At 36.8% G+C, this 72,089-nt stretch overlaps 2 protein-coding genes across 2 annotated transcripts; one reads left to right on the top strand and one right to left on the bottom strand.

The window, feature by feature from the left end:
• Positions 1–17,359: 17,359 nt before the first annotated feature.
• Positions 17,360–57,268, bottom strand: LOC139887619 (uncharacterized). Its single transcript, XM_071870696.1, has 6 exons — positions 57,118–57,268; positions 56,812–57,012; positions 56,234–56,712; positions 21,299–21,584; positions 21,099–21,181; positions 17,360–17,695 (listed from the first exon to the last, which is right to left on the bottom strand). Exons 1-6 carry the CDS (start codon positions 57,266–57,268, stop codon positions 17,360–17,362), a joined length of 1,536 nt encoding a protein of 511 aa, XP_071726797.1.
• A 5,179-nt stretch (positions 57,269–62,447) lies between these two features.
• Positions 62,448–63,116, top strand: LOC139887618 (uncharacterized). The gene has a single exon (XM_071870695.1). The coding sequence runs from the start codon at positions 62,448–62,450 to the stop codon at positions 63,114–63,116; it is 669 nt and encodes a 222-aa protein (XP_071726796.1).
• The last annotated feature ends 8,973 nt before the right edge of the window (positions 63,117–72,089 follow it).

The following is a 72,089-nucleotide window of genomic DNA, read 5'->3' as shown; positions in this document are numbered from 1 at the left end:
AAGGAGGCCGAATTGATCAAAAGCTCGAGTTCTAAAGTTGTTCCTTTCGTTCCTAGCTACGTTGTGGTAGTATTGGTAAGCTCAAACTCCGAATTTCATCTATTTGATTTGATATTCAAGTTAGGGTTTGAGTTAGTTTGATGAAAAACCCTTTTAGATGATGAAATGGGTTTAGTGATGCTAGTAATTGGGTTTATTGTTAATTGTTGGTGGATTTTGGGTTGGTGAACTAATTGGCCATGTTTAGGACTTGAAATTGAGTTTAATCACTTAAGTTAGTGCTTATGAATGTATTGAAACCCATTTAAGGTTATTTTGTTGACTAACTTTGACTTTGGGTCAAATTAGGGTTTGGTGGTGATTATGACCCATTTGGCGATTTAATGAGGTTTATAAACTTAAAATGGATTAAGTTGAAGTATTAAACCGAGTTAAATGTGTTTTGGTGTTAAAACTTGTAAATGGTGAGATTTTGACTTAATGGGTCAAAATTACGGTTTAAGTGTCAAAATGGGTATGACACGTGTTTAACACTTGAGTTCGGGTTTAATTGGCGTATTAGGACCATTCTCACTTGTGTTAGTGATTAGTGGTTAGTTTTGGGCACGGTTTGTGCTTGGAAGTGCATTTGGGTCGAAATTGCACTAAGTGACGAATTAGGTTGATTTGTAAATCCACTCTAAGTGTATTGTTGTAATTGTGATAACGGAATAGGTATTTTCCATTGGCGAGTTGCGGTTTACTTGGAAGCATTCTTCAAGACTTCAAGGTGAGTGATAATATCCTATGTGCATATGTATGTGTAGGATGGGTGCGGGTCGGGTGAAGTGGTTCTCGATTATAGAGCTCACTTCACATATAGATGGATTTGATAGACTTGCGTTTAGATCCAATTGGCACGGTTGTGCGTTTTGGTTTACCACCTTTGGCGAGGTACACGTTTTGTGTGTACACTATCACACGTGGTTGTGATGTGGATAATATAACCCCAATGGCGAAGGGTTTTGAGTTGGAGAAGTGAATCGCGTGTAGTTCGGATTCACGATGACGCGTGTAGTTCGGTCATCTTATCAAAAATGAATCTCGTGTAGTTCGGATTCATGGTGACTCGTGTAGTTCGGTCATCTTATTGAGGTAGTAATCTCGTGTGGTTTCGGATTACTAAGGCTCGTGTAGTTCGGCCAACCTCAATGTTGTGAAGATAGTAATCTCGTGTGGTTTCGGATTACTAAGGCTCGTGTAGTTCGGCCAATCTTCATTGTGGTATTTGGTTCTCGGTATTGGGTTAAGGTGTTAACCTTGTTCGTTTATATTGTTATATATTAATGTATTGTTGTGTTGTAGCTAACCCTCCGGGTGTAGCTATTTGGCATTGTTCACATCGTTGTTGGTGAGCTTATATTGTTGTTGTATCTTTAGCTCGTTGCTTAGAGATCGTACGGTATGCTTAGTGTAGTGCCTTATATGGATGCCTCGGTATGCGGTATTTGTTATTTTGTGGCGTGTCCATTTTATACATATATATGTATGTAGTATATTATCATTCACTAAGCGTTAGCTTACCCTCTCGTTGTTGACTCTTTTTATAGATTGCATGCGGATGGTGGCTCCGGTGAGCGCGAGGATTAGAGGACTTGCATAGTTTGCGTAGAAGGCTTGCTTTTGGATTTATTAGGATTGGGTAGCGTATCCCCAATCGCCATGCTCGGCTTTGTTTTGTATTAAAAGTCTTATGGTCGAAAATTGTATTTCGATACTTAAAGGGTAATTTGGGTCGATGTGGGCCCCGCTTCGTAAACTAAATTTTATTAATGGAACGCGCTAGTTTTCATATATTGAACATGCGGTTAAAAGCGTTTTGTCTAAATACGTCGGGAACTAGTCGAACATTTCCGCATTTAAGAACTTTTCGGACAGTCCACTTTGGCGCGCCGCGCGGCCTATATGGCGCGCCGCGCCACATGCTGTTCAGGAATTTTTTTTTTTATTTTGCTGTTTTCACGTGGTTTTGTCGTTGGATGGTTTGGGTTGTTACAAGTGGTATCAGAGCATGGTCTAAGGGATTTAGGTGACTTGAGATAGGTGCCTAGACTTAGACTTGTGTGTGCTTATATTGTTGCGGGACTTGTAGGATTACGGGTCGGAATGGGTTTGGTTAGTGCCTTGGCTATAGGTTGACTAATGTTTATATTAGTAATGCGGATATTATTAATATGTTGTTGTGTTGTGATAATAATTCTCGCGTATGTTTGTACCGCGTAGAATTTTGGCTGTGTTTGTGTATATCATCGAGCGAGACGGTCGTTGTACTAACGAATCGATGCGGCATGTGTGCGTAATAAGAACTTGCAAACCTTATTACGGGTGCAAATCGTGTCTAACAAGTGATGTACGATGAGTGTTTAGCAAGATGGGGCTGTGTCGTGCGTACGGTTTTACACGTTCGTGGACTAATCGTTTTGTATTCTTTAGAATGACGACGCGAAACGAGACCGAGGCGAATGACGCGGAGTTTAACACTAGGGTTGCGGCCGCCGTTGCGGAACAAATGGGTGCGTTAGAAGAAAGAATGGAAAGGAGGTATTCCGAACTTCAAAGTAGTGGTGAAATGGAGCGTTATCTTAAGAGCTTCATGAGGACTAAACCCCCGATGTATGACGGAAAGCCGGATCCTTTGGTAAGCACAACTTGGATTTCGGACGTCGAAGGGTGGTTCCGTACTATTGATTGCCCTCCCGAGAGAAAGACGAGACTCGCTACGAGTTTGTTGCGGGGTAGGGCAAGGGATTGGTTGGATGGTAAGATTGATCTTGTCGGTGGCGAGACGTTTATGGCTTTATCGTGGGACGACTTTAAGGAGGAATTCTTCGAGGAGTTCCGAACTTTGGCCGATTTGTGGGAATTGCGTAATGAGTTGTGAAGTTTGCGACAAGGATCTATGGATTTGAGTACTCTCAAGACGACCTTTATGGCGAAGGCTCGTTTTTGTCCGGAGTATTTGGGGAATGATCGTTTGTTGATGGGAGATTTCTATCGGACCTTGAATGATGACTTGAAAAGTAAAATTAGCCGGGGTCAAGCGAAATCATTTTCGGAATTATTCGACTTGGCTAGAGGTTTCGAGTCGTATTCACGATCGAAAAAGGGTGAACCTTCAAGTGAGCGAAGGGTTGTTTCTTATGGTGCTCCGAGTAAGAGGGCTAAGGGTCCGAGTGTTAGCACGGGTGGTACGCGAGCGGGTATGTCGGATTCTAGTGCGGCTAGATGTTACAATTGTGGCGTGAGGGGTCACAAGTCTTGGGAAAGTTCGGTACCAAAGGGTGATGGTATGGTGTGCTTCAATTGCCAAAAAGAAGGACATCGTAAGTCGGAATGTCCCAAGTTAGCGGGGACGGGTGCAGCCAGGAGACGTTAAGGTACGTTTAATTTTGATAAATATGTCTTTTGATTATTTATTAAATGCCGTTTGAGTTTGAGTTGCGTGCCTTTGTTGTGCATGTTATGCTATGGGTGACGTTCCTAATGGAAGTACCCTATGTTGATGTATGATTGACGGGCAAAGGGCGTAAGACTTGGTGCAAGCAAGCATTCCTTAGTATTTGGGAAACATTTCTACCAAGCCACAGAAATGGTTTTGGTGTTTGGTTGTTAAGCGCGTATTCGCTTTTATGTTGAAGTGACGAATCATGAGGTTCGTCGGTTGGTTGGAACCCTTGAGATCGAGTGTTTTAAATCTCGATGTGTGTTGGTAATGGAGTCTTTATGACGCGACATTAGGTGCCTCTTTTATACCTACTAGCGTGGTGTTCGACTCCGATTGTGTTGCGGTACACTTTTCGTACAAAGTGTTTAAGGGTTGGTTAAAATCCTTCATGTGCTCAAGGTTGGAGCAAGATGTGGTAATGGGTCGTGTGAGCCCAATTGTTGGTAAAGTCTACCTGTGGTAGCGTTGTGCGGTTGTACGAGTTGTGGATATGGAACGTGGTTCTAAGTGGGGGAGTTACGCTCCCGCACGAGGAAGTTTTAGTGTGAGATTTCGGATGAGGCTATTGGTAGATCAGGAAAATGTTGTCGAGACCTGGTTGGGTCGATTTGTGGTAGAGTACAATTTCGGATAAATTGTACTTATGGTTTGGATTTGAATCATCACTGAGGTGGTAACGTGGTAAATCTCGTAGAGAGATAATGGACGTGTTTGGCGAGCAAGGTGAAATCCTCCGGTTAAGGGAGGTGTGTGTCGGGTTCTCTTGTGGAGAATTATTGTTTAGTACCTATGTTTGGTATAGGTGGTTCTTGCTCGATTATGGTATGGTTGTTTGATGAAGCATGATCTTTAGGGTCCGCTGACTTCATCATGGGAATACGTGATTGGTGGAGCATGACTTTCGGGGTCCGCTGACTTCATCATGAGCGTGATGTTATATCGGTGAAGCATGATCTTCGGGTCTGCTGACTTCATCCGGTGTTGTGATTGGTGGAGCATGACCTTCGGGGTCCGCTGACTTCATCAAGGGAGTAGTGTTATGTCGGTATGATGTAACACTATCGGGAAATGCGAAGTACCGGTGGGAAATGCGAGTACCATTCCTATGTTGAGATTGTGAATCGCGTGTGGTTTCGGATTCACGATGACGCGTGTGGTTTCGGTCATCTTAACTAAATGAATCTCGTGTAGTTCGGATTCATGGTGACTCGTGTAGTTCGGTCATCTTATTGAGGTAGTAATCTCGTGTGGTTTCGGATTACTAAGGCTCGTGTAGTTCGGCCAACCTGGATGTTGTGGAAGTGAATCTCGTGTAGTTCGGATTCACAAATGACTCGTGTGGTTTCGGTCATTGTATTGAGGAGTGAGTCTCGTGTAGTTCAGATTCACAATTGACTCGTGTAGTTCGGTCATTCCTCCGGGATAGTGACTCTCGTGTAGTTCGGATTCACTATGGTGCGTGTAGTTCGGCCATTCCCGATTGTTGTTATGGTGAAGGTAGTGAGTCGCGTGTAGTTCGGATTCACTAGGGCGCGTGTGTTTTCGCCCAGCCTTCGTGTCATGTGATCTATTGGTTGTTTGATACACCAATGGTAGGGTCGTAAGGACCATGTTGCGGGAACTATCGGTCGTTTTATACGTCGATGGTGGGGTTGTGAGGACTATGTTGTGGGATTAGTGAGGCGATAGCCGTGTTTCGCTCACATGTTTGTTACGGGTGTGACGATGGTTGATTTCGTACACCTTGGGTTTTACGTTTCCATAGTCATTTTGGGCGCTATCGGTTCTAGCCGTTGGATTATGATGTTACGGTGGTTGCGTATTGGTCGTATGGCGCACTACAAAGGATGTTTAGTGATTGGTGTAATCCGTAAGGGATCGTTTGGTTCGGTCTTCATCGTTTCGGATTGTTGACTTTAGGATTTAAACTTGGTTGCTTTTAGCATTGTACTTGGTAACGTTACGCTAGAGGGTTGATATCTCGGTTCGATATTGATTGAGTTTCCCGATGTGAGGGATTGAGCATGGTTTTAGTGCTCGGATTGTGATATGTTAAATCGCGTGCGACGATTTTGGTTGTTAGAGGTGATTCATTGGGAAGAGTTGCCTAGGAAAGTCGGATTGGGACGTATGTTTGAGGACCGTGGAGTGTGGTCCGTTTGGTTAAGTGACGAGGATCACGAGGACGTGATCGAGTTTAAGTGGGGGAGAGTTGTAAGACCCGAATATTTATCTTGTATACTTGTGTATTATGGTGTTCAAGGGTGTGGGTTTTATTGTATATAAGTTAAAATGCAAAAGAAACTGTTTCAGTAGGGTCGCGCGCCGCGCGGGTTTGGGGCGCGCCGCGCCATTTGGCGCTGACAGAATCCTTTGTTTTAATTGGTTTTAATGAAGGGTATTTGGGTAATTTCACTTGGGGCCGGATTTGTGAGCCACATTAGCTGGTTTGGATCAGTTTTGGATCATTTTCACATCCATTCATCACTCCCAACTATCTAGAGAGAGAGAGAGATTCTAGAGAGAGATTTAGGGTTTTGGTGAAGAAGGAGGCCAAATTGATCAAAAGCTCGAGTTCTAAAGTTGTTCCTTTCGTTCCTAGCTACGTTTTGGTAGTATTGGTAAGCTCAAACTCCGAATTTCATCTATTTGATTTGATATTCAAGTTAGGGTTTGAGTTAGTTTGATGAAAAACCCTTTTAGATGATGAAATGGGTTTAGTGATGCTAGTAATTGGGTTTATTGTTAATTGTTGGTGGATTTTGGGTTGGTGAACTAATTGGCCATGTTTAGGACTTGAAATTGAGTTTAATCACTTAAGTTAGTGATTATGAATGTATTGAAACCCATTTAAGGTTATTTTGTTGACTAACTTTGACTTTGGGTCAAATTAGGGTTTGGTGGTGATTATGACCCAATTGGCGATTTAATGAGGTTTGTAAACTTAAAATGGATTAAGTTGAAGTATTAAACCGAGTTAAATGTGTTTTGGTGTTAAAACTTGTAAATGGTGAGATTTTGACTTAATGGGTCAAAATTAGGGTTTAAGTGTCAAAATGGGTATGACACGTGTTTAACACTTGAGTTCGGGTTTAATTGGCGTATTAGGACCATTCTCACTTGTGTTAGTGATTAGTGGTTAGTTATGGGCACGGTTTGTGCTTGGAAGTGCATTTGGGTCGAAATTGCACTAAGTGACGAATTAGGTTGATTTGTAAATCCACTCTAAGTGTATTGTTGTAATTGTGATAACGGAATAGGTATTTTCCATTGGCGAGTTGCGGTTTACTTGGAAGCATTCTTCAAGACTTCAAGGTGAGTGATAATATCCTATGTGCATATGTATGTGTAGGATGGGTGCGGGTCGGGTGAAGTGGTTCTCGGTTATAGAGCTCACTTCACATATAGATGGATTTGATAGACTTGCGTTTAGATCCAATTGGCACGGTTGTGCGTTTTGGTTTACCACCTTTGGCGAGGTACACGTTTTGTGTGTACACTATCACACGTGGTTGTGATGTGGATAATATAACCCCAATGGCGAAGGGTTTTGAGTTGGAGAAGTGAATCGCGTGTAGTTCGGATTCAAGATGACGCGTGTAGTTCGGTCATCTTATCAAAAATGAATCTCGTGTAGTTCGGATTCATGGTGACTCGTGTAGTTCGGTCATCTTATTGAGGTAGTAATCTCGTGTGGTTTCGGATTACTAAGGCTCGTGTAGTTCGGCCAACCTCAATGTTGTGAAGATAGTAATCTCGTGTGGTTTCGGATTACTAAGGCTTGTGTAGTTCGGCCAATCTTCATTGTGGTATTTGGTTCTCGGTATTGGGTTAAGGTGTTAACCTTGTTCGTTTATATTGTTATATATTAATGTATTGTTGTGTTGTAGCTAACCCTCCGGGTGTAGCTATTTGGCGTTGTTCACATCGTCGTTGGTGAGCTTATATTGTTGTTGTATCTTTAGCTCGTTGCTTAGAGATCGTACGGTATGCTTAGTGTAGTGCCTTATATGGATGCCTCGGTATGCGGTATTTGTTATTTTGTGGCGTGTCCATTTTATACATATATATGTATGTAGTATATTATCATTCACTAAGCGTTAGCTAACCCTCTCGTTGTTGACTCTTTTTATAGATTGCATGCGGATGGTGGCTCCGGTGAGCGCGAGGATTAGAGGACTTGCATAGTTTGCGTAGAAGGCTTGCTTTTGGATTTATTACGATTGGGTAGCGTATCCCCAATCGCCATGCTCGGCTTTGTTTTGTATTAAAAGTCTTATGGTCGAAAATTGTATTTCGATACTTAAAGGGTAATTTGGGTCGATGTGGGCCCCGCTTCGTAAACTAAATTTTATTAATGGAACGCGCTAGTTTTCATATATTGAACATGCGGTTAAAAGCGTTTTGTCAAAATACGTCGGGAACTAGTCGAACATTTCCGCATTTAAGAACTTTTTGGACAGTCCACTTTGGCGCGCCGCGCGGCCTATATGGCGCGCCGCGCCACATGCTGTTCAGGAATTTTTTTTTTATTTTGCTGTTTTCACGTGGTTTTGTCGTTGGATGGTTTGGGTTGTTACAAGATATTTATGAACTTTCAAACAGCTAATAAGGTTTAACTGTCTGCATTTCTTATCCCCAAAAACCATCAGCGGCTCTCCAACCATATTAGTAACACGAACAGCTTTCTCATGACACGCGATTTCAGCACGATTCTCAGACAACCAATCCGTACTAATAACAACGTCAAAACTGCTTAGATCAATCGGTATTAAATCTACCTCAAAATCTCTACCCACCAGATTAATGTTACACTTATGATACACAGTCTTAGCAGTAAGCACTTTACCATTAGCTACCTCTACAACATATGTTCTGTCTAAAGGAGTTAACGGTGTTTTGATTTTTGGACTAAATTTACCTGACACAAAACTTAAATCAGCCCCTGAATCAAATAGTACACAAATCGATAAATCATTGACCGAGAATGTACTAGTAATAAGTTTTGGATCTTCCTCAGCATCATTGGCATTAAGCTTGAACGCCCTTCCACATGCGTTCTCAGTAGTCTTCTTATTAGGGCAGGTATCACGGAAATGCCCCGGTTTACCAAATTCATAATAAACCTTCTGATTACCACCATTCTTCGGCTTCCCATTTCCATTACCACCATTATTACCACCACTTCCAGCAGGAGTAGCAGTATCCGACATGATCACCTTACAATATTTAGCAATGTGTCCCTGCTTGGAACACCTTTTACAAGTAACTGAGCAATAACCATCGTGAGCTTTGTAACACCGAGGACAAACATGCCGATTACGGTTATTTGAACTAGAAGTATTTTGTTTCTTCTGCTGACTTTGGTTCTGGTTGCGGTTGTTATCTCACTTCCTTTTCCCATCATCAGCCTTTTTAACAACTTCCTCACTGGCATCAGTCGCAGCTTTCTTACCTCTTCTCAAAATCTTATCATTAAGCTTATGCGCCATATGATCAATCCTAGATTATCCAATAAAGGGTAATCAAGGATTGAGTGCAATGAGGGGGTACAATGGATGTTGATTAGAATTTTGGGACGTTTTTGTCATATTTTGTTAAGTGCTAAACGATCAACAATCATGTCCCGGTCTTCGTAAGTTACCTTAGCCAATAAAGATCAAGTCTCGGGCGAATTCACAAGAGAAATGAATATGGCTAGGGCAATCCTTCCAGAATCAACAACCTCAAATGAGAAGCCAAGCTCCCTATTTATAGGTTTGAGACCTACGCGGAAGTAAGATGTACGCGCACTTAGGCGTTCCGCACAAGTACTGCGAGAAGCCTACGCACTCTTCAATATTCCGCGCAGTCTCACCGCGTATATTTATACTTACCGCGGTTTAATATCTTGTGCCTTTTGTCTTTAAGTAGCTTTTCGCACTACAAATATACTTATACATGCGTATGTATATGATCAAGTCCCCCAGTTTAGTGTGTTACATTTTTACAGAAAATGTAAGACAGTAAACTCTAATAAAAAATTGCAATTTATCTGTCGCTTTCAAAAGGTTACGTACATCTTCACGCACAATTTCATTATACCTTTCGGAATGCAACGACTATATGCTTTCTTAACGGCTATTTTTATATTTGTCGAATTAATCATTATTGCATTTATAACCGTTGCATTGAGTTGTTTAGGATTTTAAGATTCATTATATATAGGTTTCAATCACCATTTCATCAAACACACTTTATCACATTCATTTTATTTTCGCATTCGCATTACTCTTCAACACTTTCTTCCTTTATCATCTTACTCTTTTCACAAGTAGTTTACACGTGCATTAATCATCACTATGAAGGTATCAGAAATTGAGAAGAAAGATGACACACAAAAGTTTCTTGCTGAAAGATTAAAGAGTCCAGAATCACAATCGTCAAAATCTTCGCTGAAGTCTCCTGCTACTGCAAAAGTTTCTCATTGGTTCTACTGCAAAAAGGATCACTCGATCCAGCTCAGTTACTCCTTCTGAGCCTAAGATTGGTAATTTTGTATATTGTTTATTTTGTTATTTTCGCATTGAGAAATACCTATAGTACACTTATCCTAACGTATCTGCTTATTGTTTACTTGTAGTGGAAACAACCATTACTCCTCCGCCTTCAACACAATTAAGTTCACCTCCGATGTTTGATCTTTCCAAATACGAAGATCTCTGGCACATCCGCCCAACACATTAAAATCTATAAAAGTAGATGGCCTTCAAGGCTACCTGTGCGCATCGCCAGAAGCTACTCTGGATTAAAGGCAGCATATGAAGTTAGCCCTCCCTCATGAACTACGCACAGAGTTCAGCAAACTTTCGCATGGTGATGCTTTTAACTGCTTTGCGCAGAATTTTTTTATGGCATTTGCATCTGCGTTTGATGCAATGTCGCGTCAAGAAAAATTTCTTGATTTTTTGAAAAACGAGCAATCCAAACTTGCGAATGCCTAACCCGAACTTCTTGCCAAAGAAAAACAACTATCTTCCGTCACTGCAGAGCAGCAAACAGCTAAACAGTCCGCGGAGGATTTGAAAAAAGAACTGTCAAAAAAATCCATTGAAAAGGACAATCTTCAAGTGGCACATGATGCCATGAAAAACAAACTTGTTCAATCTCAAGCTGGCTTGAATGCGGCCATAACCGCAAAAACAAATGCGGAAACTGACTTAGCCAAACTTCGCGAGTATTTGCCCGTGCTTGGGCAAAAAATTATGGATTCACGCCCTGTTTCTCAGCGATTCGAAACGTATGTTACGGTTTTACAGCAACTTGAGCGAGTCAAGTTTTTAGGAGATATCAGTAAAGTGACTGTATTGCCGGAGCCGATGCCGGAATACATTGAAAAGCTCATTTGTCCTCTTGAAGAAGAAGAGGAAATGCTCGCATTGGAGAAAGAAGGAATTCGTGAAATTCCTATTCCAAAACTGAATGCCATAAGTCAAGATAAAAATGCTCTCGTTGAAGACATCATTAAACTAGACTTAGACAGTTAGGAATAAAATTTCACAGCGCAAGCGCAACAATAAGCGCATTCATCATATTTTCTGTATTTTCGCAGTAACTTCTGCGGTATTTTAATAAAATTTCCCTTTTATCAATTGCAATTATTATTATTTATATAGCGCTTAAGAATAATATCCATAATTACTAGCATTGTCCTTTGCAATTTCATTGTTCTTTATTGTGCACATAACAAACAATTACTTTATGCGAAATAACCCGTATGCGCGTGCGTTATGCACATTATGAATCTTCTAAGTTCGCTGAAATGCTCCTTAGGCACAAATCTGTTTTTTGCGAAGCATCCAAGTATGGCTAGATCAAATACGTTGGGCAAAAATTTTCAAGTTCCATTCTTTTCGCAAACACTGTGAATTATTTTTATTAACTACCAAGTGGTCTTTACCATCACTTGTACAATTGCAAACTTATTACGTATGCTATGTTTCAAGTTTACAAGTTACGCACAAATATACCGTTGTTATTTTTGAGAGAAAATTGAACTTTATTCATTTCTCGTAGTATTACAAACATAATTCTGCTACATATGAGCACTAATCATTACATTATGACTTTGCAACAATTCTGCATATTTCTTTTCATTACATGTAGTATATTTTCACAAAGTAGCATGCCATGCGTTAGGTATGTGACGCCCTTCAATATCTTAGATTTTATAAGAGCCTGCAGCATTGATTCCCACTATTTGGTATGGTCCTTCCCAATTAGGTCCCAGTTTTCCAAGTTTTTCAGCACGACTTGCTTCATTATTTCGCAAGACCCACTCGCCAACATTGAAGGCTAACACGCGCACCTTCTTGTTGTAATACTTGGCAATTTGTTGCTTATTGTTTGCCTCTCTTATTGCGGCCATAAGCCTGCATTCCTAAATGAAATTTAAGTTTTCACAAATGTCGTCTTCATTCGCACTTTCATCAAAGTTAGCAACTCTATGCGTTGGGACAAAGACTTCCGCGGGAATCATTGCCTCTGGACCATACACAAGGCTAAAAGGTGTTTCGCCTGTACTTTTCTTGAAAGTTGTGCGATGAGCCCATAATACATTTGATAGTTCATCAAACCATCCATTTCGCTTTTCATTCAAATGCTTTTGTATTCCGCTGACAATATCGTGGTTAGTTACTTCGCATAGCCCATTTGCTTGCGGATGCGTAACTGATGTTAATTATTGGATTATATTCAATTCCACACACCAGCTTAGAAATGGGTCCTTCGCAATCTGTGCCCCATTATCACTTATAAGTTCTCGTGGGATGCCAAATCTGCAAACAATATATTCCCACACGAAGTTTCGCACTTGCACTCCAGTTATTGTGCGCAAAGCCTTAGCTTCTACCCACTTAGTAAAATAGTCAATTGCCACAATTAGAAATTTCACATTCCCCGCTCCTGGAGGGAATGGTCCCACAATATCAATGGCCCATTTGTAGAATGGCCATGGTGAATTTATTAGGATCATGTCATGCCTCGGCTTTCTATTCTGCGGCGCATACCTTTGGAAACTTTTACACCTTCTAACTATTTGTGCAACATCACGATACAGGGTAGGCCAAAAGTAACCCATTCGCATTATTTTTGCCGCAATAGTTTTGTAGCCTGAATGAAGAGCACAAGATCCACTATGCACCTCCTCAATAATCGTTGCAGCCTCTGCGGGTCCTACGCACCCCATTAATGGTCCCAAATATGATTTGCGATATAACATATCATTTTCAATCACATACATAGGGGAACGTTCTCGCACTAATCGAGCTTCTTTCTTGCCTTCTGGTAATGCATTGTTGGGCAAATAATACAATATAGGATCCATCCAATTTGGTTGAACTTCTTATATAGCCGCAACAATCAGACTACCATCGATGGACTTATTAGGAAGTTCTTCCACCCAGACTTGCTTTTGGAAATGCGAAAAAGTCAATGCAACAAGCTTACTCAACGCACCCACGTTTTTATTTTGACTTCTTGATACTTGTGTTAGTTCGAAAAATTCAAATTTTTCTGTAGCTTCCTGCACTAGCTTCAAGTATTTCTGCATGGACAACTCATGAGCTTCAAATGAGCCATTAAATTTATTTGCTACTAACTGCTAATCTACATATGCGCGTAACCGTAAAACATTCATTTTGTGCGCATGTTTAATCCCGCGAGCAGTGCTTCATATTCAGCCTCATTATTCGTCACATCAAAATTAAAACGTAACTCGTATGTATGCTCCTCACCACTTGGGCTTGTTAATACTAATCCTACACTCATACGTTCAACACACGACGCACCATCTGTATAAAAGTCCCAAATTTCATGTTGAAGAGGCTTTAATTGCGTTCTTTCATGGATTACTTCAAGTTCATCCGTCATTTCTGCAAGGTAATCTGCCAAGACCTGGCCTTTCACAGATGTGCGCGGCAAGTATGTTATTTCAAATTCCCCTAACTCAATTGCCCATTTGGCAAGTCTTCCTGATACCGCGGGTGTACCCAAAACTTGTTTAACCAGCAAATCAGTTAAAACATGTATTGGATGACCTTGAAAGTATCTGCATAACCTTCTTGATGTTAAAACCAATGCGTAAATAAATTTCTCAATAGGCGCATAGTTTATTTCACTTCCCGTGAATGCCTTGCTAACAAAGTAAACTAGCTTTTGGATTTTGTTTCGTTCCGCAATAAGCACTGAACCAAATGCTTCATTCGCAATCGAAATATAAAGGTATAATATTTCACCATCTATAGGCGCAATTAATGTTGGTAACGTAGCAAGCAGCTGCTTCATTTCTTGAAATGCCTTATCTGCCTCTTCTGTCCATACAGAGTTCTTCTGCTTTAAACACCCTTTAAGTGTGCGGAAAAAAGGCAACTGCCTTTCTGCAGCTTTAGACAAAAATCTAGTCAAGCCGCTAACTTTTCAGTCAAACTTTGCACTTCTTTAAAAGGTTTAGGCGCAGTTATATTTTTAATTGCGGTTATTTTCTTGGGATTGGCTTGAATGCCTTGCTCAGTGACATAGTATCCTAGAAATTTCCCTTCTCGTTCTCCAAAACTGCATTTAGACGGATTCAACTTCATATTAATCTTTCGCAAACTTTCAAATGTTTCTTCCATATCAAGTAAAATTTTCTCTTGTGTTTTGCTTTTTATGACAAGGTCATCAACATATGCTTCAAGGTTGCGGCCTATTTGAATTTCAAACGCCTTATCAATTAATCGATGATAGGTTGCTCCCGCCTTCTTTAGTCCGAAAGGCATTTTAATATAGCAGTAAATGCCTTTTTCCAGTATGGAAAGCGGTTTTGTCCTCATCTTCTTGCGCCATTGGGATTTGATGATACCCCTTTGCGGCGTTTAAAAAACACTTGTAAGGATAAGCGTGCAGAGATTCCACTTTTAGATCTATTTCGGGTAACGGATAGTTATCCTTTGGACAAGCTTTCTTTATATCTTTAAAGTCTATGCACATCCTCTACGAACCATCAGGCTTTTTTACCAATACTGGGTTCGCAACCCATGTTTGATATTTTACTTCGCGCAAAATGCCTGCCTTGACTAACTTGGTAACTTCCGCACATAACCATTTCATGCGATCAGGAGCCATTCCTCTGCGTTTTTGCACGATGGGCTTTAGTGCAGGATTTGCGTTTAATCTATGTTCAGCAATTTCACGCGGAACCCCGTCATATCTTGCTCACTCCAAGCAAACACATCCATATACGCGACAAGTTAGTGTATAATCTTCTTTCTTATTTCCTGATCCAATTCATTGCCAATTTTTATTTTTTGATCAGGATATTTGTGGTTTATAACAACCATATTATCTTTTGCGATATTGTGTTCAACAACTGCGTCTTGCGTGCTTATAGCCGCACAAATTGGTTGCACAGTCATGGAGCTGATTGTTGCCACACCTTTACAGGTGGTGAATTTAACCATTCCATGTATTGTAGACAGTACTATACCAAGTTTGTGCAATGCGGATCTTCCCAACAACATGTTATAACGCGAAGCTGATCGTATAACATAAAAGTCTCGATGCACTTGTCTTGTCAATTTTATGTCTGTTTCATCGTGCAACTCAATTTTTAGTGATAATTGCCCCATAGGCCATGCAGATTCACCCGCGAAACCAGACACAGATATCGTGGTTGCCTTTAGTTCTGTTTTAATGCATTCTGGCAATTTGCGAAAACATTGCTCGTATATCAAGTCTATTCTACTGCCAGTATCGACATGTATTTTCATAATTGTTATTCCAGTATTCGCGACCTTACACGATATGACCAATGGCTTATCGGACATATCACAGTTTTGCTCAAATGGGAAAGTTATGGGCGCAAGTTGCCTTTTTTCAAGTATCTCCACTGCTTTTCGCTTTTTAGATCCTTTCTTCTTGTGTATTGTGCTTACTATTTTCGCATCTTGCGCGTTTTGAAGCACTTCAGTTGAATTTTTGGCCGAAAAAGATTTGTGCGTTTTATGCACCTTTAAATTCATTTTTGTCACCCTCACAATATTTTTTTTTGCTAAAAGCTTTTGTTGCTTCTTCATTTCATATAGTTTATAGCTTTTGTCAAGAAGATTATGTTTTCCTGCAATATAACAAAGATAATAACACGATTAGAATTAAGAAATGAGTTTAATAGTTCGATTAAAATGAACGTGAATTTCTCATTTCAATTCTATTCGTGTCCCACGGATGGCGCCAATTGATCAATCCTAGATTATCCAATAAAGGCTAATCAAGGATTGAGTGCAATGAGGGGGTACAATGGATGTCGATTAGGATTTTGGTACCTTATTGTCATATTTCGTTAAGTGCTAAACGATCAACAACCATGTCCCGATCTTTGTAAATTACCTTAGCCAACAAAGATCAAGTCTGGGGCGAATTCACAAGAGAGATCAATATGGCTAGGGCAATCCTTCCAGAATCAACAACCTCAAATGAGAGGCCAAGCTCCATATTTATAGGTTTGAGACCTACACGGAAGTAAGATGTACGCGCACTTAGGCGTTCCGCACAAGTACTGCGAGAAGCCTATGCACTCTTAAATATTCCGCGCAGTCTCACCGAGTATATTTATACTTACCGCGGTTTAATATCTTGTGCCTTTTGTCTTTAAGTCGCTTTTCGTACCACAAATATACATATACATATACATATACATATACATATACATATACATGCGTATGTATATGATCACCATAGACATGGCTGCTTCAATAGTTAGGGGCTCACTAGACTCAGCCCCATTTTCAATCTGCTCAGATAACCCATCAATATAAGCTTCAATCTTGCGGTCCTCATCAGGATAAGCATTTGGACACAACAACGTCAATTCAAAGAACCTTTGCTCATAAGCATCAAGCTCGGTGCCCTTCATCTTTAAGTTCTTAAGCTCAGTCTCCAACTTTTTAAGTTCACCCCTGGGACGATAACAGGTGATCATTATCTCTTTAAAATCATTCCAAGACAAATCATAAGCAGCATCATTACCCAAACTGCTAACCAAATTATTCCTCCAAGTCAATACACTGTCCTGGAGAGTGCAACTGGTGAAACTAACCTTGTCCTCATCACGGACTCTACTAACCCGAAAAATAGACTCAACCTTCTCAAACCAACGAGTAAGTCCAATGGGTCCTTCGGTGCCAATAATTCTTGTGGACGACTAGCCATAAAAGTCTTGTGGGAGCATCCCACCTGGTTGTTGGCGTTGGCATTTGCATTAGCTGCCATGGCAGCTGCTATCCCTTCAAAAATTAAATGTTGTATACGAGCTTCGTTGGACTCACGGGGCGGCATGATCTTCAAAACAGAATAACACAACCGTTAGTACTAAGAATAATACCAGTGTTATAAAGGAATAGATCGAACACGAAAAGATTAACCATTAAAATAATAGTCAATGAACACTATGAGTAATAACATGATAGTTATGATAGTTATAGAAATAGCCACCACATGCATACATACTTTATGATAAAAATCATACAACATACATAGCGCCTAACATACATGAACTATATTACGCATATAATATAACATGCCAAGAGTCACAACACCATAATAAAAACATGATAATGATAATAGATGTTATTAAAGAAATAACCATCCATACATAAATGAAAACATCCCATAATAAAATCCTCGACAAAACGCCGTACATCATCCAAAAATGAATGTATAAAAGGACAATAAGTCTATAAAATAAAGTAATCACTCATGAACATCACATCACATCTGCTTGGAGCGGGTGTGATAAGCTGGGCCGGTATGAGGCTCTTCAGGAGTCTCATACTTCCTCAACTTTTCCTTCACCGTCTCCAACTACACTTTGAGACCACAGATCTCGCTCTCAAGAGCCTCAAACTTAGCGTCCACCTCACGGTTATGCTTACGAATCCCGAACTCAACATCATTCTTGAAGCTAATAAACCCATCCATAGTAGCTTGAATCTCATCAAGTCGCTCCACATGCGGTAAAACACGCATGCAGTCACTTAGTGCATCAATACGAGTCTCCGGCGTATATGTCCTAGTCATATGAGTAATGGTAGCCATGTAGTAGTTAACTGGATCATTCAAGCGAGGCTGCCGACTACGACGACGAGCGGCAGACGGGGAAACAGGAGCAGGAACGGAACTGTTTCTTGAAGCCGACATCTACAAACAGCAAAACCACATACCACATACAAAATATAAACAACATAAGCAATAACTTATAATTATTCCTCATATGAAATGAAATGCATAATAATGCTATATCAAGAAAGGCCGGGCTGTAGACTAGACTCTAATGCACCCTAAAGACCAAGGGTTAACCACATTACGACCGCCTAGTTCCCTACAACTAGAGCTCTAATACCAACTGTGATGGCCCCGTCAGGTACCCTTAACGGCTCCGTCACTTGGTCCCACAACTTGATCGAACTTTAAATGAATTTATTAAACAACATTGCATTCTTTATTCAAAAATTTTCCCAAAAAAGGAAATTTACCAAAATAAGTAGTTCTAAACAAACTCAACTTATTAAAATAACCAAAGTTGACATAAAACATTGTCAACCAAATACCCACAATTTAATAATTCAAAAGAGAATGCAAAGTTTTAATGTTTAACAAAAATCTGCCAAAATGCATGCAGACTTTCTAACACAGCGGAAGCCTAATAAATCAAGTACCTGTGAAAACATGCGAGTAAACTGTCAACAAAAATGTTGAGTGAATTATAGGTTTAAATAAATGAATAAGCTTTAGACTACAAGATTTAAAATGTTAGAAAACATAAAATATTATTCCATTAATCCATGAGTCACCTGTAATCACTTAACCATTTCCATACCCTTATCAAGCACAATATACACTGAACATGTGTATCTTCAAATAATAACGAAGTACTAATACATTCCGATTATAAATTGCTAGCGCAACTAGCTCGAAATGGGGCTGTCAAGCCCGATAGATCTATCCATAGGATTCGCGTTCACCAGTAGAAACCAGTGATTACAGTTACCAGACTAGAGAATATTTTCGTTCAACTCATAATGAATAATTTATATTTAATTGCCACTTGTGTCTAAACGTAAAACAAAATGCATGTAATCACATACCAAAAATACTAAAATAGTATGTAAAACGGGACTAATTCTCACCTTAACGAAAATGAAGTAACCACACAAAAATGCGAACCGCAAATGAAGTAAGTGATCAAGAATGATCACAATGCCGACTTATAAATAAAGCAGGTCGATATAAATAACTAACTTAAGTCAAGTCTTAGTATGATAGCTATAGTACTTGTTGCAAGTAAACATAGAACATTACTCAGTATGCTTCGGTTTGATCAGAACAGCGTAAGGACACATACTTTCTATTTTTAGAAAGATTCTATTTTAGCAGGTTTCCATTGGAAAGTTTCTATTTTAGGAAAGTTTCTATTTTTGGAAAGTTTCTAACTTAGAAAAGTTTCCTTAATAAGAAAGTCAACAAAAGTCAACTCAAAAGTCAACCTTGGTCAAACTTAGTCAACATTAAGTTTTAAAATATAAATTATATTAATAATATAAGTTATAATGTTATTTAAAGTCAAATGTGTATAATCATGTCATATCATAAGTTTAATTAAATTAAATTAAATTATTAAAGTTAATATAAGTTTAAATGATATACGTAGTAATTAACGTAACATAAGTATTTAATTAATTAATTAAATATTAATCATAACATAAGTATTATTAATTAATAATAAATTTTTAGTCATATCATAAGTATTATTAATTAATAATGAATTATTAATCATATCATAAGTTTTAATTATAATTATTAAATCATAAGTATTTAATAATTAAATTATAATTAAATAATAACTAAGCCTTATAATAATTAAATAATTAATTAATCTTTATTATAAGTCTTAATATAATAATCCCATATCAAAAGTTTAATACTTACCATAAGTATTTTACATTAATAATAAAAGTATTATTAATCATAAGTTTAATAAAAAGTTTCATCAAATCATAAGTAATTATTAAATGATATAATAAATGTATATATCATAAGTCTTAAATTAAATAATTACTTTTATATCATAAGTAATGTAATAATAATGAAAATCATTATTTATATCATAAGTTCTATTTCAAAACCATAAGTTTTAATTAAAAGATCATCGGGTCATAACTTGAGCCCCGGGTGTCGGTTTTCGGCGAGTCTTATATATATCTTCGCCTAACCAAACCACCCGACACATTAGTGTACTCAAGAACACCTAAAAATCAGTCCCCAAGTCATGACCAACAGCCATAAATCAACTTGGAACTTTAATCCGTTCAAAATCTTGTTTTAGTCATACCGGGTGATCCGTGGCTCGGATTTTGATAACCCGAACATGAATGTTCATCCAATAATCAATCCTAACACACTAGTACACCCCAAAGACTCCAAAAGTGATCACAAAGTTGGACCAAAACTGAACACATTCATTTTTATACTTTAATTCCATGAAAACACCAATTTATGCATAACTTAAGTTCCGGGACTCGAAATAACATAAATCCCGAGTCTAAAATCAATGTCTTGATGAGAGGAACTCATATAAACACTTTAATTTATCAAAACATCAGTTAAATGTACTGAAATGATCAGATAGTCCACTGTCCAAATTTATCAAACCGAAAACATACACATTTGAGCATTTCTACGCATACAATCATCAATACACAAGTAATATACTATCATAATAACAATCAAAATCAGTAAAATTAAATAAACATCAAAAAGCTAGGGTTAGGGTTTATACCCTAATCGAAAATCAAATGGTATGGTCGTGTAGAGGATGATGAGAGCAACCTAATTATATAAACAATTGAATTATCCAAGCAAGTTTTGATGATCAAATGATGATGATGGTGGTGTGATATGCGACAGTCAAAAAAAGAAGGAAGAGGAAGAGAGAAAATGAAATGAGAGAATTAGGTTTTGAAATAAAAATGTGTTAAATGAAAATGAAAAGTGAAAAACAAAAATGGGAGGGGATACGGTGGGTTTCGGCCGAAAAAAGAAAGGGTGAGCCCCATAGTGGGCCATCTTTGATATTTGATAAAAAAAATTTAGCCCGAACGCCCGATCGAAGCCCAAAACGCGAAAACGCTACTACGCGATTAATTATTCGGAGAGATAACATATACGCGATAAATAAAATATATAAACACTATATATAATTATATGACATCAAAATATCATATTTAAATTAATTTGGATTTAAAAATCCCAAAAGTTTGACTGTTGGTTTGAAAACCGAAAAGATTCGCCGGATAAAAATCCACGACACGTAGAAACGTACAACTTAAAATACGAATACAAATATTCATATAACACATAATAATTAATATATTATTACTAAAATAATAATATAGGTTATAGAAATGACGTGGCGCGAATAACAATTAACGGACGTTAAATAATAAATGGTAAAAGATAACGAAAAAAGTAGGGTCGTGACATTCAAGCCAATCAGAACACCAAGATATTTTATCGGAAAGCATCCGGGTCTGGTCCCTGTTGCCGATGCAAAACGGCTGACTTCATTGTCATCCACTCCAATACCAAAAACATGAGATTTCATAACGTTAATGCGAAGACCCGAAACTAGATAAAATATATCCAGAATAGACAAAAATCGCTTTAATTCCTGTAATTTCCATTCTGAAAAAATAATAACATCGTCTGCATATAAAAAATGAGAGAGACGAATATTATCCTTACCGACATTTACACCGCGGATGAAATTACTCTCCATAGCACAATGTAAAGCAAGATGTAAACCCTCCATAACAATAATAAAAAGGAAAGGGCTTAGTGGATCGCCCTGACGAGGTCCCTTCTTGATTAAGAATTCCCGTGTCGGACTTCCGTTAACAAGAACTGAAGTTTTAGCTGAGTCTAAACAACCCATTATCCATGCGCACCAAGTTTCGCCAAAACCTAATGACTTAAGCATGAAAAACAAGTAGTCCCAACTAACTGAGTCATATGCTTTCTCAAAATCAACCTTGAAAAGAAACATTTTTTTATTCAATTTTTTGTACCACGAAATAATCTCGCTTAACATTAACGGCCCATCGAGAATCTTGAAATGTCCCGTTCTTATTGATTAAAAACATTCCATATTAATTGATTTCGTTGCGAGGTTTTGACCTCTATATGAATGAGACGTTTTTCAAAGACTACATTCATTTTAAAACAAACCATAACCTTTATTTCATCAATAAAGGTTTAAAAAGTTTTATGTAGATTATCAAATAATGATAATCTAAAATATCCTGTTTACACACGACTATTACATAATGGTTTACAATACAAATATGTTACAACTAAATAAGTTTCTTGAATGCAGTTTTTACACAATATCATATAAGCATGGACTCCAAATCTTGTCCTTATTTAAGTATGCGACAGCGGAAGCTCTTAATAATCACCTGAGAATAAACATGCTTAAAACGTCAACAAAAATGTTGGTGAGTTATAGGTTTAACCTATATATATCAAATCGTAACAATAGACCACAAGATTTCATATTTCAATATACATCCCATACATAGAGATAAAAATCATTCATATGGTGATCACCTGGTAACCGACATTAACAAGATGCATATATAAGAATATCCCCATCATTCCGGGACACCCTTCGGATATGATATAAATTTCGAAGTACTAAAGCATCCGGTACTTTGGATGGGGTTTGTTAGGCACAATAGATCTATCTTTAGAATTAGCGTCAATTAGGGTGTCTGTTCCCTAATTCTTAGATTACCAGACTTAATAAAAAGGGGCATATTCGAATTCGATAATTCAACCATAGAATGTAGTTTCACGTACTTGTGTCTATTTTGTAAATCATTTATAAAACCTGCATGTATTCTCATCCCAAAAATATTAGATTTTAAAAGTGGGACTATAACTCACTTTCACAGATTTTTACTTCGTCAGGAAGTAAGACTTGGCCACTGGTCGATTCACGAACCTATAACAAATATGTACATATATATCAAAGTATGTTCAAAATATATTTACAACACTTTTAATACATTTTGATGTTTTAAGTTTATTAAGTCAGCTGTCCTCGTTAGTAACCTACAACTAGTTGTCCACAGTTAGATGTACAGAAATAAATCGATATATATATTATCTTGAATCAATCCACGACCCAGTGTATACACGTCTCAGGCTAGATCACAACTCAAAGTATATATATTTTTGGAATCAACCTCAACCCTATATAGCTAACTCCAACATTACTGCATATAGAGTGTCTATGGTTGTTCCAAATAATATATATACATGGGTCGATATGATATGTCAAAACATTTACATACGTGTCTATGGTATCCCAAGATTACATAATATATTAGAATACATATATAATACAATATAAGTTAGCTAGAATATGATTTGTATAGAATTGTTAATATTTCCCGTAGCTACAAAAATAAAAAAAAATATCCAATCTTGTTTTACCCATAACTTCTTCATTTTAAATCCGTTTTGAGTGAATCAAATTGCTATGGTTTCATATTGAACTCTATTTTATGAATCTAAACATAAAAAGTATAGGTTTATAGTCGGAAATATAAGTTACAAGTCATTTTTGTAAGAGGTAGTCATTTCAGTCGAAAGAACGATGTCTTGATGACCATTTTGAAAAACATACTTCCACTTTGAGTTTAACCATGATTTTTGGATATAGTTTCATGTTCATAAGAAAAATCATTTTCCCAGAAGAACAACTTTTAAATCAAAGTTTATCATAGTTTTTAATTATCAAACCCAAAACAGCCCGCGGTGTTACTACGACGGCGTATGTCCAGTTTTACGGTGTTTTTCGTGTTTCCAGGTTTTAAATCATTAAGTTAGCATATCATATAGATATATAACATGTGTTTAGTTGATTTTAAAAGTCAAGTTAGAAGGATTAACTTTTGTTTGCGAACAAGTTTAGAATTAACTAAACCATGTTCTAGTGATTTCAAGTTTAAACCTTCGAATAAGATAGCTTTATATGTATGAATCGAATGATGTTATGAACATCATTACTACCTCAAGTTTTGTGGATAAACCTACTGGAAAAGATACAAATGGATCTAGCTTCAAAGGATCTTGGATGGCTTGAAAGTTCTTGAAGTAGAATCATGACACGAAAACAAGTTCAAGTAAGATTTCCACTCGAAATAAGATTGTTATAGTTATAGAAATTGAATCAAAGTTTGAATATGAGTATTACCTTATATTAGAAAGATATCTTACTATAAATAAGAAAGATTTCTTGAGGTTGGATGATCACTCTACAAGATTGGAAGTAAGCTAGCAAACTTGGAAGTATTCTTGATTTTATGAAACTAGAACTTGTAGAATTTATGAAGAACACTTAGAACTTGAAGATAGAACTTGAGAGAGATTAATTAGATGAAGAAAATTGAAGAATGAAAGTTTTTGTAGGTGTTTTTGGTCGTTGGTGTATGGATTAGATATAAAGGATATGTAATTTTGTTTTCATGTAAATAAGTCATGAATGATTACTCATATTTTTGTAATTTTATGAGATATTTTATGCTAGTTGCCAAATGATGGTTCCCGCATGTGTTAGGTGACTCACATGGGCTGCTAAGAGCTGATCATTGGAGTGTATATACCAATAGTACATACATCTAAAAGCTGTGTATTGTACGAGTACGAATACGGGTGCATACGAGTAGAATTGTTGATGAAACTTAACGAGGATGTAATTGTAAGCATTTTTGTGAAGTAGAAGTTTTTTGATAAGTGTCTTGAAGTCTTTCAAAAGTGTATGAATACATATTAAAACACTACATGTATATACATTTTAACTGAGTCGTTAAGTCATCGTTAGTCGTTACATGTAAGTGTTGTTTTGAAACCTTTAGGTTAACGATCTTGTTAAATGTTGTTAACCCAATGTTTATAATATCAAATGAGATTTTAAATTATTATATTATCATGATATTATGATGTACGAATATCTCTTAATATGATATATATATATATATATATATTAAATGTCGTTACAACGATAATCGTTACATATATGTCTCGTTTCAAAATCATTAAGTTAGTAGTCTTGTTTTTACAAATGAAGTTCATTGTTAATATACTTAATGATATGTTTACTTATAATAATATCATTTTAACTATATATATAACCATATATATGTCATCATATAGTTTTTACAAGTTTTAACGTTCGTGAATCACCGGTCAACTTGGGTGGTCAATTGTTATGAAACCTATTTCAATTAATCAAGTCTTAACAAGTTTGATTGCTTAACATGTTGGAAACACTTAATCATGTAAATAACAATTTCATTTAATATATATATAAACATGGAAAAGTTCGGATCACTACAGTACCTACCCGTTAAATAAATTTCGTCCCGAAATTTTAAGCAGTTGGAGGTGTTGACGAATCATCTGGAAATAAATGCGGGTATTTCTTCTTCATCTGATCTTCTTGTTCCCAGGTGAACTCGGGTCCTCTACGAGCATTCCATCGAACCTTAACAATTGGTATCTTGTTTTGCTTAAGTCTTTTAACCTCACGATCCATTATTTCGACGGGTTCTTCAATGAATTGAAGTTTTTCGTTGATTTGGATTTCATCTAACGGAATAGTGAGATCTTCTTTAGCAAAACATTTCTTCAAATTCGAGACGTGGAAAGTGTTATGTACAGCCGCGAGTTGTTGAGGTAACTCAAGTCGGTAAGCTACTGGTTCGACACGATCAATAATCTTGAATGGTCCGATATACCTTGGATTTAATTTCCCTCGTTTACCAAATCGAACAACGCCTTTCCAAGGTGCAACTTTAAGCATGACCATCTTTCCAATTTCAAATTCTATATCTTTTCTTTTAATTTCAGCGTAGCTCTTTTGTCGACTTTGGGCGGTTTTCAACCGTTGTTGAATTTGGATGATCTTCTCGGTAGTTTCTTGTATTATCTCCGGACTCGTAATCTGTCTATCCCCCACTTCACTCTAACAAATCGGAAACCTGCACTTTCTACCATAAAGTGCTTCAAACGGCGCCATCTCAATGCTTGAATGGTAGCTGTTGTTGTAGGAAAATTCTGCTAACGGTAGATGTCGATCCCAACTGTTTCCGAAATCAATAACACATGCTCGTAGCATGTCTTCAAGCGTTTGTATCGTCCTTTCACTCTACCCAACAGTTTGTGGATGATAGACAGTACTCATGTCTAGACGAGTTCCTAATGCTTACTGTAATGTCTGCCAGAATCTTGAAATAAATCTGGCATCCCTATCAGAGATAATAGAGATTGGTATTCCATGTCTGGAGATGACTTCCTTCAAATACATTCGTGCTAATTTCTCCATCTTGTCATATTCTCTTATTGGCAGGAAGTGTGCTGATTTGGTGAGACGATCAACTATTACCCAAATAGTATCAAAACCACTTGCAGTCCTTGGCAATTTAGTGATGAAATCCATGGTAACGTTTTCCCATTTCCATTTATGGATTTCGGGTTGTTGAAGTAGACCTGATGGTTTTTGATGCTCAGCTTTGACCTTAGAACACGTCAAACATTCTCCTACGTATTTAGCAACATCGGCTTTCATACCCGGCCACCAAAAATGTTTCTTGAGATCCTTGTACATCTTCCCCGTTCCAGGATGTATTGAGTATCTGGTTTTATGAGCTTCTCTAAGTACCATTTCTCTCATATCTCCAAATTTTGGTACCCAAATCCTTTCAGCCCTATACCGGGTTCCGTATTCTCGAATATTAAGATGCTTCTCCAATCCTTTGGGTATTTCATACTTTAAATTTCCCTCTTTTAAAACTCCTTGTTGCGCCTCCTTTATTTGAGTAGTAAGGTTATTGTGAATCATTATATTCATAGATTTTACTCGAATGGGTTCTCTGTCCTTCCTGCTCAACGCGTCGGCTACCACATTTGCCTTCCCCGGGTGGTAACGAATCTCAAAGTCGTAATCATTCAACAATTCAATCCACCTACGCTGCCTCATATTCAGTTGTTTCTGATTAAATATGTATTGAAGACTTTTGTGGTCGGTATATATAATACTTTTGACCCCATATAAGTAGTGCCTCCAAGTCTTTAATGCAAAAACAACCGCGCCTAATTCCAAATCATGCATCATATAATTTTGTTCGTGAATCTTCAATTGTCTAGAAGTATAAGCAATCACCTTCGTTCGTTGCATTAATACACAACCGAGACCTTGCTTTGATGCGTCACAATAAATCACAAAATCATCATTCCCTTCAGGCTATGACAATATAGATGCCGTAGTTAGCTTTTGAGACGGGAACATCATTGATGCTCTTTTCTTCAGTTTGTACTTTCTCGACGTGTGCTAGAACAGCATAGCAACCTTTTCTTATTAGTTTTTATGCCTTCAAATTACTAATAAGATGTAGCTTCGTGTTGCCCTTTTCTCCGTACACCATTAAGGGTTTTCCTTTTTCTCGTATAATGCGAATTGCATTTTTGTAACAAACGATCTCTGCTTTCACTTCTTTCAACCAGTCCATACCGATTATCACATCAAAACTCCCTAACTCTACTGGTATCAAGTCAATCTTAAATGTTTCGCTAACCAGTTTAATTTCTCGATTCCGACATATATTATCTGCTAAAATTAATTTACCATTTGCTAATTCGAGTCAAAATTTACTATCCAAAGGCGTCAATGGACAACTTAATTTAGCACAAAAATCTCTACTCATATAGCTTCTATCCGCACCCGAATCAAATAAAACGTAAGCAGATTTATTATCAATAAGAAACGTACCCGTAACAAGCTCCGGGTCTTCCTGTGCCTCTGCCGCATTAATATTGAAAACTCTTCCGCGGCCTTGTCCATTCGTATTCTCCTGGTTCGGGCAATTTCTAATAATGTGGCCCAGTTTTCCACATTTATAACAAACTACATTGGCATAACTTGCTCCGACACTACTTGCTCCTCCATTACTCGTTCCGACACCATTTGTTCCTTTCGTTCTATTAACCACTGGTCCGTAGACCTCACACTTCGCCGCGCTATGTCTATTTCTTTTACACTTGTTTCAAAATTTGGTGCAGAACCCCGAGTGATACTTTTCACACCTTTGGCATAGCTGCTTCTGATTGTTGTTTTTGTTGTTGCTGCAGTTGTTATTGTTGTTGGAATGATTGTTGTAGTTGTCGTTGTTGTTGTTGTTTTGCCGTTTGTTGTAGTTGCGATTGATGTTGAGATTGTTGGGATAGTTTTTGTTGTTTTCGTGACTCTTATCACCATTTTCCTCCCACTTTCTTTTGACTAGCTTCACGTTGGCCTCTTCGGCCGCCTGTTCTTTAATTCTTCCCTCAATCTGGTTCACTAGTTTGTGAGCCATTCTACATGCCTTTTGTATGGAGGCAGGCTCGTGTGAACTTATATCTTCTTGGATTCTCTCCGGTAACCCTTTCATAAACGCGTTGATCTTCTCTTCCTCATCTTCGAACGCTCTCGGACATAATTGGCACAATTCTGTGAATCATCTTTCGTACGAAGTAATATCGAATCCCTGTGTTCGTAACCCTCTAAGTTCTGACTTGAGCTTATTAACCTCAATTCTAGGATGGTACTTCTCGTTCATCAAGTGCTTGAATGCTGACCACGGTAGCGCGTAGGCAGCATCTTGTCCCACTTGCTCTAGATAGGTATTCCACCATGTTAATGCAATACCTGTGAAGGTATGCGTAGCGTACTTCACTTTGTCTCCTTCAGCACACTTACTTATGGCAATGACCGATTCACCTTTCTCGGTCCACCGTTTCAATCTGATTGGTCCTTTGGTCCCATCAAATTCTGAAGGTTTGCAGGTAGTGAATTCCTTGTAGGAGCATCCTACACGATTTCTTGTGCCGTTAGCTGTATTGCTAGATTCAGAGTTATTGTTGATATGTAGCGCGGCCTGTACTGCGGCTATGTTTGAAGCAAAAAAGGCACGAAATTCCTCTTCGCTCATATTCAAGGTGTGTCGAGTAGTCAGCGCCATTTCCTTCAAAATAGTCAAATGAAACGAGTTAATCGTATAGAATATCAAGAGTAGTCAATAGTATTTCGTAGCGTAATATGAACTTATTTATAAAAGCTCTTTGTTCATATTAGCGTTTTATACTCTTTAATTCGGGTAGTACCTACCCGTTAAGTTCATACTTAGTAGCTAACATACCATTTCAACTACTACAATTCTATATGAAAAACTAATCACAACAAAAAAAAAATATATCATATTCAAACCTTTATACAATAACTTGCAAACTTACAATACCGCTATTTTACATATAGCATGAAATATAGCACGAAATATAGCACATAAAACTTTGATACAAAGTAGTTACGAAGATAATTCTAGTTAATAAATAAGGCGTTCAATAAAGGCAATAAAGACACGTAATTCATACGTCCAGAAACAATTCATGCATTCTGGTTTTACTAATACCACTTCCCATCCTTGGTTTTGTGGAACATAACCGTTGTGACCGATAGTAAGACAATGTGTTGTAACATCGTCAAAAGGATGAAGGTTACGTAATGACCAACAGTCTCGTAATAACCTAAAAACCTCATTTCTTACCCCAATTACCGACTCCGTCACTTGTGGGAACGTTTTGTTTAATAGTTGTAGCCCGATGTTCTTGTTCTCACTTTGGTGAGAAGCGAACATTACTAACCCGTAAGCATAACATGCTTCTTTATGTTGCATGTTAGCCGCTTTTTCTAAATCACGAAGTCCTATATTCGGATATATTGAGTCAAAATAATTTCTTAACCCGTTGCGTAAAATAGCATTTGGGTTCCCCGCAATATATGCGTCAAAGTAAACACATCGTAACTTATGGATTTCCCAATGTGATATCCCTCATCTTTCGAACGAAATCCTTTTATAAACCAAGGCATTCTTGGAACGTTCTTCGAATGTCTTACAAACTGATCTCGCCTTAAATAGTTGTGCCGAGGAATTCTGACCGACTCTAGACAAGATTTCATCAATCATGTCTCCGGGTAGGTCTCTTAAAATATTGGGTTGTCTATCCATTTTTGTATTTTTATATGTAAAATAGACAAGAGTTAGATTCATAAAAAAATACTTATTAATACAAGCAATTTTTACATATATCATAAAGCATAAGCACACTATATTACATATATTACACCACACGAATACAACTATCTTATTCCGACTCGTTCGTTTCTTCTTCTTTAGTTTTGGTTCGTTTTGCCAAGTTTCTAGGGATATATGATGTTCCCCTAATACGAGCCGTCATTTTCCACATTGGTTTAGAAAAACCTGGTGGTTTAGAGGTTCCCAGGTTATTGTCACAACTTAAGAAATACGGGTGTTGACGATACATATAAAGTTCATCGGATTTGGAATCAAATTTCTCTATTTTTATGCCCTTTCCCTTATTGTTCTCTTTTGCCTTATTAAATTGTGTTGGGGTAATTTCTATAACATCATCGGAATCCTTGTCGGGATCCGATTCATCAGAGAATTGGTAATCCTCCCAATACTTTGCTTCCTTGACGGAAACACCATTGACCATAATTAACTTTGGTCGGTTCGTTGAGGATTTTTTTCTACTTAACCTTTTTATTATTTCCCCCACTGGTTCTATTTCTTCTTCCAGTTCCGATTCTTCTTCCGGTTCCGACTCTTCTTCCGGTTCCTCTTCGGGAACTTGTGAATCAGTCCACGAATCATTCCAATTTACATTTGACTCTTCATTCTAGAGGTAGACATCTATAACATAATATCAAACACGTTAAGAGATTAATATATCACATAATATTCACATGTTAAAAATATATAGTTTCCAACAAAATTTGTTAAGCAATCATTTTTCAAGTAAACACGGTCGAAGTCCAGACTCACTAATGCATCCTAACAAACTCGATAAGACACACTAATGCAAAATTCTGGTTCTCTAAGACCAACGCTCGGATACCAACTGAAATGTCCCGTTCTTATTGATTAAAAACGTTCCATATTAATTGATTTCGTTGCGAGGTTTTGACCTCTATATGAGACGTTTTTCAAAGACTGCATTCATTTTAAAACAAACCATAACCTTTATTTCATCAATAAAGGTTTAAAAAGTTTTACGTAGATTATCGAATAATGATAATCTAAAATATCCTGTTTACACACGACTATTATGTAACAGACTGAAACCCTGGCTAGTTGTAAGTGGACTATTTTGCCCTTAGGGTTTATGCTAAGTCTTAAGTGCTTTTTATTTTAATTATTTAATTAGTGTTTTATTATATTTGTGTTGTGTCCAGTTTGTGACAAGGGTCCCAGAACAGGTTTGTTTATTTTATTTGGACCTCGTTTGGGTTACCTAATCTTGTGCGAAAGATTTCAGATAACTGGTAAATACCCGTGTGTTGAGGGGTATTGTGATATAACACAATTAAGTGTTATACCAGCTGCCACTTTCTCATTTTCTTTCCATTTCTAGAAAATTCACCGTACCTTCATCCCTTCCACCTAACCAAACCCTAATCCTTAAACATTGGTCTTGAGCTCAAATTGGTGTTAGAATCGTGTTTGTTATCGTTTACTGAGTCTATCAAGGTAAGTAAGATGTGTTTTTGTGTTCATTTCGTTGTTTAATTCATGCTTTTGTGTGAGTTTTGTAAAAAAGCTTGAATTTGTGTCATAACTAGTGATTTAAGTGTTGTTATGGTTAAATTGTTGTGGGTTTTGAGTCTATAACATGTAGTGAACAAGTTGTGGTCTATTTTGGTGTTTAAAATGAGCTCTAGATCGAGATTTGAGGATTTCATCGTGAAGTCCGTAGCCTTTGCTCAGTTACTGAGGAAGATAAACACGGTCGGCAGACTGTCGGTCGACAGTCGACCGACTGAGGGCTCAACCGACCGATTGTGTAGTGAACCGACCGATTGAGTTTGACTTTCGGCCGATTGTGGAGATACCAAATAAGTCGACCGATTGGGAAAGCCAGTCGACAGGTTGTGTCTACAGTCGACCGACTGTCTATGTTAGTCGAACGATTGAGTAGACAGTCGACCGACTGTGTGTCCAGGGCAGAATGTTTTACCAAAGTGCCTTTTTCTAGCCGTTATGCTGCCCGTTTATATTTTGGTGTTCAGGATGTAAATTTTGAAAGTGCACAAGTGTTAAGCATGAAAATTTTAGCGGACGCATTTTTTTTACTAATTTGCTATAATTCGCTGTCAGTGTGTCTAATCTTGATGGGAACACTATTCTAATTTGGTTTTTGCTGTTCTCAGGAGATAAGGACAAGGAGGAAGCTCAGAAATAATAACTGAGCAGTTGCTGGTAATTGGTGAGTGGGTCTATCTACGGATAGAGTTTAAGTAGCATATCATGCTACTGTGGTTGACTCTTTTACCATGCATAGTGTAGGAATTGCTATGATAGAATAATATCGTTTACCTAATGTTGTATGTGAATTATGTGTACACTGTGTGAATGGCACCAATCGGGCCTAGGGAGACTGGGGACTCGAGACCGTGCCTAGGAGAGGTTAGAGTCCGTATGAGGTCAACCGTGCCTAGGGGAGGTTGGGTCCATAGGCTACTGATTGTGGAGTATAGTGTGAATGATGCATCCCCTGCATCTGGATAACTATACTGTGAATTGAGTAGCAGGGACTATCGGTAGACTCAGGCCCGATCAGCTGGGAGTCGTGTGCTCGTACAAGCCGCCGATCCTCGTATTGTCTTATTGTATGCTAGTTGGTAGTTAGCAAGTGTTGTTGTTAGTATATAGCTTGTGTGTGGCTTAAGCTATATCTGTTAGATAGATTCCATTCACTTAGCGGTACGCTAATCCCCCACATATTCTCCCCTTGCAGGTTTAGGTACTGCTAGTCGGGATGGGTGCTGTTGCAGAAGACATGTTTGACCACCCAACTCGGATGTGGACTTTTGTATAAATAATGTTTTGTAATAACGTAACACCGTTGTGTAAACTTAAACGTAATTACACGGATTAATGTAATGACGTGACATATATAGTGTTTGTAAATAAAGTCTTCCGCTGTGTGTTTGAAAAAAAAAATAAAAAATAAAAAATAAAAAATGGCCGGTGTTACAAGTTGGTATCAGAGCATGGTTTGGCAGCAAGTGCGTGCGCGTACTTTGTTCTCAAACCCTGAGGCAAGTCAAACATGTCTGTGGGAGTGGGGGCTAAGTGAAATTAAGATATACGTGTGTTAGTTGTGATTGAACTAACTGTTATCCACTAAGCTTTTGTGTGAGCTGTTTTGTAGCACAGGTATGGCTGATAGAAACGCAACTGGCCCATCCAACCCCGGAACATTCAGAGCACCAGAAGAGGGTGTTGAGTCTGATGATGATCAGAGTAGTTACATCCTTCAGTTAGAAAGCAAGCTAAAAGAGGCTGAAGATAAAATTAATGAGCTTGAATTAGCGAGGCATTCTGGAAACGATGATACACCACCTGGATTCCCAACCGCGCAATCTCAAACGATACCTAATGTGCACCAGAACCAGTTTCAGAATCAAATACCCAACCAATACTATATGCCACCGCAAAACACTTTTACCTACCAAAATCTCATGATGATGAACCCATACCAAATGCAAATGTTTCATCAACATTACATGCAACCACCCAAAAGGTGTACTTATAAGAACTTCCGTGATTGCAAACCCTCTGAGTTCTCTGGAAGTACTGATCCGACTGTAACTCTCAATTGGTTGCGAGAAATTGAAAGGGTATTTGAAGCGTGCCAGTGTGAACCCGAGCTGAAAGTAACATATGCTAGTCGAATGTTGAAAGGTAGGGCTATGATTTGGTGGGATTCTTTGATTTCCAGTATACCAAAGGAGCAAGTAAGTATGATCACGTGGGAGCAGTTTCATGGGAAGGTGTGTGAACAGTATTGTAATCCATTTGATATGAACCGAATCAAGACTGAGTTTCTTGAAATGAAGATGACACCTCAAATGACGATCGATGAGGTAGTAGAGAAGTATATGGATAAACTGAGGTTTGTACAACAGTGGGTGCCAGACGAAGCATCTCGTATACAGCATTTTGTTAATATCATTTTGCCAGAGTACCGAACATTTGTTAGAACAGCTACGTCATTGTCTCAAGCTGTTGTAATGGCTAAGATGGTAGAAAGTGATGTTCAGGCCGCCAGAAATAGAATGTTTGGTAATGTGCTACAACAAGGTGGGCAAGTATCTGGTCAATCAGGATCTAAATCCAAGAAGTCTAGTGGTTTAAATCGAAGGGTAAAAGTGGTCAGAGTAGCTCTGGATCTGGATCAGGTAAAGGGAATTGGTGTCACACGTGTCGATCTTCTCATAGTGGTCAGTGTTCTGAGGCTACAAGAAGATGTTTAAAGTGTGGTGTTGTTGGGCATGAGTCTTCAGCATGTCAGTATCCAAATAGTGTGTGTTGGAGTTGTCATAAATCAGGGCATTGTGCAGTTAGTTGTCCATCGAAGAGTGGTAGTTCCGGGGCAGGGTCAGGGGCGCGTTCGGCATCAGCCGGAGGGTCAACTGCCTCGAGTGGGCAGAAGAGGAAGAATCCTCCAACAGCAGAGGCTAGAGCTTGTCAGATGTCAGTTGAGAATGCCGTGGCAACCGACGAAGTGATCACCGGTATGTTTCTAATCAACTCAATACCTGCTCGCGTATTGTTTGATTGTGGTGCCAATAGGTGTTTTATGTCCCTAGATTTCTGTGCTAAGTTGAATTTACCAGCTACTGTGTTACCCAAGCCGGTTAGTGTAGAAGTAGCCGATGGTAAGACCACACCCGTCACAACATATGTGTCTGGGGTTTGTATAGAGATAGAAGGGAAGTCTTTCCCAGTGACTTGTTTAGTGTTACCTATTCCTAGCTTTGATGTAGTATTAGGAATGGATTGGCTGAGCTCGCTTAGGGCTAATATTAAGTGCGATAGGAAAATGATTACCTTTCGTTCGACCGATGGAACACGTGTTGTGGCCCGAGGGGAGCGGGGCGGGTATAATTTTCCGTTGATAACCATGATGAAAGCGAAAAAGTTGATGGCAAAGGGTTGTGATTCATTTCTTGCATATGTGATTGATGCGAAGAAAGAAAAGAGAACAGTGGTCGATATTCCAGTAGTATCAGAATTTCCCGAAGTGTTCCCAGATGATTTACCAGGTCTGCCGTCGGTAAGGGAAGTCGAATATAAGATTGAGTTGGTTCCTGGAACAACTCCAGTTGCAAAAGCTCCATATCGATTAGCGCCGTCTGAAATCCGTGAAATGATGTCACAGATTCAAGAGTTATTAGATCGTGGGTTTATCCGACCGAGTTCTTCACCGTGGGGTGCTCCGGTATTGTTTGTTAAAAAGAAAGATGGGTCAGTGCGTATGTGTATTGATTATCGTGAATTGAACAAAAGAACTGTGAAGAATAAGTATCCGTTACCTCGAATAGACGATTTGTTCGATCAGTTACAGGGTGCTTCATTCTTTTCTAAGATAGACTTACGATCCGGATATCATCAAGTTCGTGTTGCTGAATCAGATATACCGAAAACAACGTTCATAACAAGGTATAGTCATTATGAATTTCTTGTCATGCCGTTTGGGTTGACGAATGCGCCAGCAGCCTTCATGGATCTAATGAATAGAGTGTGTCGTCCATTCTTAGATAAGTTTGTGATTGTGTTTATTAACGACATATTGGTGTATTCGAAAACAGAGATTGAAGATGCTGAACATCTGAGGTTGGTTTTGAACTTGTTAAAACGTGAGCAACTATTTGCAAAATTTTCAAAGTGTGAATTTTGGTTACGTGAAGTGCAGTTTTTGGGTCATGTGATTTGTGCCGAAGGTATAAAAGTTGATCCGACAAAGATAGAAGCGGTAATGAATTGGAATTCTCCGAAGACTCCGACTGAGATTAAGAGTTTTCTGGGATTGGCTGGTTATTATCGCAGGTTTATCAAAGATTTTTCTAAAATAGCAGGTCCGTTGACTAAGTTGACTCGTAAAGATGTAGCCTTTCGATGGACTAATGAACAGGAAAAGGCTTTTCAGATTTTGAAACAGCTACTGTGTCAGGCACCAGTGTTAGCTTTACCAGAAGGTTCAGACGACTTCGTGGTATACTGTGATGCGTCATTTGCTGGGTTGGGTTGTGTCTTAATGCAGAGAGATAAAGTAATCACCTACGCCTCGCGACAGTTGAAGGTTCATGAGAAGAATTATCCAGTGCATGATCTTGAAATGGCTGCAGTAGTGTTTGCTTTGAAACTGTGGAGACATTATTTGTATGGAACTCATTGTGTTATTTGTACAGATCATAAGAGTTTGCAATATATCTTCTCACAGAAAGAATTGAATATGCGTCAGAGACGGTGGCAAGAGTTGATCAAAGATTATGATTGTGAAATTAAATATCATCCGATTAAGGCAAATGTGGTTGCATATGCGCTAAGTCATAAAAAGTCAAGTGAAAATGTGAAATTCCTTCAGTTGAATATAACTTCAGATTTGATCAACAGCTTAAGATCTGTTCAGGCCTGTGCTTTGGAGGACTAACATATTAAATCTGAACAAATGATCAAACGAAAAGCGGACTTAATTGATGACTCACGTGGACTAAATACCTTAAACAATCATATTTGGGTGCCTAAGCTTTGAGATTTGAGGGAACAAATCCAGATTAACAGTACATCCGGGTAGTAATAAGATGTATCATGACATGAAAACAGTGTATTGGTGGCCAACAATGAAATCAGACATCGCCCGTCATGTTGAAAAGTGTCATATATGTGCTCAAGTGAAGGCAGAACATCAGAAACCTTATGGTTCGTTACGTCAGTTACAGATTCCAGAGTGGAAGTGGGAACATATAACGATGGATTTTGTGACAAAATTTCCTCGAACTCAGAAAAGACATGATATGATTTGGGTAATAGTGGATCGTCTAACTAAAAGTGCTCATTTTCTTGCTACTCGTGAAACAGCTTCGTTAAGTGAGTTAGCCAAATTGTATGTGAAAGAAATAGTTAGTCGACATGGTGTGCCGTTATCGATCGTTTCTGACAGAGATTCCAGATTTCTGTCAAATTTTTGGAATAGTCTTCAACAGAATCTAGGTACACGTGTGAATTTAAGTACAGCTTATCATCCTCAAACAGATGGTCAGAGTGAAAGAACGATACAAACTTTGGAGGATATGTTAAGGGCTTGTGTGTTAGAATACGGTGGTTCGTGGGATACACATTTACCGTTGGTCGAATTCGCGTATAATAATTCATATCATTCAAGTATAGGGATGCCGACCTATGAAATGTTGTACGGTCGTCGTTGCAGAACTCCGACTTGTTGGTTAGAAGCCGGGTAGAAACAGTTTGCAGGTCCCGAAATTGTTCAATTGACAGCCGAAAAAGTTGCAATCGCGCGAGAAAAGTTGAAAGCCGCTAGAGATAGACAGAAAATGTATGCTGATCTGCGTAGACGTCCGGTAACCTTTAGTGTAGGTGAACGAGTGTATTTAAAAGTTTCACCGTGGAAAGGGGTTATTAGATTCGGTAAATGTGGTAAGTTAGCACCAAGATTTATTGGTCCGTTTCCGATTAGTGAAGTGTTGAACGATCAGACTGTGGTGTTAGATCTTCCGCCAGAGTTAGCCGGTATTCATAATACATTTAACGTGTGTTATCTTCGTAAGTGTAAAGTCGATGATGAAATGCAACTCCTTCCTTTAGAAGATTTAAGAGTCGATTTGAATAATAAATTGGTGGAAGAGCCGGTCCGTGTAGTTGACCGAAAGGTGACTAAGTTGAGAAATAAAGAGATACCGATGGTGTTGATCGAGTGGAAACACAGTTTGGGTTCTAATCTTACGTGGGAAACGGAAGAGTTGATGAGAAACCGCTACCCTCATTTGTTTAACCAAGACCAGATTTCGAGGACGGAATCTCCTTAAGGGGGGTGAATTTGTAACAGACTGAAACCCGGGCTATTGTAAGTGGACTATTTTGCCCTTAGGGTTTATGCTAAGTCTTAAGTGCTTTTTATTTTAATTATTTAATTAGTATTTTATTATATTTGTGTTGTGTCCAGTTTGTGACAAGGGTCCCAGAACAGGTTTGTTTATTTTATTTGGACCTCGTTTGGGTTACCTAATCTTGTGCGAAAGATTTCAGATAACTGGTAAATACCCGTGTGTTGAGGGGTATTGTGATATAACACAATTAAGTGTTATACCAGCTGCCACTTTCTCATTTTCTTTCCATTTCTAGAAAATTCACCTTACCTTCATCCCTTCCACCTAACCAAACCCTAATCCTTAAACATTGGTCTTGAGCTCAAATTGGTGTTAGAATTGTGTTTGTTATCGTTTACTGAGTCTATCAAGGTAAGTAACATGTGTTTTTGTGTTCAATTCGTTGTTTAATTCATGCTTTTGTGTGAGTTTTGTAAAAAAGCTTGAATTTGTGTCATAACTAGTGATTTAAGTGTTGTTATGGTTAAATTGTTGTGGGTTTTGAGTCTATAACATGTAGTGAACAAGTTGTGGTCTATTTTGGTGTTTAAAACAAGCTCTAGATCGAGATTTGAGGATTTCATCGTGAAGTTCGTAGCCTTTGTTCAGTTTCTGAGGAAGATAAACACGGTCGGCCGACTGTCAGTCAACAGTCGACCGACTGAGGGCTCAACCGACCGATTGTGTAGTGAACCGACCGATTGAGTTTGACTTTCGGCAGATTGTGGAGATACCAAATAAGTCGACCGATTGGGAAAGCCAGTCGACAGGTTGTGTCTACAGTCGACCGACTGTCTATGTCAGTCGACCGATTGAGTAGACAGTCGACCGACTGTGTGTCCAGGGCAGAATGTTTTACCAAAGTGCCTTTTTCTAGCCATTATGCTGCCCGTTTATATTTTGGTGTTCAGGATGTAAATTTTGAAAGTGCACAAGTGTTAAGCATGAAAATTTTAGCGGACTCATTTTTTTTACTAATTTGCTATAATTCACTGTCAGTGTGTCTAATCTTGATGGGAACACTATTCTAACTTGGTTTTTGCTGTTCTCAGGAGATAAGGACAAGGAGGAAGCTCAGAAATAATAACTGAGCAGTTGCTGGTAATTGGTGAGTGGGTCTATCTACGGATAGAGTTTAAGTAGCATATCATGCTACTGTGGTTGACTCTTTTACCATGCATAGTGTAGAAATTGCTATGATAGAATAATATCGTTTGCCTGATGTTGTATGTGAATTATGTGTACACTGTGTGAATGGCACCAGTCGGGCCTAGGGAGACTGGGGACTCGAGACCGTGCCTAGGAGAGGTTAGAGTCCGTATGAGGTCAACCGTGCCTAGGGGAGGTTGGGTCCATAGGCTACTGATTGTGGAGTATAGTGTGAATGATGCATCCCTTGCATCTGGATAACTATACTGTGAATTGAGTAGCAGGGACTATCGGTAGACTCAGGCCCGATCAGCTGGGAGTCGTGTGCTCGTACAAGCCGCCGATCCTCGTATTGTCTTACTGTATGCTAGTTGGTAGTTAGCAAGTGTTTTTGTTAGTATATAGCTTGTGTGTGGCTTAAGCTATATCTGTTAGATAGATTCCATTCACTTAGCGGTACGCTAATCCCCCACATATTCTCCCCTTGCAGGTTTAGGTACTGCTAGTCGGGATGGGTGCTATTGCAGAAGACATGTTTGACCACCCAAGTCTTGAAATGTCCCGTTCTTATTGATTAAAAACGTTCCATATTAATTGATTTCGTTGCGAGGTTTTGACCTCTATATGAGACGTTTTTCAAAGACTGCATTCATTTTTAAAACAAACCATAACCTTTATTTCATAAATAAAGGTTTAAAAAGCTTTACGTAGATTATCAAATAATGATAATCTAAAATATCCTGTTTACACACGACCATTACATAATGGTTTACAATACAAATATGTTACATCGAAATCAGTTTCTTGAATGCAGTTTTTACACAATATCATACAAACATGGACTCCAAATCTTGTCCTTATTTTAGTATGCAACAGCGGAAGCTCTTAGTATTCACCTGAGAATAAACATGCTTTAAACGTCAACATAAATGTTGGTGAGTTATAGGATTAACCTATATATATCAAATCGTAACAATAGACCACAAGATTTCATATTTCAATACACATCCCATACATAGAGATAAAAATCATTCATATGGTGAACACCTGGTAACCGACATTAACAAGATGCATATATAAGAATATCCCCATCATTCCGGGACACCCTTCGGATATGATATAAATTTCGAAGTACTAAAGCATCCAGTACTTCGGATGGGGTTTGTTAGGCCCAATAGATCTATCTTTAGGATTCGCATCAATTAGGGTGTCTGTTTCCTAATTCTTAGATTACCAGACTTAATAAAAAGGGGCATATTCAATTTCGATAATTCAACCATAGAATGTAGTTTCACGTACTTGTGTCTATTTTGTAAATCATTTATAAAACCTGCATGTATTCTCATCCCAAAAATATTAGATTTTAAAAGTGGGACTATAACTCACTTTCACAGATTTTTTTACTTCGTCGGGAAGTAAGACTTGGCCACTGGTTGATTCACGAACCTATAACAATATATACATATATATCAAAGTATGTTCAAAATATATTTACAATACTTTTAATACATTTTGATGTTTTAAGTTTATTAAGTCAGCTGTCCTCGTTAGTAACCTACAACTAGTTGTCCATAGTTAGATGTACAGAAATAAATCGATAAATATTATCTTGAATCAATCCACGACCCAGTGTATACGTATCTCAGTATTGATCACAACTCAAACTATATATATTTTGGAATCAACCTCAACCCTGTATAGCTAACTCCAACATTCACATATAGAGTGTCTATGGTTGTTCCGAAATATATATAGATGTGTCGACATGATAGGTCGAAACATTGTATACGTGTCTATGGTATCTCAAGATTACATAATATACAATACAAGTTGATTAAGTTATGGTTGGAATAGATTTGTTACCAATTTTCACGTAGCTAAAATGAGTAGTTTTTACCAATTTGGTTTGCTCGCCATTTATTCGTTTCTAATCCGTTTTGAGTGATTTAAGCGGCCACGGTTTCGTATTGAACTTGACTTTATGAAACTAAACAGAAAAGGTATAGGTTTATAGTCGGAAATAGAAGTTACAAGTCGTTTTTGAAAGAGGTAGTCATTTCCATCGAAAGCACGACATCTTGATGACTGTTTTGAAAAAAATACTTTCACTTTGAGTTTAACCATGATTTTTGGATATGGTTTCATGTTCATAATAAAAATCATTTTCCCAGAAGTATAGCTTTTAAATCAAAGTTTTTCATAGTTTTAATTAGCCAAACTAAAACAGCCCCCGGTTGTAACTACGACGGCGTAAATCCGGTTTTATGTTGTTTATCGTGTTTCCGGGTTTTAAATCATTAAGTTAGCATATCATATAGATATAGATCATGTGTATAGTTGATTTTAAAAGTGTAGTTAAAAGGATTAACTTTATTTGCGAACAAGTTTAGAATTAACTAAACTATGTTCTAGTGATTACTAGTTTACCACTTCGAATATGATAGCTTTTTATGTATGAATCAAATGATGTTATGAATATCATTACTACCTTAAGTTCCTTGGATAAACCTACTGGAAAATAGAAAAATGGATCTAGCTTCAACGGATCCTTGGATGGCTTGAAAGTTCTTGAAGCAGAATCATGACACGAAAACAATTTCAAGTAAGATTTCCACTCGAAATAAGATTGTTATAGTTATAGAAATTGAATTAAAGTTTGAATATGATTATTACCTTGTATTAGAAAGATAACCTACTGTAAGTAATAAAGGTTTCTTGATCTTGGATGATTACTTGGAATGGATTTAGAAAACTTGGAAGTAAACTTGCAATCTTGGAAGTATTCTTGATTTTATGAAACTAGAACTTTTGGAATTTATGAAGAACACTTAGAACTTGAAGATAGAACTTGAGAGAGATCAAGTAGATGAAGAATATTGAAGAATGAAAGTGTTTGTAGGTGTTTTTGGTCGTTGGTGTATGGATTAGATATAAAGGATATGTAATTTTGTTTTCATGTAAATAAGTCATGAATGATTACTCATATTTTTGTAATTTTATGAGATATTTCATGCTAGTTGCCAAATGATGGTTCCCACATGTGTTAGGTGACTCAGATGGTCTGCTAAGAGCTGATCATTGGAGTGTATATACTAATAGTACATACATCTAAAAGCTGTGTATTGTACGAGTACGAATACGGGTGCATACGAGTAGAATTGTTGATGAAACCGAACGAGGATGTAATTGTAAGCATTTTTGTTAAGTAGAAGTATTTTGATAAGTGTCTTGAAGTCTTTCAAAAGTGTATGAATACATATTAAAACACTACATGTATATACATTTTAACTGAGTCGTTAAGTCATCGTTAGTCGTTACATGTAAATGTTGTTTTAAAACCTTTAGGTTAACGATCTTGTTGAATGTTGTTAACCCATTGTTTATTATAACAAATGAAATGTTAAATTGTTATATTATCATGATATTATGATATATAATATATCTTAGTATGATATATATACAGTTAAATGTCATTACAACGATAATCGTTACATATATGTCTCGTTTCGAAATCATTAAGTTAGTAGTCTTATTTTTACATATGTATTTCATTGTTAATACACTTAATAATATATTTACTTATCATTTAACATAATTAACCAAGTGTATCAATATCTTAATATGATTCATATGTACCTAGTAAGACGTTGTTATAACGATAATCGTTATATATATCGTTTTCGAGTTTCTTAAATTAATAGTCTCATTTTTATGTATATAACTCATTGTTAAAATACCTAATGAGATACATACTTATAATAAAATCATGTTAACTATATATATAACCATATATATGTCATCGTATAGTTTTTACAAGTTTTAACGTTCGTGAATCACCGGTCAACTTGGGTGGTCAATTGTCTATATGAAACCTATTTCAATTAATCAAGTCTTAACAAGTTTGATTGCTTAACATGTTGGAAACATTTAATCATGTAAATATAGTTTTCATTAAACATATAATCATAGAAAGGTTCGGAAAAGTTCGGGTCACTACAGTACCTACCCGTTAAATAAATTTCGTCCCGAAATTTTAAGCGATTGGAGGTGTTGGCTCATCTTCTGGAAATAAGTGCGGGTACTTCTTCTTCATCTGATCTTCACACTCTCAGGTGAACTCGGGTCCTCTACGAGCATTCCATCGAACCTTAACAATTGGTATCTTGTTTTGTTTAAGTCTTTTAACCTCACGATCCATTATTTCAACGGGTTCTTCAATGAATTGAAGTTTTTCATTGATTTGGATTTCGTCCAACGGAATAGTGAGATCTTCTTTAGCAAAACATTTCTTCAAATTTGAGACATGGAAAGTGTTATGTACAGTCGCGAGTTGTTGAGGTAGCTCCAGTTGGTAAGCTACTGGTCCGACCCGATCTATAATCTTGAATGGTCCAATATACCTTCGATTTAATTTCCCTCGTTTACCAAATCGAACAACACCTTTCCAAGGTGCAACCTTAAGCATGACCATCTCTTTAATTTCAAATTCTATATCTTTTCTTTTAATGTCGGCGTAGCTCTTTTGTCGACTTTGGGCGGTTTTCAACCGTTGTTGAATTTGGATGATCTTCTCAGTAGTTTCGTGTATTATCTCGGGACCCGTAATCTGTCTATCCCCCACTTCACTCCAATAAATTGGAGACCTGCACTTTCTACCATAAAGTGCTTCAAATGGGGCCATCTCAATGCTTGAATGGTAGCTGTTGTTGTAGGAAAATTCTGCTAATGGTAGATGTCGATCCCAACTGTTTCCGAAATCAATAACACATGCTCGTAGCATGTCTTCAAGCGTTTGTATCATCCTTTCGCTCTGCCCATCAGTTTGTGGATGATAGGCAGTACTCATGTCTAGACGAGTTCCTAATGCTTGCTGTAATGTCTGCCAGAATCTTGAAATAAATCTGCCATCCCTATCAGAGATAATAGAGATTGGTATTCCATGTCTGGAGATGACTTCCTTCAAATACAGTCGTTCTAACTTCTCCATCTTGTCATCTTCTCTTATTGGCAGGAAGTGTGCTGATTTGGTGAGACGATCAACTATTACCCAAATAGTATCAAAACCACTTGCAGTCCTTGGCAATTTAGTGATGAAATCCATGGTAATGTTTTCCCATTTCCATTCCGGGATTTCGGGTTGTTGAAGTAGACCTGATAGTTTCTGATGTTCAGATTTGACCTTAGAACACGTCAAACATTCTCCTACATATTTAGCAATATCGGCTTTCATACCTGGCCACCAAAAATGTTTCTTAAGATCCTTGTACATCTTCCTCGTTCCAGGATGTATTGAGTATCTGGTTTTATGAGCTTCTCTAAGTACCATTTCTCTCATATCTCCAAATTTTGGTACCCAAATCCTTTCAGCCCTATACCGGGTTCCGTCTTCCCGAATATTAAGATGCTTCTCTGATCCTTTGGGTATTTCATCCTTTAAATTTCCCTCTTTTAAAACTCCTTGTTGCGCCTCCTTTATTTGAGTATTAAGGTTATTGTGAATCATTATATTCATAGATTTTACTCGAATGGGTTCTCTGTCCTTTCTGCTCAAGGCGTCGGCTACCACATTTGCCTTCCCCAGGTGGTAACGAATCTCAAAGTCGTAATCATTCAACAATTCAATCCACCTACGCTGCCTCATATTCAGTTGTTTCTGATTAAATATGTGTTGAAGACTTTTGTGGTCGGTATATATAATAATTTTGACCTCATATAAGTAGTGCCTCCAAGTCTTTAATGCAAAAACAACCGCGCCTAATTCCAAATCATGCGTCGTATAATTTTGCTCGTGAATCTTCAATTGTCTAGACGCATAAGCAATCACCTTCGTCCGTTGCATTAATACGCAACCGAGACCTTGCTTTGATGCGTCACAATAAATCACAAAATCATCATTCCCTTAAGGCAATGACAATATAGGTGCCGTAGTTAGCTTTTTCTTTAATAATTAAAACGCCTTCTCTTGTTCATCCTTCCATTCAAATTTCTTCCCTTTATGCGTTAATGCAGTCAAGGGTTTTGCTATTTTGGAGAAATCTTGGATGAATCTTCTGTAGTAACCAGCCAATCCTAAAAATTGACGTATATGCTTCGGAGTTTTTGGGGTTTCCCACTTTTCAACGGTTTCGATCTTTGCCGGGTCCACCTGGATACCTTCTTTGTTCACTATGTGACCGAGGAATTGAACTTCTTCCAACCAAAATGCACACTTTGAAAACTTAGCGTACAATTCTTCCTTCCTCAATACTTCTAACACCTTTCTCAAATGTTCACCGTGTTCTTGGTCATTCTTTGAGTAAATAAGTATGTCATCGATGAAAACAATGACAAACTTGTCAAGATATGGCCCACACACTTGGTTCATAAGGTCCATGAACACAGCTGGTGCGTTAGTCAATCCAAACAGCATGACCATAAACTCGTAATGACCGTAACGTGTTCTGAAAGCAGTCTTTGGAATATCATCTTCTTTCACCCGCATTTGATGATACCCGGAACGTAAGTCAATCTTTGAATAAACAGACGAGCCTTGTAGTTGATCAAATAAGTCGTCAATTCTCGGCAGTGGATAACGGTTTTTGATGGTAAGTTTGTTCAACTCTCTGTAGTCAATACACAACCTAAATGTACCATCCTTCTTCTTGACAAACGAAACAGGAGCTCCCCACGGTGATGTGCTTGGTCGAATGAAACCACGCTCTAAAAGTTCTTGTAATTGGCTTTGCAGTTCTTTCATCTCGCTGGGTGCGAGTCTGTAAGGAGCACGAGCTATTGGTGCAGCTCCTGGTACAAGATCTATTTGAAATTCAACGGATCGATGTGGGGGTAATCCCGGTAATTCTTTCGGAAATACATCGGGAAATTCTTTTGCGACGGGAACATCATTGATGCTCTTTTCTTCAGTTTGTACTTTCTCGACGTGTGCTAGAACAGCATAGCAACCTTTTTTATTAGTTTTTGTGCCTTCAAATTACTAATAAGATGTAGCTTCATGTTGCCCTTTTCTCCGTACACCATTAAGGGTTTTCCTTTTTCTCGTATAATGCGAATTGCATTTTTGTAACAAACGATCTCTGCTTTCACTTCTTTCAACCAGTCCATACCGATTATCACATCAAAAGTCCCTAAATCTACTGGTATCAAGTCAATCTTAAATGTTTCGCTAACCAGTTTAATTTCTCGATTCCGACATATATTATCTGCTGAAATTAATTTACCATATGCTAATTCGAGTAAAAATTTACTATCCAAAGGCGTCAATGGGCAACTTAATTTAGCACAAAAATCTCTACTCATATAGCTTCTATCCGCACTCGAATCAAATAAAACGTAAGCAGATTTATTGTCAATAAGAAACGTACCCGTAACAAGCTCCGGGTCTTCCTGTGCCTCTGCCGCATTAATATTGAAAACTCTTCCGCGGCCTTGTCCATTCGAGCTCTCCTGGTTCGGGCAATTTCTAATAATATGGCCCAGTTTTCCACATTTATAACAAACTACATTGGCATAACTTGCTCCGACACTACTTGATCCGCCATTACTCGTTCTGACACCATTTGTTCCTTTCGTTCTGTTAACCCCTGGTCCGTAGACCTCACACTTCACCGCGCTATGACCATTTCTTTTACACTTGTTGCAAAATTTGGTGCAAAACCCCGAGTGATACTTTTCACATCTTTGGCATAGCTGCTTCTGATTGTTGTTGTTGTTGCGGTTGTTATTGTTGTTGGAATGATTGTTGTAGTTGCGATTGATGTTGCGATTGTTGGGATAATTGTTGCGATTATTATTGTAATTGCTGTTGTTGTTGTATTGGTGATTCTTATCACCGTTTTCCTCCCACTTTCTTTTGACTTGCTTCACATTGGCCTCTTCAGCCGTCTGTTCTTTAATTCTTTCCTCAATCTGGTTCACTAGTTTGTGAGCCATTCTACATGCCCGTTGTATGGAGGCGGGCTCGTGTGAACTTATATCTTCTTGGATTCTTTCCGGTAATCCTTTCACAAACGCGTCGATCTTCTCTTCCTCATCTTCGAACGCTCCCGGACACAATAGGCACAATTCTGTGAATCGTCTTTCGTACGTGGTAATATCAAATCCTTGGGTTCGTAACCCTATAAGTTCTGTCTTGAGTTTATTGACCTCGGTTCTGGGACGTTACTTCTCATTCATCAAGTGCTTGAATGCTGACCACGGTAGTGCGTAAGCATCATCTTGTCCCACTTGCTCTAGATAGGTATTCCACCATGTTAACGCAGAACCTGTGAAGGTATGCGTAGCGTACTTCACTTTGTCCTCTTCAGTACACTTACTTATGGCAAACACCGATTCGACCTTCACGGTCCACCGTTTCAATCCGATCGGTCCTTCGGTTCCATCAAATTCCAAAGGTTTGCAGGTAGTGAATTCTTTGTAGGAGCATCCTACACGATTTCCTGTACTGCTAGATCCAAGGTTATTGTTGGTATGTAGCGCAGCCTGTACTGCGGCTATGTTTGAAGCTAGAAAAGTACGGAATTCCTCTTCATTCATATTCACGGTGTGTCGAGTAGTCGGTGCCATTTCCTTCAAAATAGTCAAATGAAACAAGTTAATCATACAGAATATTAAAAGTAGTCAATAGTATCTCGTAGCATAATATGAACTCATTTATAAAAGCTTTTTCTTCATATTAGCGTTTTATAAATTTAAATTCGGGTAGTACCTACCTGTTAAGTTCATACTTAGTAGCTAATATACAATTCAACTACTACAATTCTATATGAAAAACTGATTATAATAATATTTCGCGTTCAAACTTTTACACAATATTTACAAACTTACAATACCGCTTATTTTACATATAGCATGAAATATAGCACACAATAAATTTGATACAAGATGGTTGTGAAGATAATTCTAGCTAGTTCACAAGTCGTTCAGCAAAGGCAATAAAGACACGTAATTCATACGTCCAGAAACAAGTCATGCATTCGGGTTTTACTAGGACTACTTCCCATCCTTGGTCTTGTGGAACATAACCGTTATGGCCGTTGATAAGACAGCGTGTTGTAACGTCGTCAAAGGGACGAGGGTTACGTAATGACCAACAGTCTCGTAATAACCTAAAAACCTCATTTCTTACCCCAATTACCGACTCCGTCACTTGTGGGAACGTTTTGTTTAATAGTTGTAGCCCGATGTTCTTGTTCTCACTTTGGTGAGAAGCGAACATTACTAACCCGTAAGCATAGCATGCTTCTTTATGTTGCATGTTAGCCGCTTTTTCTAAATCATGAAGTCCTATATTCGGATACATTTAGTCAAAATAATTTCTTAACCCGCTGCGTAAAATAGCATTTGGGTTCCCCGCAATATATGCGTCAAAGTAAACACATCGTAACTTATGGGTTTCCCAATGTGATATCCCCCATCTTTCAAACGAAAGTCTCTTATAAACCAAGACATTCTTGGAACGTTCTTCGAATGTCTTACAAACTGATTTCGTCGTAAATAGTTGTGCCGAAGAATTCTGACCGACTCTAGACAAGATTTCATCAATCATGTCTCCGGGTAGGTCTCTTAAAATATTGGGTTGTCTATCCATTTTGTGTTTTTATACTGTAAAATAGACAAGAGTTAGATTCATAAAAAAAATACTTATTAATACAAGCAATTTTTACATATATCATAAAGCATAAGCACACTATATTACATATATTACACCACACGAATACAACTATCTTATTCCGACTCGCTAGTTTCTTCTTCTTCGGTTTTGGTTCATTTTGCCAAGTTTCTAGGGATATATGATGTTCCCCTAATACGAGCCGTCGTTTTCCACATTGGTTTAGAAAAACCTGGTGGTTTAGAGGTTCCCGGGTTATTGTCACAACTTAAGATATACGGGTGTTGACGATACATATAAAGTTCATCGGGTTTGGAATCAAATTTCTCTATTTTTATGCCCTTTCCCTTATTGTTCTCTTTTGCCTTATTAAATTGTGTTGGGATAATTTCTATAACATCATCGGAATCCTTGTCAGGATCCGATTCATCGGAGAATTGGTAATCCTCCCAATACTTTGCTTCCTTGGCGGAAACCCCATTGACCATAATTAACTTTGGTCGGTTGGTTGAGGATTTTCTTCTACTTAACCGTTTTATTATTTCCCCCACTGGTTCTATTTCTTCTTCCAGTTCCGATTCTTCTTCCGGTTCCGATTCTTCTTCCGGTTCCGACTCTTCTTCCGGTTCCTCTTCGGGAACTTGTGAATCAGTCCACGAATCATTCCAATTTACATTTGACTCTTCATTATTATTAGGTGAGTCAATGGGACTTGTTCTAGAGGTAGACATCTATCACATAATATCAAACACATTAAGAGGTTAATATATCACATAATATTCACATGTTAAAAATATATAGTTTCCAACAAAATTTGTTAAGCAATTTTTTTTCTTCAAGTAAACACGGTCGAAGTCCAGACTCACTAATGCATCCTAACAAACTCGATAAGACACACTAATGCAAAGACCAACGCTCTGATACCAACTGAAATGTCCCGTTCTTATTGATTAAAAAGTTACATATTAATTGATTTCGTTGCGAGGTTTTGACCTCTATATGAGACGTTTTTCAAAGACGGCATTCATTTTTAAAACAAACCATAACCTTTATTTCCAAAATAAAGGTTTAAAAAGCTTTACGTAGATTATCAAATAATGATAATCTAAAATATCCTGTTTACACACGACCATTACATAATGGTTTACAATACAAATATGTTACATCGAAATCAGTTTCTTGAATGCAGTTTTTACACAATATCATACAAACATGGACTCCAAATCTTGTCCTTATTTTAGTATGCAACAGCGGAAGCTCTTAGTATTCACTTGAGAATAAACATGCTTTAAACGTCAACATAAATGTTGGTGAGTTATAGGATTAACCTATATATATCAAATCGTAACAATAGACCACAAGATTTCATATTTCAATACACATCTCATACATAGAGATAAAAATCAATCATATGGTGAACACCTGGTAACCGACATTAACAAGATGCATATATAAGAATATCCCCATCATTCCGGGACACCCTTCGGATATGATATAAATTTCGAAGTACTAAAGCATCCAGTACTTTGGATAGGGTTTGTTAGGCCCAATAGATCTATCTTTAGGATTCGCGTCAATTAGGGTGTCTGTTCCCTAATTCTTAGATTACCAGACTTAATAAAAAGGGGCATATTCGATTTCGATAATTCAACCATAGAATGTAGTTTCACGTACTTGTGTCTATTTTGTAAATCATTTATAAAACCTGCATGTATTCTCATCCCAAAAATCTTAGATTTTAAAAGTGGGACTATAACTCACTTTCACAGATTTTTTTACTTCGTCGGGAAGTAAGACTTGGCCACTGGTTGATTCACGAACCTATAACAATATATACATATATATCAAAGTATGTTCAAAATATATTTACAATACTTTTAATACATTTTGATGTTTTAAGTTTATTAAGTCAGCTGTCCTCGTTAGTAACCTACAACTAGTTGTCTATAGTTAGATGTACAGAAATAAATCAATAAATATTATCTTGAATCAATCCAAGACCCAGTGTATACGTATCTCATTATTGATCACAACTCAAACTATATATATTTTGGAATCAACCTCAACCCTGTATAGCTAACTCCAACATTCACATATAGAGTGTCTATGGTTGTTCCGAAATATATATAGATGTGTCGACATGATAGGTCGAAACATTGTATATGTGTCTATGGTATCTCAAGATTACATAATATACAATACAAGTTGATTAAGTTATGGTTGGAATAGATTTGTTACCAATTTTCACGTAGCTAAAATGAGTAGTTTTTACCAATTTGGTTTGCTCGCCATTTATTCGTTTCTAATCCGTTTTGAGTGATTTAAGCAGCCACGGTTTTGTATTGAACTTGACTTTATGAAACTAAACAGAAAAGGTATAGGTTTATAGTCGGAAATACAAGTTACAAGTCGTTTTTGAAAGAGGTAGTCATTTCCGTCGAAAGCACGACATCTTGATGACTGTTTTGAAAAAAATACTTTCACTTTGAGTTTAACCATGATTTTTGGATATGGTTTCATGTTCATAATAAAAATCATTTTCCCAGAAGTATATCTTTTAAATCAAAGTTTTTCATAGTTTTAATTATCCAAACCAAAACAGCCCCCGGTTGTAACTACGACGGCGTAAATCCGGTTTTATGGTGTTTATCGTGTTTCCGGGTTTTAAATCATTAAGTTAGCATATCATATAGATATAGATCATGTGTATAGTTGATTTTAAAAGTGTAGTTAGAAGGATTAACTTTATTTGCAAACAAGTTTAGAATTAACTAAACTATGTTCTAGTGATTACTAGTTTACCACTTCGAATATGATAGCTTTTTATGTATGAATCAAATGATGTTATGAACATCATTACTACCTTAAGTTCCTTGGATAAACCTACTGTAAAAGAGAAAAATGGATCTAGCTTCAACGGATCCTTGGATGGCTTGAAAGTTCTTGAAGCAGAATCATGACACGAAAACAATTTCAAGTAAGATTTCCACTCGAAATAAGATTGTTATAGTTATAGAAATTGAATTAAAGTTTGAATATGATTATTACCTTGTATTAGAAAGATAACCTACTGTAAGTAACAAAGGTTTCTTGATCTTGGATGATTACTTGGAATGGATTTAGAAAACTTGGAAGTAAACTTGCAATCTTGGAAGTATTCTTGATTTTATGAAACTAGAACTTTTGGAATTTATGAAGAACACTTAGAACTTGAAGATAGAACTTGAGAGAGATCAATTAGATGAATAAAATTGAAGAATAAAAGTGTTTGTAGGTGTTTTTGGTCGTTGTTGTATGGATTAGATATAAAGGATATGTAATTTTATTTTCATGTAAATAAGTCATGAATGATTACTCATAGTTTTGTAATTTTATGAGATATTTCATGCTAGTTGCCAAATGATGGTTCCCACATGTGTTAGGTGACTTACATGGACTTCTAAGAGCTGATCATTGGAGTGTATATACCAATAGTACATACATCTAAAAGCTGTGTATTGTACGAGTACGAATACGGGTGCATACGAGTAAAATTGTTGATGAAACTGAACGAGGATGTAATTGTAAGCATTTTTGTTAAGTAGAATTATTTTGATAAGTGTCTTGAAGTCTTTCAAAAGTATATGAATACATATTAAAACACTACATGTATATACATTTTAACTGAGTCGTTAAGTCATCGTTAGTCGTTACATGTAAATGTTGTTTTGAAACCTTTAGGTTAACGATCTTGTTGAATGTTGTTAACCCATTGTTTATTATAAAAAATGAAATGTTAAATTGTTATATTATCATGATATTATGATATATAATATATCTTAGTATGATATATATACAGTTAAATGTCGTTATAACGAAAATCGTTACATATATGTCTCGTTTCGAAATCATTAAGTTAGTAGTCTTATTTTTACATATGTATTTCATTTTTAATACACTTAATTATATATTTACTTATCATTTAACATAATTAACCAAGTGTATCAATATCTTAATATGATTCATATGTACCTAGTAAGACGTTGTTATAACGATAATCGTTATATATATCGTTTTCGAGTTTCTTAAATTAATAGTCGCATTTTTATGTATATAACTCATTGTTAAAATACCTAATGAGATACATACTTATAATAAAATCATGTTAACTATATATATAACCATATATATGTCATCGTATAGTTTTTACAAGTTTTAACGTTCGTGAATCACCGGTCAACTTGGGTGGTCAATTGTCTATATGAAACATATTTCAATTAATCAAGTCTTAACAAGTTTTATTGCTTAACATGTTGGAAACATTTAATCATGTAAATATAGTTTTCATTAAACATATAATCATAGAAAGGTTCGAAAAAGTTCGGGTCACTACAACTCTGATGTGGACTTTTGTATAAATAATGTTTTGTAATAACGTAACACCGTTGTGTAAACTTAAACGTAATTACACGGATTAATGTAATGACGTGACATATATAGTGTTTGTAAATAAAGTCTTCCGCTGTGTGTTTGAAAAAAAAAATAAAAAATGGCCGGTGTTACATATTACATAATGGTTTACAATACAAATATGTTACAACGAAATAAGTTTCTTGAATGCAGTTTTTACACAATATCATACAAGCATGGACTCCAAATCTTGACCTTATTTAAGTATGCGACAGCGGAAGCTCTTAATAATCACCTGAGAATAAACATGCTTAAAACATCAACAAAAATGTTGGTGAGTTATAGGTTTAACCTATATATATCAAATCGTAACAATAGACCACAAGATTTCATATTTCAATATACATCCCATACATAGAGATAAAAATCATTCATATGGTGATCACTTGGTAACCGACATTAACAAGATGCATATATAAGAATATCCCCATCATTCCGGGACACCCTTCGGATATGATATAAATTTCGTAGTACTAAAGCATCTGGTACTTTGGATGGGGTTTGTTAGGCCCAATAGATCTATCTTTAGGATTCGCGTCAATTAGGGTGTCTGTTCCCTAATTCTTAGATTACCAGACTTAATAAAAAGGGGCATATTCGATTTCGATAATTCAACCATAGAATGTAGTTTCACGTACTTGTGTCTATTTTGTAAATCATTTATAAAACCTGCATGTATTCTCATCCTAAAAATATTAGATTTTAAAAGTGGGACTATAACTCACTTTCACAGATTTTTACTTCGTCGGGAAGTAAGACTTGGCCACTAGTCGATTCACGAACCTATAACAAATATGTACATATATATCAAAGTATGTTCAAAATATATTTACAACACTTTTAATACATTTTGATGTTTTAAGTTTATTAAGTCAGCTGTCCTCGTTAGTAACCTACAACTAGTTGTCCACAGTTAGATGTACAGAAATAAATCGATATATATTATCTTGAATCAATCCACGACCCAGTGTATACACGTCTCAGGCTAGATCACAACTCAAAGTATATATATTTTTGGAATCAACCTCAACCCTGTATAGCTAACTCCAACATTACTGCATATAGAGTGTCTATGGTTGTTCCAAATAATATATATACATGGGTCGATATGATATATCAAAACATTTGCATACGTGTCTATGGTATCCCAAGATTACATAATATATTAGAATACATGTATAATACAATATAAGTTAGCTAGGATATGATTTGTATAGAATTGTTAATATTTCCCGTAGCTACAAAAATAAAAAAAAATTATCCAATCTTGTTTTACCCATAACTTCTTCATTTTAAATCCGTTTTGAGTGAATCAAATTGCTATGGTTTCATATTGAACTCTATTTTATGAATCTAAACAGAAAAAGTATAGGCTTATAGTCAGAAATATAAGTTACAAGTCATTTTTGTAAGAGGTAGTCATTTCAGTCGAAAGAACGACGTCTTGATGACCATTTTGAAAAACATACTTCCACTTTGAGTTTAACCATGATTTTTGGATATAGTTTCATGTTCATAAGAAAAATCATTTTCCCAGAAGAAAAACTTTTAAATCAAAGTTTATCATAGTTTTTAATTATCAAACCCAAAACAGCCCGCGGTGTTACTACGACGGCGTATGTCCAGTTTTACGGTGTTTTTCGTGTTTCCAGGTTTTAAATCATTAAGTTAGCATATCATATAGATATAGAAAATGTGTTTAGTTGATTTTAAAAGTCAATTTAGAAGGATTAACTTTTATTTGCGAACAAGTTTAGAATTAACTAAACTATGTTCTAGTGATTTCAAGTTTAAACCTTCGAATAAGATAGCTTTATATGTATGAATAGAATGATGTTATGAACATCATTACTACCTCAAGTTTTGTGGATAAACCTACTGGAAAAGAGACAAATGGATCTAGATTCAAAGGATCTTGGATGGCTTGAAAGTTCTTGAAGTAGAATCATGACACGAAAACAAGTTCAAGTAAGATTTCCACTCGAAATAAGATTGTTATAGTTATAGAAATTGAATCAAAGTTTGAATATGAGTATTACCTTATATTAGAAAGATATCTTACTATAAATAAGAAAGATTTCTTGAGGTTGGATGATCACTCTACAAGATTGGAAGTAAGCTAGCAAACTTGGAAGTATTCTTGATTTTTTGAAACTAGAACTTGTAGAATTTATGAAGAACACTTAGAACTTGAAGATAGAACTTGAGAGAGATCAATTAGATGAAGAACATTGAAGAATGAAAGTGTTTGTAGGTGTTTTTGGTCATTGGTGTATGGATTAGATATAAAGGATATGTAATTTTGTTTTCATGTAAATAAGTCATGAATGATTACTCATATTTTTGTAATTTTATGAGATATTTCATGCTAGTTGCCAAATGATGGTTCCCACATGTGTTAGGTGACTCACATGGGCTACTAAGAGCTGATCATTGGAGTGTATATACTAATAGTACATACATCTAAAAGCTGTGTACTGTACGAGTACGAATACGGGTGCATACGAGTAGAATTGTTGATGAAACTGAACGAGGATGTAATTGTAAGCATTTTTGTTAAGTAGAAGTATTTTGATAAGTGTCTTGAAGTCTTTCAAAAGTGTATGTATACATATTAAAACACTACATGTATATACATTTTAACTGAGTCGTTAAGTCATCGTTAGTCGTTACATGTAAGTGTTGTTTTGAAACCTTTAGGTTAACGATCTTGTTAAATGTTGTTAACCCAATGTTTATAATATCAAATGAGATTTTAAATTATTATATTATCATGATATTATGATGTACGAATATCTCTTAATATGATATATATGCATTAAATGTCGTTACAAAGATAATCGTTACATATATGTCTCGTTTCAAAATCATTAAGTTAGTAGTCTTGTTTTTACAAATGAAGTTCATTGTTAATATACTTAATGATATGTTTACTTATCATAATATCATGTTAACTATATATATAACCATATATATGTCATCATATAATTTTTACAAGTTTTAACGTTCGTGAATCACCGGTCAACTTGGGTGGTCAATTGTCTATATGAAACCTATTTCAATTAATCAAGTCTTAACAAGTTTGATTGCTTAACATGTTGGAAACACTTAATCATGTAAATAAAAATTTCATTTAATATATATATAAACATGGAAAAGTTCGGGTCACTACAAATCTGACAACCTGAAATAAAAGCAGACTGAACGGGACTTATTAACTTGTCTATCACATGTAGTAAGCGATTAGTGAGAATTTTTGTTACAATCTTGTAGAAGAAACCCACCAAGGAGATCGGGCAAAAATCTGTGATACGAACCGGGTTGTGAATCTTCGGAATAAGAGAAAAAAATGTTGATTTCGCTCCATGAGGCATTGAACACGACGAGAAGAAAGCTCGAATACCTTTGCAATCTCAACCTGAAAAATGTCCCAAAAAAATTTGATAAAGCGAAAAGAAATACCATCTGGCCCAGGCGCTTTAGAACTACCGCAATCCCAAACTGCACGTTTAATTTCAACATCGTCTACATCTCTTTCGAGAAATTTAGCTTCATCAACACTAAGTTTATAATGCGGGTCCACATGCAAAAAATCAGCACCAGAATAATGAGAGTCAAACTTTTCTTTGAAGTGATCATGAAACTTTTCTTTGATGCGATTCGGGTCTACTATCCAAGAACCGTCCACCATCAAGCCTTGAATCTGTTGAGATCCTCTTTTGTGTTTCAATGAACAGTGAAAAAACTTAGAATTTTTGTCGCCTTCTACGTCCCATTTGACTCTAGATTTTTGTAAAACGTCTAGATTAACCAATTTGGAGATGTCGTCCCTTTCGTTACACAAATTATTACGATCATTAATCAAGACCTCATCAGCAATACCTGCATCAATAGCAATGTCAATATCATTAATCTTATTCACGATCTCTTTTAAACGAGAGGCCTCGGTTGATCTCGAAGCGTGAATTCAACTTTTCAAACGAGCTTTCAAAACACGAAATTTGGCCACAATATCCATATCACGATCAACAATATCACTCCAAGCATTTCGAACCGTATCTTCAAAATCAGGACGGGCAAACCATGATTCGAAGATCTTGAAATACGTAGGGCCGAAGTCTACCTTATCTTTGAAAAGTAAAATAGGTGAATGATCCGAATATCCCTGAGCCAACACCGAACCTTTCAAGTCATCAACAACATTTAAAACATTGTTAGTAATGAAAAATCTATCCAACTTATTAAGTTTATTACCCGCCTTGTTACGCTATGTGAATTGCAAGCCACCGAGAGGAACTTCATACAAAGAATTCGAGTCAATAAAATCGTTGAATACCCTAGCATCATGATGGCAAAAATCGGTGCCGCATCGCTCTTCATTAACTCTAACCGCATTCCAATCACCCATAAGAATGTAGTCACCCGAATGTGAAATCATGAAATTAGATAACTTATCTCACAATATTACTTTGTCCGATAGAGATTGAGGCGCATAAACGTTAACCATGAACACCTCCAAGTTTTCCCGTAACCATGTACCCTTAACAATAATAAAATTATCATCACACCACAAGCCACTCTTTACGAAAGCGTTAGGATCCCACAATGAAACAATACCACCCGCAAAAACCTCGAGACAAAGACAACGCGTAATCAAAGTTAGAGTTACCCCATAAAGATCGAAGTCTAAACATTTTGAGCCGAGACATTTTAGTCTCCTGGATTCCCAAAAACTGAATCTTCCACGTTACACATAATTCCTTAATCCATTGTCTCTTCACATACAAATCTGACCCGCAACTATTAATCGAGAGTATCTTCATATAAAACCACTATCAACACGAACACGATTCTTCAAAAAGTGACACCCTTTAATATTGTAACCGAGAAGCTCGCCTAACCCGAAAATATCTTCACTTAGCTCTTGTGATTCTAATCCAACATTAGCTTTATACTCTTGATTAATCATCGAGAACGGAGTTTAACAATTAACCGAACATCCCGAAACTTGTTGCTCGATTCTTTTGTTGTGTTCGTCTGTATATCCAGGGGAATATGATCTACTAGAGCTTGCGGAATCAACATGCACCTTTTTGTAAGCTTCCTGTTTATCAACATGAGAATCATCTTCCGTACATCCTGTAATGTTTTCTTCACTCGCCTGAACAACGTTTACCGGTACCTCATCCTTAAAGTTGTTAACAGAATCTTCACCATTATTGATATCATCTTGTTTATAAGAATTATCACCTAAATTAACTCCAATAAATTCTTTGAGAGGGTCTGAGTTCGACTTCATTTCATTAACAAAAGAGTTACCAGAAGCTTCGCTAAGAATATCCTCAGCCTCGGGTTCACTTTTTACACTTGTTCCTGAATCAATAGTAGAATCGATATCAAAAACCCAAGTTCCAACCTCATGACCAACAACTTCGACGTTTTTACCATTAATCTCTACAATGACCGATGTGGAAATCGGCTTCTTGGCATAAGTAGCAATGCACACCCTCCCTAAAGACAATGGAATTCTACAATCAGCTTCAAAAAATAAAAAACGACCAAACATTGAAGCTGCTTTTTTACAAGCATTTGTACCCCAAGCACAAGTGGGTAACCCTGCTAGTTCGATCCAAACAATACGTTCATCAACTATGAAATCATCTGATGCCTCTTTAACACAAGAAAATAACGACATGATGTCAGTATTCTCCCTAAACGCCACACAACTCGTACCAGAACTGAATTTAAACCAAATCCAATAGCCACCCAGATATTGTATCTTGAAATCATGAAATCCTGCAGCTAAACACATCAGATATATCGTATAAAGAGCACCAAAATCTTTTACCTTTGCCATGATAATGTGATCATCACTCTTAACCCGAATCAAATCAGAATCGTCAATATGCAGTTTCTTCAACGATGGTGTTGTACCCGAAACCTTGGTAGCGTACGATGTTTCGCCTTTGTTTTCAACCCCCTTCAGATCCACCTTCTCCGAGACATTAACCGGAGTGGAGTTTGAGGTTTTTACAGGTTCGCTCGATTGTTTTGGAGGATGTGATACTTTAGATTTTTTGAAATCGGCAGTATCAAATTTAGAAGCTTCAACGAACAAATGAAAACTACCCATCCAAACATCAGCGAGCCAATTTTCCATTGCCAAGACATGTTTTACACCCATGAACCTGATAAAGGCAAAACGTTTGCCTGAACGTGCCCGTTTCTTAGCAATATAGACATCGACTAGAAAGTCATAGTTATCGAAAACCTTCCATAGAGAAGGTACATCAGCATAATCGAGAAAATTGGTAACATAAAAGGATTGAAAGTCCTTATTGAATCGGCTGTTAAATTCGACATCCACCTTCCGCCGTGAGGTTTTATCGTTTCGTCGTTCCAAGGAATACCACCCGTCCTTCAAGGGTACGTTGCGGGTATTGCCAACCATGCTGAAACGGCGTTTGAACCCGCCTGTAATTACCGGAGAAGAGAAGGATTACCAGCGCCGCTGTGAGGGAGAAACAAGTTCCCCCGAATTTTTAGGAGAGAATAGGGTTTAAATAAATTCCGAACACTTGTTATTGATAAAGTCGACTTCTTGTTGTTTATGATGGCCAGTTTCACTCTCATCGGATGAAGCATATGTGTTAGATTATAAACTTGATCATATTTTGAGTGAAGATTGGATCTGGTGATCCCCGGGGGTGATTTATCCAATAAAAAAATTGGGAGTGGTGATTATCTAATAAGATTTGGCGATTATATGCTATGTCTATGTTCATTGGAAGTTTATATTACGGTTATATTAAATAGGTTGGACGGACGGTTTTGGATTTGAACGTATGAGGGAAGGATGCCAGATTAAATTAAGGGCATTAAGAGAAATAACTAATCTCTACTACACTAAAAAGAAAACCATAAATCTTCTTTCTCTCTCTACACTTTTACAATAAATCCGTTTCGTTATTCTCCACAAATCGGTGTAAATTTTGTATACTAACACCACAATACTCGAATCCGCGTGAAGTTTATACGGTCGTCTTGTCGGCGTGATGAATGCGAAATACTCATACAACGTATGTTGTTATCGCTATATCAGCGTATGTGTTTTTGTGTTACAATTTCAGGTACTGCGATGAACATGGTGATGCATTGATTGATTACGATGACGAATCTGATTCTCGATTAGTATGTTGATTGATTAGGTTCAGATCTCATAAAACATTTTTTTTTTATTTTCTTTGGGAATTGTTTCTAATAAAACAAAAAAAAAAATATACTCAAATTTGTCGATGTTTTGACTGATTTCTATGTTTTGATTCATTAGTATTGATTTCATTTTTTGGTTAATGTTTTTTGGTTCATATATTAGTCGAGTCCAAGATTAATTTAAATTTTTTTAAAAGAATGCAAGTATGAAAAAGCTTATCAACTTTCTAGCGCCGCTGTTAGGGAGCGGTTAGCTTAATTGGTGTGAGTCAAATCTTTTGGTTATTCGATCCTTTTGTGAAGATCCATCTTCACAAAAGTTACATTTTTTGTTGTATATTATTGTGTTTCGGAAAACCCTTGTTTGGTTGTGTTGTGAATGAAAAGGAGGTCCCAAAAGGACAAAGCGTTTATACATCCGTTTTTTGATCCGGAAAAGCAAGTCAAAGGGGTATATAAGAGACGAGAAGAAAAGGGTTTAAAAAGTAATTTAGAAGTATTACCGTTCTTTATTGAAGATATGGCCGAAGTACCACCACCCGATGGGGGACCACCACCGGTTCAAAACCAAAACCCAATAGAAGATCCAAATGACACTCCCATGTGGAATAATTGACTAGTTGCACCAACAATGGTTGCACCCGCCATTACTAAACCACCCATCGATGCCGAACATTTCAAAGTTGGAGGCAACTATGACACAATGCATAAAGATGTGCAATATGAAGATCTAATGAACGAAAACGCATTCGCGCATCTCAAAGCCTTTAATGATATTTGTGTTTTTTACAAATACAAAAATGTCACCGATGATGCATTCAAACTTCGGGCATTTCCCATTTCTCTCAAGGGTGATGCCGCTTCTTGGTTAAGAAATATGTCTTCCGATTCATTTTGAACGTTTCAAACGTCAAGTGATGCCTTCGTTAACCACTTCTTCCACCGTCTAAGAGGGAGAGATTAAAAATGGAAATTCATGCATTTCAACAAAGGGGTGATGAGACACTTTAAGATGCATGGTTAAGGTTCAAAAAGATGTTAAGGGCGTGTCCACCACATGGTTTATCAAAGAAGGAGTATGTTAACACGTTTTATCAAGGTACAAACGAAAGAACAAGGCCGACTCTTGATTCTTCCGCGGGGGGTATTTTTATGTATAAGTCACCGAATGAGGCTTATCAACTCTTATAAGATATGTCAAATCACACTTATGAGTGGAATTCCTCACAAAGTGATTACCCGAGACGAAACGTATCCCAAGTAGAGAGTGAAGATGGGAAAGTCACTCTTTCGAGCCTAAACAATCAATTCCAAACCTTCAATAAAGAGATGCAAAAGTCCATTGTTGCTATACAAGTCGGTTGTCAGCAATGTGGAGGACCTCACCTAGCGAAAAACCTTCCAAGATTGAACCAATGTAGTTAAGTTGATTTGGATGATATTCCAATGAACTCGGAAGAACATGTTAACTATATCGGCAACCAAGGTTATGAAAGAGGTGGGTCTTCAAAACCAAAACAACAACGCTTACCAAGGCAATCAAGGCTATTACAATCAAAACCCGAATCAAAAGCAAGCTTCTTACAACCCTCAACAAAATCCGCCACCCGGATTCAACCAAAATCGTACCTATAACATCAACCAAAACCAAAAGGAAACTACAATAACGATCAATCATACAACAACCAACCCAATTACAATCAAAACAACCAATCATATAACAACCAAAACAACACAAGTTACAACAATCAAGGTAACCAAGGCTACAACCAAAACCAAGGTTACAATCAAAATTCGAACCAACAATACAACAACCAATCCAACAAAAATTCAAACTTCAATCAAAACCAACAACCTCAACCTTCTAGACATATTGAAGACCTGATACAAAATTATGTGAAGAAATCCGAAGCCAATGAAGCATATCTACTTAAAGAGAATGAGTTCTTAAAACAACAACTTCGACACCAACAAGCTTCCGTTCAAAACTTGGAGAGTACCGTCAGAAGATTACCAAGCCAAGTGGGCGAGAGAGCTCAAGGAACCTTACCGTCAAATACACAAGTGAACCCAAATAACAATTACAACAAAAATAACCGAACCAACAAACAAAATTAAAATTCAAATCAACAAAACCTAAATAACAACAACACAAAAAATGTTCCAATGGAGCATATCAACTCCATTGAAGTTATATTTGAAGAAAAATCTATTCCAAATACCCAAACTAATACACCAACACCGGTTACCGAGGGTGAATTTAACCAGTCAAAAGAAGTTAAGACACCGGGGGTTGAAGCTAGAAAGAATGGGACGTCACCAACAAGGATCTATACACCAAGAATTCCATAGCCACAAGCTTTGAAGAAGGGAATTATGAATTTCATGAGTCAAAGTTTGGAGAAATGTTGAAGCAAATAAGTGTGGACATGCCTCTTTCTCAAGTACTCAATGAAAGTAACAATTATGGACGCTACATCAAGAATCTCATATCCTCAAAAGGGAAATTTGAGGAGGCATCGGCTATGTTCCTACATGAGGAATGCTCCAAAATCTTAGAGAGTCGAGACATGCCTCCCAAATTGGGTGACCCGGGTAAATTTTTAATACCATGTAGCATGGGTAACTCTGGTGTGTATGATGCACTCGCGGATTTGGGCGCAAGTGTCAACTTGATGCCCTATTCTCTCAACAAAAGACTTAACCTAGGGGACCTAAAACCTACAAGGATGGGATTAAAACTTGGTAACCAAACTTTTGATACACCAAGCGACATAGCCGAAGACCTCGTGGTTGAAGTTGGTGAAATTAAGTTCCCGGTCGATTTTGTCATCTTGGACATGCCGGATGATAAAGAAGTCCCGATAATTTTGGGAAGACCGTTTTTAAATACCGCGGACACAATTATTTTGGTCCAAAGAAATAAATTAAATTTGGATGTGGGGGATAAACGGGTAATGATTGAAATGCACCCACCACCTATCAAGCCCATTAAGTCCAAAAGTATTGAAACGTGTTTCCAGATAGATATCGTGGAAGATGATATAGAGAAATATTTGAATGAGTTGTTATAAGTTGACACAACGGATGTTGACCAAGTTGTTATTTGCGAAGAATTTGATCTTGAGGCCGAATTTGATGAATTAATGTTGGATGGATTTCGAATGGGCCTAGGTGTCCAAGAAATTCCTAAACGTGTTGACCAAGTTGAGATTGTTGTGCATAATGTCACGACCCTACTTTTTCCATTATCCTTTTCTATTAAGTATTTAACTTTCGTTAACTGATATCCTTGCCATGTCATTTTATGTGACTAGATTATATTCTATATAAATTAAATAACTTTCCTATATTATTTTTAAATGAAAAAGTGTGATTATGTGTTAGTACGTTCTCACGTATAACAGTCTTATTCGATGAATCGTCTCAGTTTTTAAACCAACGATTATATATTCGTGATTTCCAAATCCGAATTCTTTTATATTACATTCCTATGTCATTCATAAAAATAAAATATTTCTATATTTTATTTCATGAGTTATTATTCTTCTCGCGTATTATAAATCACGTAATATTATTTATCTCGGATCGCGCTCGTTTAATCGTTCGGGCCAATGTAAAAAAAAATCAAAAGTTGAAGAATTGGGCCATTCTTAGCCCAACTAGGCCGAACCATTTTGGATGGTCCATGGACTTATCATTTTCCTTTTAAATAATATTTAGCCCATCTTATTTAAATTAATTAAGTTAATATAATTATAGATAAGATAAAAAAAATTTGAAAAAATAAAAAAATAAAATAAAAGATGTTAACACCCCATGGCCGTAGCTTTCTTGACCAATTCTATGTATATATACTAGCAAGTTTTATGGCTGTTATTAGGGTTAAAATCCCACACCCTTTTGGGTTTTGTATTCCACTATTTATAATAAGTACAATGAATGAAATATGGATACAAATAAATACATAAGGAAATAAATTTAATACACAAATACAAATTCTTGTTCCCTAAGTCTTGGTGGTGACTTGGTGACCAAGATCACTGTTAATACCCCCCCTCAAGCGAATAGGTGGCGGACCAACTTGAAGTTTGGAACAAAAAGACTCAAACAAAGGTCTCGGCAAACTCTTTGTGAAGATATCGGCGAGCTAGAGATGTGTAGGCACAAATTTCGTGTACAACTTCCCATAAGAGACCAACTCACGAACAAAATGATAGTCGATGTCTATGTGCTTAGATCATTTGTGAGAAATAGGATTCTGACTGAGAAAGAGGGCACTTTTGTTATCACATAAAATAGTCGGACGATCAGGAGGCAATATATAAAGCTCACGCAAAAGATGCGTAATCAAGACAATCTCAGCAGCAGTGTTTGCCAATGCCCGATACTCAGATTCACAGCTCGACCGAGCAACAGTTTGTTGCTTTTTAGCACTCCAACTAACTAAATTACCGCCAAGAAAGATAGAATACCCATAAGTGGACCTTCATGTTTCAATACAGCGAGCCCAATCAGCATCAGAATAACCAAGAAGGGAAGTGTTAGGAGAATGATGAAAAATCAACCCATAATGTAGCGTGCCCTTAATATAACTTAATATAACGAATAATGCGTTTTACAGCCTGAAAATGATCAAGAGTCGGAGCCTGAAGAAATTAACTAACTTGATTAACCGCATAAGAGATGTCTGGACGAGTAATAGTGAGATACTGTAAAGCACCAACAAGCGAGCGATAATAAGTGGGATCATCAAATGGTATCCCACCAGTAGTAAATGAAGCGGCAGTTGGTAGAGGTGTGGAAATAGGTTTACTATCCAGCAGCTGAGCACGAACTAAAATATCATATGCATATTTAGATTGACTAAGAAACAATCCTGAGTCTGAATAGGTGACTTCGAGGCCTAGAAAATAGCTTCGTTTTCCCAGATCTTTGATAGCAAATTCTTGATGAAGACGTGTAATGAAGCCATCAATGATGGAAGAATTATTTCTAGTAAGAATAATATCATCAACATAAACGAGTAGATAAAGCACACAAGTACCCTTCTTATAAACAAACAAAGAAGGGTCCGCACGACTACAAGTAAAACCAAGGAGAACAAGAAAATTACTCAACCGTTGGAACCACGCACTAGGAGCTTGCTTAAGTCCATATAAGGCTTTCTTTAGTTTACAAACATGTCCCGGAAATCTAGGATCAATAAAACCAGGAGGTTGCTCCATAAGAACATCTTCAGTAAGATGACCATTCAAGAACGCATTTTTAACATCTAGTTGATGTAAATGCCATTTATGAAGCATAGCTAAAGAAAGAACAATACGCACGGTTGAAGCTTTCACAACTGGACTGAAAGTTGCAGAATAATCAAGACCAGGAACTTGAGTGAATCCTTGAACAATAAGACGAGCTTTAAGTCGATCAACAGTACCATTAGCATTAAATTTTGTACGGAACACCCACTTTGAACCAACAATATTATCTTGTGGCAGTCGAGGAACGAGATCCCAAGTACGATTCACATGTAAGGCATCAATCTCCTCTTGCATAGCTTGGTACCAAGCGGGATGTTTAGATGCCGACTTAAACCCCTTTGGTTCATGAGTAGTAAACAAAGCATGATGAAGTGGAGAGCAAGAGAATTGTGCCATGTCAACAATATATTTAGGCTTAAAATATACCAACCTTGGATCGTGTAGTCATGGGATGAGTTACAACAGGTGCAGTTGTTGAAACCACCGAAGGTTGAGTGTCAGAACCTTCGGTGTCAAAAGCAGGCTCGATAGAAGGTTGAGAAGCCTCGGTAACTACTGAAGGTGAAGAGGAATCAAAATCTGTGACAACCGGAGTAGGATCCGAGAGTGTAGCCGAAACAGATGGTTCAGGACATAATGAACATGATGACAACTTATTCATACTAGAAACTGTAGTGGGTGAAGATGTAGAAACCAAAGTAATTGAGCTTGGAGATGCATAATCCAGAAAATTAGAGTAGCTCAAACTACCAAGATCAACTTTGCTCGAGGTCCCTAAATAAGGAAAATTAATCTCATCAAATTGAGCATGTCGGGTAACATATTCACGGCCAGAAGAAAGTTCTAGACATCGATAACCTTTGTAAGTAGAGCTGTATCCAATGAAGACACATGGGAAGCTACGGGGAGCAAGCTTGTGCAGTGAATAATCCCGGAGATACGGATAAACAAGACAACCAAAAACACGAAAAGTATCATAATGAGGAATGGTCTTGAATAATAACTCATATGGACACATAGAGTTAAGAACAACCGTAGGCAAGCGATTAATAATATAAATTGCCGAGCTAAAAGCATCAACCCATAAAGATACAGGCGCATGAGCATTAAATAACATAGCAAGACTTGTTTCAGTTATATGTCGATGTTTGCGTTCTGCCCGTCCATTTTGCTGAGGAGTGTACGGACAGGAAATCATGTGATGTGTTCCATTATTAGAGAGAAGTTGACGAACACGATTATTAAGAAACTCAGTGCCACCATCACTTTGAAAAGCTTTTAACTTTGTGCCAAATTGTGTCTGCACTAAATTTAAGAAATTACAGAATACATCATAAAAGTCGGATTTGTGCTTGAGAGGATAAAACCAGGTAAATCGAGAGTAATCATCAACAAATATGACATAATAACGATAGCCATGTTGAGAAACAATGGGAGCAGGTCCCCATAAATCACAATGTATCAAGTCAAGAACTTTATCACAACGCTTATCATTAATATTAAAAGGTAAACGTTTACTCTTTGACAATTGACAAGAAGAACATAAACCAGGTTTCGGTAATATGGATGAAACCGACAACCGACCTTGTTTATTTAATAAAGAAATAATATCAAAAGAAACATGCCCTAAACGACTATGCCATAATTCAAAAGATCCTTGTAAACAACTAGAATTTAAATGTGAAATAAACGCCTTTTGCCCTCTCTCAAGCACATATAATCCATGATCACGTCTTCCTGTTGCGAGAATTGCCTTTGAGTGACGATTCTGAATAAGGAAAGCAGAATCATTAAATAAAATATCAGCAGGATTATCAGAAGTTAATTTACTGATAGAAAGAAAATTTTTAGTAAGCAATGGCACAACAAGGACATCTAATAATTTAAGACCATTAGAAAAGGAAGTAGAACCAATATTGGAGATTGGCAAAGAAGATCCATCTCCAATAGTGACCTTTTCTTTACCTGCATATGAAGTAGATGAATCTAAGTGAGAGGTAGACGGAGACATGTGAGTCGTGGCCCCTGAGTCAACATACTAGTCAGGGGAATCATTCGAGACATGACATGCTGTGTTAAAAGCTTGTGCAAGATTAGCATCAAGAGATTGAGTGCGACTTGCATAAGATGGTAATTCAGGACAAGCAGAAGCATAATGCCCATTGTTGCGGCATAATTGACAGTGTGGTGGATGTGGATAATTGAAGCGACCACGACCACGACCTCGGCTAGAGGAGTTATTGGATCGACCTCGTCCCCTTCCACGAGCATAATTAGATGGAGTACGATCAGAAGAAGTGGCAAAAGCAGCTTGTGATTGGACCGCAGGTTTCATTGTGGACAGAAGGAGCTCGTGACTTTCTGCCTGAGCAAAAAGGTCACGCAAGGTTGGTCTAGGTTTAACCATACGCTGCATAGTAGAGAAAGTTTCAAATGATTGTGTCACACCCCCAAATAGGGTCAGGGGTGTAGTGACCCGAACTTTTCCATGTTTATATATATTAATTGAGATTGATATTTACATGATTAAATGTTTCCAACATGTTAAGCAATCAAACTTGTTAAGACTTGATTAATTGAAATATGTTTCATATAGACAATTGACCACCCAAGTTGACCGGTGATTCACGAACGTTAAAACTTGTAAAAACTATATGATGACATATATATGGATATATATATAGTTAACATGATACTATGATAAGTAAACATATCATTAAGTATATTAACAATGAACTACATATGTAAAAACAAGACTACTAACTTAATGATTTTTAAACGAGACATATATGTAACGATTATCGTTGTAAAGACATTTAATGTATATATATCATATTAAGAGATATTCATACATGATAATATCATGATAATATAATAATTTAAAATCTCATTTGATATTATAAACATTGGGTTAACAACATTTAACAAGATCGTTAACCTAAAGGTTTCAAAACAACACTTACATGTAACGACTAACGATGACTTAACGACTCAGTTAAAATGTATATACATGTAGTGTTTTAATATGTATTTATACACTTTTGAAAGACTTCAATACACTTATCAAAATACTTCTACTTAACAAAAATGCTTACAATTACATCCTCGTTCAGTTTCATCAACAATTCTACTCGTATGCACCCGTATTCGTACTCGTACAATACACAGCTTTTAGATGTATGTACTATTGGTATATACACTCCAATGATCAGCTCTTAGAAGCCCATGTGAGTCACCTAACACATGTGGGAACCATCATTTGGCAACTAGCATGAAATATCTCATAAAATTACAAAAATATGAGTAATCATTCATGACTTATTTACATGAAAACAAAATTACATATCCTTTATATCTAATCCATACAACAACGACCAAAAACACCTACAAACACTTTCATTCTTCAATTTTCTTCATCTAATTGATCTCTCTCAAGTTCTATCTTCAAGTTCTAAGTGTTCTTCATAAATTCCAAAAGTTCTAGTTTCATAAAATCAAGAATATTTTCAAGTTTGCTAGCTCACTTCCAATCTTGTAAGGTGATCATCCAACCTCAAGAAATCTTTGTTTCTTACAGTAGGTTATCATTCTAATACAAGGTAATAATCATATTCAAACTTTGGTTCAATTTCTATAACTATAACAATCTTATTTCAAGTGATGATCTTACTTGAACTTGTTTTCGTGTCATGATTCTGCTTCAAGAACTTCGAGCCATCCAAGGATCCATTGAAGCTAGATCCATTTTTCTATTTTCTAGTAGGTTTATCCAAGGAACTTAAGGTAGTAATGATGTTCATAACATCATTCGATTCATACATATAAAGCTATCTTATTCGAAGGTTTAAACTTGTAATCACTAGAACATAGTTTAGTTAATTCTAAACTTGTTCGCAAATAAAAGTTAATCCTTCTAACTTGACTTTTAAAATCAACTAAACACATGTTCTATATCTATATGATATGCTAACTTAATGATTTAAAACCTGTAAACACGAAAAACACCGTAAAACCGGATTTACGCCGTCGTAGTAACACCGCGGGCTGTTTTGGGTTAGTTAATTAAAAACTATGATAAACTTTGATTTAAAAGTTGTTATTCAGAGAAAATGATTTTTATTATGAACATGAAACTATATCCAAAAATTATGGTTAAACTCAAAGTGGAAGTATGTTTTCTAAAATGGTCATCTAGACGTCGTTCTTTCGACTGAAATGACTACCTTTACAAAAACGACTTGTAACTTATTTTTCCGACTATAAACCTATACTTTTCTGTTTAGATTCATAAAATAGAGTTCAATATGAAACCATAGCAATTTGATTCACTCAAAATGGATTTAAAATGAAAAAGTTATGGGTAAAACAAGATTGGATAATTTTTCTCATTTTAGCTACGTGAAAATTGGTAACAAATCTATTCCAACCATAACTTAATCAACTTGTATTGTATATTATGTAATCTTGAGATACCATAGACACGTATACAATGTTTCGACCTATCATGTCGACACATCTATATATATTTCGGAACAACCATAGACACTCTATATGTGAATGTTGGAGTTAGCTATACAGGGTTGAGGTTGATTCCAAAATATATATAGTTTGAGTTGTGATCAATACTGAGATACGTATACACTGGGTCGTGGATTGATTCAAGATAATATTTATCGATTTATTTCTGTACATCTAACTGTGGACAACTAGTTGTAGGTTACTAACGAGGACAGCTGACTTAATAAACTTAAAACATCAAAATATATTAAAAGTGTTGTAAATATATTTTGAACATACTTTGATATATATGTATATATTGTTATAGGTTCGTGAATCAACCAGTGGCCAAGTCTTACTTCCCGACGAAGTAAAAATCTGTGAAAGTGAGTTATAGTCCCACTTTTAAAATCTAATATTTTTGGGATGAGAATACATGCAGGTTTTATAAATGATTTACAAAATAGACACAAGTACGTGAAACTACATTCTATGGTTGAATTATCGAAATCGAATATGCCCCTTTTTATTAAGTCTGGTAATCTAAGAATTAGGGAACAGACACCCTAATTGACGCGAATCCTAAAGATAGATCTATCGGGCCCAACAAGCCCCATCCAAAGTACCGAATGCTTTAGTACTTCGAAATTTATATCATATCCGAAGGGTGTCCCGGAATGATGGGGATATTCTTATATATGCATCTTGTTAATGTCGGTTACCAGGTGTTCACCATATGAATGATTTTTATCTCTATGTATGGGATGTGTATTGAAATATGAAATCTTGTGGTCTATTATTATGATTTGATATATATAGGTTAAACCTATAACTCACCAACATTTTTGTTGACGTTTTAAGCATGTTTATTCTCAGGTGATTATTAGGAGCTTCCGCTGTCGCATAGTTAAATAAGGACGAGATTTGGAGTCCATGCTTGTATGATATTGTGTAAAAACTGCATTCAAGAAACTTATTTTGTTGTAACATATTTGTATTGTAAACCATTATGTAATGGTCGTGTGTAAACAGGATATTTTAGATTATCATTATTTGATAATCTACGTAAAGCTTTTTAAAACCTTTATCTATGAAATAAAGGTTATGGTTTGTTTTAAAAATGAATGCAGTCTTTGAAAAACGTCTCATATAGAGGTCAAAACCTCGCAACGAAATCAATTAATATGGAACGTTTTTAATCAATAAGAACGGGACATTTCAGTTGGTATCAGAGCGTTGGTCTTAGAGAACCAAAAAATTTGCATTAGTGTGTCTTATCGAGTTTGTTAGGATGCATTAGTGATTCTGGACTTCGACCGTGTTTTCTTTAAAAATGATTGCTTAACATTTTTGTTGGAAACTATATATTTTTAACATATGAATATTATGTGATATATTAATCTCTTAACGTGTTTGATATTATGTGATAGATGTCTACCTCTAGAACAAGTCCCATTGACTCACCTAATAATAATGAAGAGTCAAATGTAAATTGGAATGATTCATGGACTGATTCACAAGTTCCCGAAAAGGAACCGGAAGAAGAGTCGGAACCGGAAGAAGAATCAAAATCGGACGAAGAATCGGAACTGGAAGAAGAATCGGAACCGGTGGGGGAAATAATAAAACGGTTAAGTAAAAGAGAATCCTCAACCAACCGACCAAGGTTAATTATGGTCAATGGTGTTTCCGCCAAGGAAGCAAAATATTGGGAGGATTACCAATTCTCCGATGAATCGGATTCCGACGAGAATTCCAATGATGTTATAGAAATTACCCCAACTGAATTTAAAAAGGCAAAAGAAAATAATAAGGGAAAGGGCATAAAAATAGAGAAATCTAATTCCAACCCCGATGAACTTTATATGTATCGTCAACCCCCGAAGTTCTTAAGTTGTAACAATGACCCGGGAACCTCTAAACCACCAGGTTTTTCTAAACCAATGTGGACAACGACGGCTCGTATTAGGGGAACATCATATATCCCTAGAAACTTGGCAAAATGAACCAAAACCGAAGAAGAAGAAACGAGCGAGTCGGAATAAGATAGTTGTATTCGTGTGGTGTAATATATGTAATATAGTGTTCTTATGCTTTATGATATATGTAAAAATTGCTTGTATTAATAAGTATTTTTTTATGAATCTAACTCTTATCTATTTTACAGTTTAAAAACACAAAATGGATAGACAACCCAATATTTTAAGAGACCTACCCGGAGACATGATTGATGAAATCTTGTCTAGAGTCGGCCAGAATTCCTCGGCACAACTATTTAAGGCGAGATCAGTT

The sequence above is a fragment of the Rutidosis leptorrhynchoides genome, chromosome 2 (genome assembly GCF_046630445.1).
Source record: "Rutidosis leptorrhynchoides isolate AG116_Rl617_1_P2 chromosome 2, CSIRO_AGI_Rlap_v1, whole genome shotgun sequence".
Taxonomy (NCBI): Eukaryota; Viridiplantae; Streptophyta; class Magnoliopsida; order Asterales; family Asteraceae; genus Rutidosis; species Rutidosis leptorrhynchoides.
Note: the sequence above shows the minus strand (reverse complement) of the source record. Positions and strands in the feature narration are given on the sequence as shown.

Coding starts and splice junctions, on each gene's coding strand:
- LOC139887618 (XM_071870695.1), top strand. CDS start 62,448: ATGTTGAAGCAAATAAGTGTGGACATGCCTCTTTCTCAAGTACTCAAT.
- LOC139887619 (XM_071870696.1), bottom strand. CDS start 57,268: ATGATTTCACATTCGGGTGACTACATTCTTATGGGTGATTGGAATGCG. Junction 57,013..57,117: donor TTTGTATGAAGTTCCTCTCG/GTGGCTTGCAAT, acceptor ATGACTTGAAAG/GTTCGGTGTTGGCTCAGGGA. Junction 21,182..21,298: donor CATCCGCGGTGTAAATGTCG/GTAAGGATAATA, acceptor TATTTTATCTAG/TTTCGGGTCTTCGCATTAAC.